Source organism: Xyrauchen texanus, chromosome 40, assembly GCF_025860055.1.
Source record: "Xyrauchen texanus isolate HMW12.3.18 chromosome 40, RBS_HiC_50CHRs, whole genome shotgun sequence".
Taxonomy (NCBI): domain Eukaryota; kingdom Metazoa; phylum Chordata; class Actinopteri; order Cypriniformes; family Catostomidae; genus Xyrauchen; species Xyrauchen texanus.
This window is the reverse complement of record NC_068315.1, coordinates 32,693,763-32,765,851: the sequence shown is the minus strand read 5'-3', so window position 1 is coordinate 32,765,851 and position 72,089 is coordinate 32,693,763. Positions and strand designations below refer to the sequence as shown.

Genomic DNA, 72,089 nt, shown 5'->3' with positions numbered 1-72,089 from the left:
AGATAGTAAAGACATCATTAAAATAGTGACTACAGTGTTTCAACCTTAATGTTATGAAGCGACGAGAATACTTTTTGTGCGCCAAAAAACAAACAAAAATAACGACTTTATTCAACTGTCCGCATAGTAAACAGTGCAGCACTTCCGGTTGTATGTCAGAACACCGGCTCAACATTGGCCAGCTCCTGCATCCCACGCATGCATCGTGGTGCTCATGTGAACAGCGTCGACCAATAAAGAATCTCCATTCTAACGTAGAACCCTGAAGCACTGCACTGTCTTTACAACGTAAACTGCGTACAAGACTGACGCAGACTAGAAGAAATTGTTGAATAAAGTTGTTATTTTTGAGCACAAAAAGTATTCGTCACTTCATAACATTAAGGTTGAAGCACTGTATTCACATGGGCTATTTTAACGATGTCTTTACTAGGGGTGTAACGATACACGTATTCGTATTGATCCGTTCGGTACAAGCCTTTCGGTAAGCATTTTTAAACTGAACAGTTCGTGTGACCATTTTTCCTGCCGACTAAAATTTCGTTATTTCAAATGTAGGCACGTGGCAAGCGCGCTTATAATGTAGCCTAAGAGACGCTGGCGTGACCACAACATTTCCCAACATCAAATGGCAAATGTAATGCAAGCGGGAACGAAACTGAGCTACTTGTTATTGTGTGGTTGACGGACCGTTCATGAGTTTGGACCAATGCAGTGCGAGCCGATCTTAATCAAGCAGCACTGTTACTACACAGCAAAATCTAGTAAAGAAAAATCTGAATTCGCCACTATTTAATAAGTAATAACATCACTGCGAGATCTAGTGAGAAACATTCACATTTCTCCGTTATTAACGGATCAAACAGCACTGATGTGGAAACCAGGAAGAAACATTGTGCCATGAATGAAATATCCAGTGTCCACAGATCAGCAACATTCACCATGGATTTACTGTAGTAACACTACTAACTGTAACCATGGAAGTTTGGCAGGAATAGTAGGCTATAATGCTTTCAAGTAACATTACGTCGGTTTTATTTTGACATTATGAATACAATTGCTGCCCTCAAATGTTAATCTGAACTAAAATAACCCTTTTTTTATAACTATTACAATATTACATTTCATTTTGTCCAAGGAGCTGTTTTTGTTTTATATGCTCCTAAGAAAAGTCAAGTATAGCTCCATCATTGCTCAAAGTTAAAAAAATCATACTTTATGTTGTTAGTTTTAATAAAAATGTAATTAAAAAAATTTAATCAAGGAAATTTCTCTGGCATTTCTTTCTTTTTGCTGTTTCGAAACGTACCAAACCGCATCGTGACAAGTGTATCGTATCGAACCGTGAATTTTGTGAGCCGTTACACCCCTAGTCTTTACTACCTTTCTGGGCCTTGAAATTGGTTGTTGTGTTGCCGCCTATGGAGGGACCGGAAAGCTCTCGGATTTCATCAAAAATATCTTGATTTGTGTTCGAAGATGAAGGAAGGTCTTACGGGTTTTGAACAACATGAGGTTGAGTAATTAATGACAGAAATTAAATTTTTGGGTGAACTAACCCTTCAAAAATAGTCTTACAATAAACAGTTTAAACAATACTTTTACATAATTATTGTAATTAAACGAACAATTTATGATAAAGCTTAAACTAAATATGAATAATAATAATAAATGTTGCTAATTTGACTTGCAAAGTATTCAGTAACAGGAGCTAAAATAATTTTTACAAATATGTGGAAAAGGCCATTTTACCTTTCTGAATGTATTCACGTAGAAAACGTATTTGGCGAGTGACGACTTCAGGGCACAATCTGTCGTCGGCGTCATCGTCATCATCTGATTCAGCAACAGGCCATACAATGTGCTGAAGAATTACCTAAAATTAAAATGGAGCAAATCACTAAATCAAACTGCACATGAGGTAGAATTTGCATCTATTCATGGAACGGATATACCTCTGGGCCATACTCCGCATCACTTGCCCTTGGGAAGAGCACTTTAACTGCATCTTCTCTTTCAGTGATCAATGGCCAGATCTTTGTCTCTTTGATTCCACACCTTAGCTGCTTTACTTGACATTTAGTCCTATACAAAACCTAAAGAAATCAAGTACAGTAATAAAACAATATTTTAAGAAAGTTTTCTTTACACATCTCTGGGAATTAATGGATCTGAGGAACTCTTATTAGTCACTAAACACCTGCAGTGCAACAATCAGTGTGTCCAACATCAGAGAAGTCAAAATGAACAAGGTAAGAAATAAGATTAGATATTAAAAGATTTTTTTTTAAAACTCACAGCATGTTGCAGCATCCTATTAAAGAGCCATTTCCGGTGGTCTTCGGAAAACCCAGGAAGGTCCCACATAACAGAAAGTCTAGTGATTTCCTCCCTTTCCTCTTCTGAAATTTTACGATTCCCTTCCAGCTGATAAATTGTTTTATTACAAGCTTGCAATTACAATACTTAATTTGTATTAAAATCATACAAACCTTAGTATCAGATAATGATATATTCAGTATATGAGTTTACCACAGACTGGTATAAAGCATGCAGGGAAATAATTTATCATATTTTCATTTCAGTATGATGATAGAAAATGATAGAAATGTTCAGCACCTACCAATTGGATAGTATGCCTCTGATCCACATCAGGACAGTCTTTCAGATGAATCTCTGCAGTCTCAACGGCACCACCCACCAACACATGAATTATGGCAGGGCTAATCCCAGGTAGCAGAGGGCCACCGTGGAGAAATGAGTGGCCAATCATGCGACCAGCAACAACAAATAAGTCGCTATCAAGCAGAGTTTGACTGCAGCATGGAACAAGGTGATCCTGTTCACCCTCAAACAGGAGTGTTATGTCTGCTACACCTGAAAATAATTTTTAAAAATAATTTTAATGGTACACTATTAATATTCATGGCATTTTTTGTATAAATTAGGATGATATTGACACAAAATTGCAATTATATAATGAATACCAAAATTGACAGAAAAACCAGTCCTCAACTTCTCAATAGTCATACTCAGGAGGTGTCTATTGACCCCATCACCAATTGCAGCATCTCCTATAGAACATAAGTTATGTAAGACAAATGCTATGAAGACTTTCTGCTAATACATATTTAAAAAAAAATACTGCAAAAAATCTAAAATGGAAAGCAAAGACCAGAGAAAGGCTTGGATTACAATATTCATAAATCTGCTAAGTTACCTTCTAATATGCACTTAAGTGGAGCAGCCCAGTTCACTCCCTTTGCCTTGTAAAAAGACAATATGGATCGTTCTTGGTCCTCAGGGCTGTCTTTTAAATCCAAGTGGAAACGCAGTGGCTTTGCCTGGCTCTGTTCCCTCAGCAGAGTCCTACAGAATAATATAGACGCCATGCCTGGATCTAAAATCTTCATCCATTCTGCACTCAAGAAAAAAAAAAAAAAAGTAATTCACATCAACCATTTTCTCATGACCATGAATAAATAAGCCCCCTACATTGTTCCATTATACTTGGTATACTATAATAAATTATACTTCACAAAGGTTACCATTTGAATTAGCTCCTGCTTGTTCAGATGAGTCCACAGCTGAAGAAGGTCCAGGAAGTTCCTCTGTCTGATGGGGACTGTCATCCGCGGGACTATTTCTTCTTTAAAAACAAAGTGAATTTCAGGTTTTGGAGTTGTCAAATTTAACATTTTGAGAAAGTTTTGCAAAAATACATGTGATACAACCTGTCAATGCAGAAATTTGCATGAGTTGGGAGTAAATCAGTTGGTATTAATGTCTGGCAAATGGGGCAAGTCTGTAAAACAAACATTTAAGTGATTAAAACACCTAACATTAAAACAATTGAAGTGACAATTTCACAATATTTAGCAATATAAAAATATAGATTACCCCAAATGAATCCTCAGTGTCTGCAACCTGAAATTCTTCAGTATCATCATCATCATCCAGATCTTCCTCAGGTTCAGCTTTCTATTTCACAAGTTGTTTTCATTATTTAATGCTCTCGACTAGATGAAATTAGTGAATAAAAATTTCAGCAAAATTAGAGAAAGAATATATAAAATAACTTACTGAACATTCCTCTACATGTAAAGCCAACATCTGAAGGGGCATTTTCTGGCCACATGACACACAGTTTGCTTTGGGCATTTTAAAAAATTCAGGAGCATCATAGGGTAGGGGTTCTGTTGAAAGTCTCTCTTGAATTGGAACCACGTTGAGAACATTTTTGCCATTGTTGGACGCAGATTTTAGTGCACGCAAAGAGTAGCCCTCCGCATCAGTTAAAATCATGGAGAGTTTTCGGCACCCACTTCCACCTTGTTGAATAGAATGTAAATATTTGAGTATTGTCAGTTCCAACGCTCTTCTTTTACATAGTACAGCACATCACAAGAACCCAGCAAGCAAGTTGTATTATTTACATAATTATTTTATCACCCTGACAAGTCATTTGAATTATGTAGGCTATAGCATTTTTTACACTAATAGTTAAATATATTTACATAAAGTCATACTGCTATGTCTATGTCTCAATGCTTTATTATATGGCAAGTTTTAGGGCTGGCTGATATGACAATATATAACAGTGATACAAGATAGTTATATTGTTTTTACAGTGTTGTCCAGTTCTAGTACATACTGTAGTATATCAGTGCCACAGTGATATGCTTATGCATTTAAACGCAATTAGAGATATAAATATTGGTCAGTATTGTTCAAAACAAGAGTAAGCAGTTCTCAAGATATAATCAGTTGTCGCAAGTGAAAAAACCCGGCTGTCAAAAAAGTCTGATGCTCGGGCACATACCTTAGCGTTTGAAAGCAAGAAATTGAAATATTGATACGTTTTGTTGATTGGTTTTGTTGATTGGTTTTATTGATACATTCCAAGTGAGAGTAAGCAAGTCTCAAAGTAAGATGCAATCAAAAGATATTAACATTTTTCAAATTTTATTAGCAGACATTTAAGCAAGATGTTGAGGGAAAATATGGAATGGCTATAATTTAAATTTGTAACATCTCCAATTTCTGAAAAATGGTCAGTATCTCTTCTCTATAAGAAATTTAAACAGGGAGCTGATGGAAAGTATGTAATGCTTTGGGAGCATACCCTTGTTCCCAGGGTCCCATGACCCATGTTCCCTATATTTATATGGCACATAACAAACACATGAAAAAGTGGGACCTATGTTACCCAGTAAAATGGTAGCCTATGTTAACACACAAAGTAAACTTTTTAAACCCTAAACAACGATAAAAAGTTTAATTTAACACAAGCTCAACTGATACAACACAAAGAGAGACCCCTCTAATTATTCATTTGCTTGACTTGAGATTGATTTGTTGAGAAGGTATATTTTGTGGAGGACTGTCTGTTATTAAATCCAAATGAAATTTGGAAACTTGTTAGAAGTACGGTAGATGTTCAGTGCAGCATATGATAATTGAATCTGGGTGATTAGAACATATTTTATATCCTGGGGAACTTATGTGCTCCTTGTGTGCCATATAAATCTGGGGACCCTGGGAAAAAGGAATGAGAGGCAAAACTGTGGCAAAAGAATGAAAAAATTCCATATTGATGGTAGCAGGGGATAATAAAACGTCATACTACATACTGAATTCAAACTACATAGGGAGACAATTCTCTACTGGCATCTTGTAATAACAATCACATCAAATGCAGGATAAAATAAAAAATAAAATAAATACCAGTGGCTTTGTAAAACATCCAGCTTCTTTTGAGGCATCTTAATTTTGGAAACTCATTCTCCAGTTGATCAAAAATCTAATGAAGATATGATCAATTGTTATACGGTTAGTCATATCAATATATGGGACACCTGCTGGCAAAATGAGTGGGAATGCGCACAGGCTAATTACAAGCTACAGGTAAAACAAGTGAAATTGTGTGTAACATTATATTAGATCAGTGCAGTACAGTAGTTCTTAATATATAGGCCGTCTGATTCATTAATGTTAATCAAACATGGAAAAAAAGTTGGAAAAGTATGTATATATTATATATGTATGTATATATTATGGAAAAGTATGTATATATTATATATGTATGTATATATTATGTATATATAAAAGTATGAATATATATTTTTCCAATAGATATTTGGTTTTGACTCCATGTGTGGCAAATTTGGTTTTATTACCAGGGACTTTAAGATATGGTTGCTCTGTGATTTTGTTTTGGAACCTTCACAAAACTGTAACTCAATTTTTTTTATTTTTTGTCTGATTCCAACAAATCATACATAATTTGTACATTTTTTTTTTAATAACTCATTTTTTTAAATTTGCTAATTGCGACTCATTTTGCCAGCACCGGTCACATATACAATAAGGTGTAAATAAGATTGGGCACAACACACAAGACCTAATTCTAATTATGAAATACTGTATTTAAGCTATTTTTGTATTCTTATTCAAAAGGGGGAAAAAAAGGAACAAAAAAGAAAATGTGTGAATCATCTTACCTCATCATGTTTGGCATTCTCATTAAATGTAATGAGCCTTTTCCCCAATCCTGCATGAGCTAAAACAAGCTCTTCTGTGCTGCTTGGAGTAAGCTTTGGGGTGTTCGGAGCAGCAGGTTCAGATAAAACATATAATTGTAGCTCAGTTGTTTTAATCGGAGTAATTGTGTGCCTTGGATGTGCCACAAAGCGTTTTTTCCCCCTTACTTGGTCGCTTTGGGAACTAAACATTGCAGGAAATTGCCTAAATGCATAAGCCAGAACAAGAATTATTAAGTTATGAGATGGTTTGTCAAATCATCAATGAACGCTAGGTTTAGGTGGAAAACTGTGCATTTCAAGATCAAACAGAACAAAACTGCTTTCATATGAGTCAAACCTTTTCAGAGCCTGGGATAGTCTAGCATCAGAAGGGACGGAGGATGAGGATGAGGGCAAAGATACAGAGGGAGAGGGATGGGTGTCTGTGGGGGTTTGATGTGGAGCGGCCAGGCACTGGTGTCAAATCCCTGGCAATAATCTGCACTAATGCCCGAGCAGCGCTTTCAACTTGTGCAGAAAGACCCTGCACAAACAGTCATTTTAACACAAACTACAGCTATAATATTTAACTGGACAGACTAGACTAATGTTGCAATCGAGTAACCATTCCAGTTGCATACAAGGAATAATAATAATTAGGGCTGCCAACTTTTCACTAGTAATGGGAAGTCAGATTCTTTTCCGAGAACTGGTTCTTTCTGACAGTTCATTTCAATGATCCATGCATAAAAAAATGCAATGTCCATACTAACCATCCAAAAATAGTATGCAAGATTAGAATAAGTGTGCCCCCAAAGCATAGTATGTTGAAAGCACTAACGTTATGTCAAAAGTCCCTGGATGGTCTACTATATCCAGTAGATTTACGAAGTGTGGATCCGTGCACACTTAAGGCTTATATTGCCCACAACCCATTGTGCTTTGGAGGAGGAATTGGTACAGAACCGTTAAAGACACAATTGTATGACGTGATAGAATGTCCTAAAGCTTGTCTACTCTTTTGCTACACATTCAAAAGTATATATTTTTTACTTCACAAAAACTGTAACATACTTTTAGGGCATACTAGAAGTAGGCAAATTGAGCTGCAGCACATGCCATGTAATACATTGCATTACAGATAACAACTTGCATATAGCCCCCTCTTTCAAGTCCTCAGTTCACGCATGCTCGTAGTATCAGAGATGGGGCGCTATTTTTTTATTGAATATAAAATCTGAATAACGTTACAACAAAATGGCATAAAACCAGTCAATTAACATAAAATACTGGCACGAAAGGCTCAGTTAAGAGGGACAAGGCGTTGTTTTCCTTATTCATTGCGGGGAAAACCGCGTCTCATAAAACATGCAGTGGATGAGCTGACCCCCTAACGTTAACGTACGGTACATAACTTACAGGATGACTGTAATATGGGGCAGTTGGCAACCCTACTAGTAATTGTCAGGCCCAGTTAAAATCTACACACAACTCCACACATTTCTTCAGAATTGGCTGGCAAAACCATCTTACAATCAATCTTGTTAACGTAAAAGTTTATTTATAAGCTAATTCAGTAATTCTAAATGTAAAATAAATCCGGATTAGTTATGACAAATATTGACATATCAGGAACCTTGCTTAACTTCAGTTAATTTATTGTGGTAATTTAGCGTCACTCACTTGTCTCGACTCCTGATCGGCCATGTTGAAGAGTGACTGACGTTGGTCTCAAGTTCGGTGTCTGTTCCCGCCCTGGTTGTAAGCCAAAACGTGATTGGTTGTAGCGAGAACGTGCTACGATTGGTCAGCTCAATGTGGCCGTTATCTGATTGGCTTGAGTAAACGGTGGGTGGAGTCCACTTATTTGTGGATTTATCTGCACGTCGACGCTAGAAGTGTTTCAAAATCCACAAATGCGTGAGGGGATTTACAAATGCACAGGAACCGATTCACAAATGCGCGAGGGGATTTACAAATGCACAGGAACCGATTCACAAATGCGCGAGGGGATTTACAAATGCACAGGAACCGATTCACAAATGCGTGGGGGGATTTACAAATGCACAAAAAGCGGTTCACAAATAAATGACAGGCAGAGTTGTGTTTGTGGTATAAACAACATTTGTAAATATATTTTTTATTTGCAAATCTCATTCTATTTATTTGTGAGTTTTATAATTCTTTGTGAAACTCTTTGCATTTATTTGTGGATCTTAATCTATTTATTTGTGAATTTGATATTTTTTTGTGAATCTCTTTACATTTATTTGTGGATCATAATCTATTTATTTGGAATAATGCAACAATTCTACCCCCATAGGTCCCCTCCGGGTAAAATGAGTTCTTATTCATGTTTTCAACTCAGTCATTCATTTAAGATGCAATCTTGTGTTATAAGTATTAGGCTATCATGATTATACAGTGACAAAGCTATATAAATAAGTTTTTAATATAATAAAAGTGTAGAGAAACAACCTAGGGTGTAAGGTAAAGGCTGAATATTGTAGATTTATTACAATATGTTGCATGTTTGAATTAAAATACCCGTGGATATGCAACTTCCCACTCATGAAATTTTATGTTATTCAAAGGAGCACACTCTCTACAAAGGCCTGACTGGAGATTTGGCTGATCTATCCGTCATTCAGGTGAGTAGGGATATAACAATAGCAAATTTCACTGTACAGTATGATATATCAACCAAAATCTGTATACCAATATTTCATTATTTTATTTTTCCTCCTCTTTTACAAACAAATATTCTGCTTCAAAGAAAAAAAATGAAATTGATGTTATCATAAGGGTTCTTCATTATGAACTTGTATGCCATGCATAACATACAGTGGATAGAAATTACAGGGAAAGTTACTGGTATGATAATTGTGGTTATATTATATTACTATTATATTTAGTGTATTGCTAATCAATATATTGTTACTTCCCAGGTGACGGCGGCTCACTTATAGAGCAGGTGAAGCAAGTTGGGACAATGTTGAAGACGTTTGCTCGCACTGGGCAATCAGGTACAACTTGCAAACAACACCTGTGGTTGTTGGTTTAATTCCCACTGGGGCCACCTGTACATGTAGTAGACCTAGATATAAATGTCATAGTTTAGTAGTTGAAGGACCAGGACTGACTACTTTATTATTTTATTCTGGGAACCCCTGTAGGTGCAGATCAGACCCTAATGCTGCGACGTCTTGGAGAGTTTGGCGATGTTGTGGCATGGACAACAAAATGGACGCTATACTGCAACATTTCAGTGCGAATGTGTCTGTTGGAGAGTTATCCCTGCCAGGGGATCTGTTACTCCCCCCTAGACACCCAGGAAGATTTGGCGTTGCTTGACAACAGTTTGAGGCAGGATAAAGAGCTCCAGCAACGATTTGTAAGTGTGCCGATTTCGTTTATAATGCCATAGGGTAATCTAAAAAGTAAAATTAAGATTGTACACTGCATATTCTACAGTCTGAATCCACAGCCTGTCACATTTTAAATTTATGAGAAGCTTCAGAGAAATGTAATTTGTAACACGTTTTTTTTTTGTATTTTCAGCTTCGGTTTTTGGCAATCAAATGTGGGAGGGACCTAAAGACAACCGTGTGGCGAATGCTTCAGAGTATCTTCTCTAATCACCTTTCCATCAATACAACCTGGACTGGTGTAGAGGATAAAGCATGTTTTGGAGACATATTCCTGAAGACCATTGTTCAAAGTAAGTTGGATATTTTTTTTTTATATTTAAGTAGATGTGTATGACCTTATGCCATTTAAATGGAATGACAGATCTTTATTTTCTACAGGAGCCATCTGGAAGAACCGGGCAACCCAGGATGCCACTGATGAGGCGATCCAGGTTAACGTTACGCGTTACCTGAAAGGAGCATCTGAACGTGAAGGTGGAAAAAGGCGCCGCACAGCTTAGAGGGACCCACAGCCGACCCCTTAAACCTAGGCTGACTACTGACACCCCAGCATCACTGACAACTGGAACCCTTTCTTTATCCTGCAGTCAGTAACATCAAGACCCCTAAAAAAGCCTGCTAAAAGTGTCAGACTACACTCATCCAATCCACACTGTTCACTGTGGAAATTGCTCTTTTTTTTTTTTCTTTTTTTTTTTCTCTCTCATGACCCTGCTTTGAGGGCAGCTCCTTGGATGAATATGGGATGGTTTGTCCTTTTATACCTGTTATCCTGCACATTCTTTGATACCAAAGATCCCAATTATTTAATATACAATTTGCTGCTTATTTCATTGTTACAGTGCTTAACTATTCTATTTTTAAATATAGCTTGTACATCCTAGATTATACATCTAATACTTGATATCTGCACATTATCTGGTATAAAATATTCTACTTACCGTGACTTTAGTATTGGCTTATTTCATTCCGTCAGTGCTTAACGATTCTATTATAGTTTGTAAATCCTATTTCATACCTCTGATACTTGATATTGCACATTAACTAGTACCAAAAATTCTACTTTAATTCTGTCACAATGCATAACTGTTATTCTATTGTTAAATATAGCTTGTAAATCCTTGTGCCACAGGTCAGCATTGCAGTTATAATGGTATATTCTACTCCAGAGCTTTACTCTAAATTATTACCACTTATCCTATTGTTAGAAATGACTTGTAAATATGATGTTATACCTCAAATTATTTGGTATCCTGCACTTTATTTGGTACCAGATATCCTCATTGCTTAGGCCTACTGGTAATTCTTTTCATCCCAGAGCTGACCTCTTTATATTAGCCTATTAACAATTATTGTAAGTGTTACAATAGTGTTTTTTTTATTTTTCTAACCAAAATTGAATTGGAAACCTGCATGTTCTTTAGTGTGTGTGTGTGTGTGTGTGTATATATATAATGTTTGTATTTTTCTGTTATTTATATTTCAGTGATCTGACATCTTGTTTCAATGACAGTTACTGTACTTTGAAGTGTGGAATTAAAATGGAAATAGAAATTTGTCTGGTTTGATCAATCATTATTCTTGATAAACTGCATGCTATAAATATAAATATATATATATATATATATATATATATATATATATATATATATATATATATATACAATAAGCGGCGGCAGATCGCTCGAAAATAGCGTTTGCCTCCGACGCCCCGCGGAAGGTCCGCCTTCGATATAACGGTGGCGGAATGGCGGATGGCCAGTGGGCCGGCCGCGGAACGAAGGCAGTAGGAAGGCGGCTGCCGCTTTTAAAAAGCGGATGCCGCCGGCGATGCACCGTCAAACTTGTTTGCGATATCGCCATTCTGCCGCTTCTACTGCCTCCGGAGCACCGCCAGCGGCCCACCGACTCATTGCTATCTGGGTAAGAGTACTTATTATAATATAACAAGATTTATTATAATAAAACAGCAATGAACACTGCCAACACTAGATGAATATAACACAAAAACATGAAATGGAAATCCTAACTAAATTGTTGGACATAATAGTGTATGTATGCGTGTGTGGGTGTCTGTCTAGATTCGGTAACAAAGACACAAAATGGCGCACTAAACTCCACGTGTGGAACCAGTTTCAAAATGGAAACTAGTTTCAAAATGGAGGATTAGATCGTAAAGGGCGGAGCCAACGATTATTTGAATGTGTAGGGAAAGGAAATGGCTGGATCAGATCCAGAACAACAGAGCTTATACCACCTGTGAGTGGTAATGAGCAGACACAAAGGAACTGAACGAAAAAGGCGGGAGAATTTGGAAACACCAGCCTGATTCGGACATAAACCGCGGTGCTGCTCACTCCGTAAATTTCAGAGAGTGTGAGAGAGAGCGAACAAACTGGGGTTCATGCAATTTAACAGAGGATACATGCTGGTAACAGCGTGATTGAATGGTTAGTTCAGATAAAGTTAAAAAATTACGATCTCACAAATCAAAACAGCAATCCTTGTTAAACATATAAATGTAACCAAAACATAAAACATTCAGCATCAAATATATTATTTAGTTTATGAGAAAAGTCACAGTTTCTAACCTCAATCTGCCCAGATATCGAGCCTTACTTGGGAAATCCTGTGTGATTTCAGCAGGGTTGTCCGTTTGAATTCCTGCTGCGGTCAGGAAAAAACTATCTGTATTTTCCTCAAAAATCACAAATAGATCTGTGGCTGATATCTAACTGTTTAATACCTTATTGGACTTCTGCAGAAAATTCACCCTCACCTTTAACAGACCATGCAGCCACTGACATTATTCTGTCTGATGTTAGAATAAGGCAAAGAAACGAGTTAAACCCCAGCTACTGGAAGTTAAATTGCTCTTTTCTTTTATCTGATTCATATTGTCAGGAAATTGAGAAAATTTAAGGGAACTTTAAATCTCTGGCTGGTGTCTCGGCCATCTCTAAATGGGAGCATTTTAAGTATGAATGCTGAAAAATTAGGAATTTAAAATTTTTATTAAAAAGATGAATGAGATCCTGAAAAACATAACTCTTAGTCATGATGACAAGGAGTCTCTTTATATTTAGCAAAATAGACTGGATGACATTTATCTAGAAAAAGCAAGGGGTACGTTTATCAGGTCAAGAGCGAGTTTGGAGAGAAAAATTCTGCTTATTTCTTTGACCTAGAAAATAAATATACAAACAATAAGAAAATGTCATCTATTTACATTAATAATTTAACTAATGATCTTTATTTGATATCCTCTCATGTCCTTTTTATTTGACCCTCATACTCCATCCGTTTTCTTTTGTTGTATTCAATCTGTGATTCCCAAAATTAATGATTACAACAGAGAGCTCTGCAAGAAAACTTTTACTAAAGATTATCTTTATAATATAGTGAAATGAATGCCAAACAATAAATCCCCAGGGCCCGATGGCTTAACTTTTGAGTTCTTTAAAGTTTTTTGGGACTCTATTATAGACCTTCTCTATGAAGCGCTTAAAGAATGTGCTGTGAATGGCAAATTTGCAGAATCAATGATGCACGGTCTCATATCTCTCATACACAAACCTAATAAAGAATTAAACCACCTAGATAATTGGAGCCCGATCACTCTCTTACATTCAGATTATAAATTAGTAGCATAAATATATTCAGAAAAACTGAAACCTTGTTTAAATTATATTATTTCTAACACCCTATTAGTTTTTTAAAAGTAAGGCACATCTCCAACAACATTAGATTAATTTGAGATATTCTAGATTATGCTGAATTAATTAATAAAAAGGCTATTTTCTTTTTATTGAATTTTAAAAAGCCTTCGACAATGTTGAGCATTATTTTATCTTTGAAGTACTGTCTAAATTTGGTTTTGGTAGTTTGTTTATAATTATGATATGCACTCTTTATAATGGTATTAATAGTTATGTTTCTTTAGCTTCTGGCACTTCTCCCTGTTTTGTTGTTGGTCAAGGTATCTGTCAGGGATGTCCTGTTTCTCCCTTTCTTTTTCTTCTTAGGTTATACATAAAAAAAATCCTCCATTGAAGGTATAAAGGTTGTAGAAAACACTTTAACAATCAGTCAATTAGCTGATGATACATGCCTCTTTCTCGGAGATGAATAACAGGTGTCAGTTGCCTTAAGTAGCTTTGATCTTTTTTCTAAGGATTCTGGGCTTGTAGTGAATCCCAGGAAGAGTGAAATCATGTATGTGCATGATTCAGAAAAAACATCTGTTTTTGGAATTAAGGTGAAACATTGTGTCAGGTATCTTGGGACTGACATGTAAATCAGGTTCTGAATGCCTTCTCCAAAATTTTCAGCCATATTTAAACAAAACAAAAAAGATATTTAACTGCTGGCTGCAGAGAGACTTAACAATTTACGGGAGAGTCTTATTTTCTAAAGCTGAGGGGCATATCACGTTTAATATACCCTGCTCCATCGTTATATGTTAAAATTATCAAATCTATGCGGTTTTGTTTTTTTGGGAAAAATAAAGCAGAACTTGTTCAAAGAAAAACTCTGGTAAAAACCTATAAGGAGGGCTGTCTTAATGCATTGGATTTTCAGACTATCAACCAGACATTTAAGATTAATTGGATAAAGAAATGTATCTCTAATAGTGACTTAACCTGGTTTTGGATCCCTAATCTGATTTTTGAAAAATGTGGTGTCCTTAACTTTGTATTATCTTGTAATTTTAAATGTTGCAATTTACCTATTAAACTTTAAAATTTTCATAAACAAGCAATAATATTGGAGTGGTGGTGGTGTAGTGGGCTAAAGCACTAAACTGTTAAGCAGAAGGTTGTCGGAACGCGATAGTAAACGTTTGCAGGGTAAACTTTGACAGCAGTGAATGTGAGATCACAGCTAATTTTATTTTCACTTACCCATTTTCTCCAAGACCAAAAGAAAAAAAATAACACTCCTACGTTTGAATGACCTTCCAGAAGAGGAATATAAAATAGAGAGCAGTGGATTAAGACACTAAAATGGGAGAAGAAGACAAATTTATGGTCACACTCAACAGCTGTAATAGAAATCCCCTCGCAGTTGTTGTTATTATTATTTTTTTAAACGGAATCTAGGGTAATATAACACAAAGTATAATGTTATAAATGTACACTCAATACTTAAAAAAATTATAATAAACAAAAATTGCGAGATTTACGCTGCTAAATAAGGCGGAAACGCGTCATCACAGACTGTGAAAAAAGGTACCGGTATATTATACTGATCTATATATGTGTGTGTGTGTGTGTGTGTGTGTGTGTGTGTGTGTGTGTGTGTGTGTGTGTGTGTGTGTGTGTGTGTGTGTGTGTGTGTGTGTGTATATACAGTGGTCTATTACCCTTCTGTTTGTATGGAAACATTGTAAAAGTTGGTGTGAACTGTGAAACGTGAAACTTACACTCCCTCTAGTGCGTCACAGCAGTCTTCCTCCAGAGGACGCCAATGCTCCATTAACCAAGTCAACAAAAGTAAAACATGAAACAAGTGATGTTTGAAGAAAACAAAGAAAAAATCAATGTAAATATTACTTCTCTAGAGACATTTGCACTTGAAAAATTATACATGTTTAAATTACAATTTCAAATGACTGGTTCAAATGCACCTCAGACATCTCAATTACATGATGCCTTAGGCCTTAAATGGACAGTTCACCCAAAAATTATCTCGTCATTTACTGACCTTTATGATAACCTAGGTGTGTTTGACTTTCTTTCTTTACCAGGACACATTTTAATTTTTTTTTAAATATCCCAGCTCAGCAGACCTTAAAATGCAAGTGGATAGTGATCCGCTTTTGAAGTTCCAAAAATCCCAGATAGTCAGCATAAACGTCATCGATACGACTCCAGTGGTTAAATTAATTATTCTAAAGAGATGCAAATGCTTTTAGTGTCGAAAAAATATAAATATTTAAGTACTTTTTAACTAATTGTAATCTGCATGTGACATTATGTTCTGAAGCAGTGATACATGTGCTAGAAAACTACAGTTGATAGTTTAGCATTTTTAAGGTTTATATTATTGAAGCAATTTATTAGTTTATTTGTACAAGCTTTGTTGATGATGGGTGTGTTTGATTAGGTGTAGGCTACTTGAAAGTGTATGGGGGGTGGGGGGGGCGGACATGGAATATGATGCAGGAGTGACATGGATTACTGTTTGACACTTTGGGGCCCTTTATTAAGCTTTAAAAGAAGCACTATCCACTCGGGTCATATGGGTTGAACTATATATGTGAGTAAATTATTAATTTTCACTTTGGGTGACCTATTCCTTTAAGAATACGCTCCCTCTAGTGGCCGACTTCGCTAGCTGCGGTCTGTGCGTCCTTGATACGCAGTCATGCAAGCATACGGGTCACTTTTAATAACATTTTTAGCTAATTATTCGTTTACTTTAGTCAGATTGGTGCCCTAAATTTAAAACTTAAACTAAACTAAAGCTTTTAGTCCGACAACTGAAAGAAATGTGAATTATCATAAAAATCGTTTTACTGATTTGTTGAATACTAAGATCATGACGAGGTCAGAATAGAAGAGGGGTGCAGACGATCTTGCTATCAGTATCTCCATACCACTCCATACTTGAGACATACATCTGTTCATCGGCACTTTAATAAGTGGACATTGGCGTTTTCAGATTGACTATCTTTCATGCCTCATCTCTGAATGCGGTTGTGTATATATTTATTGCGTAAAGGGAGGGGTCCAGTGGGATGGAGCAGAGATTCATGCAGTCCGCGATGGCTATGGGTGCACAGTACAAGAAAGGCTTTTCCAGGAGCATTGCCGTGGAAAGAAAAAATCTCATCACGGTTTGTAGGTAAGTTTTTAGAACACTTATCAATTCTTTATTTATTAAATTTAAGAGATGTTACATGATTCAAAATCTATATTTATAGAGAGAGGACAGCTGAAAACAAATCCGTGAACGTTTCACTTTAAGATGCGACATGACATGTTTTGGTGTTAAGGTGTATGTCAGATATATTGCCCATACAGCTTGCCCCCTAGTTCACAGTATGAAGGTCTACAAGGTCCGTAATTAAGTTGTTTAAGCCTTATATTTGTTGTATTTTTGAATGGAGACATTATTAAGATATATTATCAAATGAAAAGAGGAGCTTGAAGCCGGACATAACATGCGATATGTGGTTCCGTAACCCGGATGATGTCGTTGCTATGACGACACCCTTCCTTCAGCAAGGGCAGCAAGGGTGGTGACGTGAGGGAGGATACGGCTCATAGAAATATGCCACTTTAGAAGCGTTAATCATTAAAATTCTGAATAAAGAAACATTCCGGGTTCAGTACAAGTTAAACTCAATCGATAGTATTTGTGGTATAATGTGGAAATAATTTAGATTCGTCCCTCCTTTTCTTAAAATAAATAAAAAATAAGAGCAAAAATCGAGGTTACAGTGAGGCACTTACAATGGAAGTGAATGTGGCCAATGAAAGTAAATACCACCATTTTTTTAGGGTTTGAAGGCAGAAATCTCAAGCTTATAATTTTATTAAAGCACTTACATCTATTATTTGAGCTGTAAAGCTGTTTAAAATTTTTACAGTCATTTTAAGGTTTGTTGACATTACATTGTCATGGCAACACAGTTGTAAAATTGGCTATAACCACTGATCTATATGTTTATAACAGGATTACTCATAGAACTCTAAACTGCCAGCAGTAGGTGAAGCCACCAGACAGAGGGCAGCGACCGCCAACAGACGAAACTCTAAATATGACCTGATGTGCAGCGTTTAACCGCTAAACAACGCTCACTAAAGGATGTGGAAGTGCCCACAGTTTGTAATTTATACAGACTATGTAAAAAATAAGCACAAATGAGTCGTTATCCCCATGTAGAGTGGGCATAATGATCATAATCTTTAATAATCAACATTAAAAATACAACATCAAAGTGTATAAATGACCCCTTTTTTAAAGCAAAAGTATCCAATAGCGACATCTGCTGATTGTTACAGGATGCAACGTTTCCCTGTCTTCAGTTTAAACCTGCTGATGATCATTGACCCCACCCATTAGACTTTACTTTGTTTAAATGAGTTCATATTTACTATATATTGTGCTGTTCAAAATTGTTCATAAAGTTGACAAATTATACATCTGTATAACATTATTAACTCTTTTTTTTTTTACTAGACTGTAGCCTACAGTAAATGTGATGATCAGTGATTGTTAATAAAAATGACTAGCTTTGTGCTGATATTGTAACTAGACAGTACCTCTTCAGAATAAATCCAGAATAACTAAAAATAAGAATGAATATACACGCAAAAGTTCATAAAATAAGAATGAATATACACGCAAAAGTTCATATGCAGCACATCAACAAGTTTTAAAGTTATAATCACTGAGATCAGTGATTGTTAATTAAAACGACTAGCTTTGTGCTGATATTGTAACTAGATAGTACCTCTTCAGAATAAACAAATAACCAAAATTAAGAATGTAGTATAGTATATACATGCAAAAGTTCATATATAAGTTTTATATATATATACATTAATTTACCTTTACTTAATGGAATTACCCATGCATTTGCATTCATTTCTGGAATATGTACATACCATCTTGTGAGCATTTAATTATTTCAACAATCCCCATATCTATTAAATCATAATCTGACATATGCACACTTAAGGAAATCATTCATGTATATAATCATTCAGAGGAGTGGTGGTGGTGTAGTGGGCTAAAGCACATAAGTGTTAATCAGAAGGTCACTGGTTCGATCCCCCACAGCCACCACCATTGAGTCCTTGAGCAAGGCACTTAACTCCAGGTTGCTTCAGGGGGGATTGTCCCTGTAATAAGTGCACTGTAAGTCACTTTGGATAAAAGCGTCTGCCAAATGCATAAATGTAAATATATATTTTTTCATTAACAGAAGCTTCCAAGTTCACACAAAAATGGACTATTAAAGTGAACAATAAAAATGTGAAAAGATGTGGGGACAAATCTGCTAATGGATTTAACAACAATCCAACAGCAAGGCAATTTAAATCAGCTTTCAAAAGAATGGTAGCAAGACATGCCATCAGAGCTAGTGCCAACTGTTCTCCACTGGATAGCACAGTGGTACTAGAGGCAACACCTTCTGATATGCTGGCATTTCAGAAGTTGACATTCAGTCTGAAACAGAAGACACAGAGAAAAACATCACTGTAAGTCAGCTTGTCCATGGGCAAAGAGGCTGTGGTGGAGTACATAGCAGGTTTTGCAGTTAAAACAACTATGAAGAAGATTCAGTGCACTACCTGTTTATCAGCACTCAGTGTCGAGAGCTCTTCCCAAGATGAACACACTGATCGACATGAAGTCCCGAGGTGGACTTATAAGACCATCAGACAGCGTCCTGAAAGTCTGCAAGACAGCTGAGAGATTTCTTCAACAGCACGCACTCACAAGGCCATCTCTGTCCCCACAAAGGTTCTGGAACTCCATGGTGGTTCTGCATTGAAGGAACTTGAGGCACACATGTTCAACCTAGAACCATACAACAATCACATCTTCATACTCAAAGTGGATTGCAGAAAGCTGCACTAACATCAGGCTCCAGTTCATTGCCAAGGAAACATGTGCTGCATCACTCTCCAATGGCTTAGGAAAACTCTGGGCAAGCCTGTACACCAAAAAAAAAAAGTACGATATAAAGAGCAGGGGGCTGTTGCATCAGCTGTACGCAAGTTACAACTTAGTCTAGTTGTGGCGTAAATGGGCACTAAGTCACAATTTACACACTACTAAATATTTGAGTGGTACACCATGAAACTTAGGTAGAACACAACCCTACGTATTAACTAAATATTTACGGAAGACTCCGACCAGGCATAACTGATGGAATAAAAAAGCAGACTGATATTTTATGACATCAATGAGCTCATGTTTTGTGTGACAGGCATCAATCATTTCGACATTCAGTATGACATTGACATTTATGAGAGAGAGAGGAAAAAACCTTTCATTAAAGCCTCTCTTAAACGGCATGAAACGGTGCAGTTTTCAGGGTGCGTCGATTTCTTCAACAGCTCATGTTTTGTGTGACGGGCATCAATCATTTCGACATTCAGTATGACATTGACATTTATGAGAGAGAGAGGAAAAAAACCTTTCATTTAAGCCTGTCTTAAACGGCATGAAACGGTGCAGTTTTCAGGGTGCGTCGACCGGTGTCAAGTTTCAACACATTCAAAATGTATAAGATATTAAATGAATTAATGTCTGTTTTTCCAGTCTGTTGTATTAGTATTTATTTATCACCCCTTATTTATTTTAGATACAGTTCCTATATTTTGTTAATTACACAGGGCAAATATACTATTTATTAAATCTACTTTTATTATGTATCTTATATTAATGTGGATATAATTTATTACAGCTGACATTTACATGAACAAACAAGGTTTGTTTATCAACCTTAACAAGATCAAATTGAAGTTCAAGGCTTTTTAATACTTCTGTGTACAAATTTGAAGGCTGCTTATTGGATAATACAGGTAAACATCATATTATGCAATTACGCTTTACAGAGAGCTTATGACCTACTAGTTAAGACTTGCCTTAAGAACAGGTGGTGTAACCAAATTAAGCACTGTCTTAGTTACAAACTAACTAGTAGTTACTAAGTCCTTAGTGTGAACTTTACATCCCAACTTATGTAAGCTATTTACTCAACATCATGTCCTTCCAAATCTGTATGACTTTTTCTGTGGAACACAAAAGATGATATTTTAAAGAACGTTTTTGTCCATATAATGAAAGTCGATGGACCAAAACAAGCTATTTTGCTCACGATTTACTTTCCTTATATGGAATACAAAATACCTTTTTTGGGGGTTCTGCAAAAGAAGGTCATATGTATTTGGAAGGACATGAGGTTGAGAATATGATGACAGAATTTAAATTTTTGGTTAAAATTAAAAATTATAACTATCTGAAACAGTCATTTTATAAGACTATTGTTATACTGCATGTTGCAAAAGTATCTTAATTGCAAATGAAAACGGATAGTATAATATTTTTTACTCCGTTATTGTTGTCTATTCTCTTACCTGTTAAAACAGCTCATTACAATAAAAGATTCTCCTCATACAGCTTTTCCTCCTGTTGCAAACTAATTCCGGTATTATCTAACATTCAGTTTGATGATTATTGAAATCCAAGATGCAAACTTACCTTGTTTAACTTCTACAAAATCCATGTGCTCCTTGTCAATTCCAATTGACCACTTTAGAAATTATGCCTGTGAGCTGGCTGTATTCAGGCCTGCACTGCAAAAAGACAAATCACACACAGAATTAAAGCAAGCCCACATTATATTCATCAGTTGTATCACCGGTGTTGATCTGCAAGTAGATATTCCACTTGACCAAAAAAGCTAACGTGGTGAGTTATATTGTTGTTTCATTGTGGTTATTTTCCTAAGATAACTTTAGCTACAAATCAAATATTAATTTAGCCTAAGAAAATAACCATAATGAGTGTTCAAAGTAAACAAAAGTTACAAAGCATAATTATGTATTCAGAATAACAACTTTAAAGCCTGCAAAACATATGTTTGAAAATGTCTACTGATATTTTACCTCAGTTTCTTAAACTTGTTTCTAATGAAGTAACACGTGCGCCGCTGAACTTAATTCTGCTGCAGTAAAGAGTAACATAACACGCTCATACTTAGGATAAGCAGGGGGAAAAAATGATAGTCCAAATATAAAACAAATTATATGTATAGGAAGATTGCATTTTGATGCTGTATATGCAGACTTAAAAAACTGGATGGGTAAAAATGACTCATGAAAACAGATGATTTCCCATTGAAACCCATAGGAATACAGAATGTTAGGGAATACAAAGATGGCGGTGCAGTAGGTTCACTGTTGTGACATCATGAGCAATCCAGTTATATATGTAGATCAGTAGCTATAACTTTACACAGAAAAGGTTAGTAAGTGATTTTATTACACAAAGTCATGTTTACATGCATATTGTTTATGTCTTGTGGCTATACCTTTGAAAAAGTGAATATTTTAACGTTCAAAAATTGTCTCCCATTCACTTCCATTGTAAGTGCCTAACTGTAACACATATTTGTGCTTTTTTTTTTTTTTAAAGAAAAGGAGGGGCAAACAAAATAAGTCTCTATGGAATCAGTATTATGCCACAAATTATGTCAACTGAGCTTGACTTGTATTGAACCCGGAACATTCCTTTAACTTGTCTTGAACATGGAATTTTCCTTTAAGGTTTATAATTCTCAGTCACTGGCTGTCAGGCCATACTTGTCTGCCTATTGTAGCTACTGTTTTGGAGGAGGTTACTGAAAGAGTTATTGTTGTGGACAGAACAACTGGTGAAGTCACAGGTTTCTTTGGCATAGATAGGAATATCTATCTGTCTGTCTATCTGTCTGTCTGTCTGTCTGTCTGTCTGTCTGTATACATTCACTTAGGTTGAAGTCATTTAAACAAATTTTGTAACCACTCCACAGATTTTATATTGGCAAACTAGAGTTTTGGCAAGTCGTTTAGGACATCTACTTTGCGCAAGACACAAGCAATTTTTCCAACAATTGTTAACAGACAGATTGTTTCACTTTTACTTGACTATATCACAATTCCAAAGGGCTAGAAGTTTACATACAGTTAACTGGGCTTTAAGTAGCATGGAAAATTCCATAAAATGATGTCATGCCTTTAGGCAATTAGCCAATTAGCTTCTATGCTGATTGGCTAATTGGAGGTGTACCTGTGGATGTATTTTAAGGCCTACCTTCTTTGCTTGACAACAAAGGAAAATCAAAAGAATCAGCCAAGATCTCAGACAAAACATTGTGGACCTCCAAGAGTCTGGTTCATCCTTGGGAGCAATTTCCAAATGCCTGAAGGTACCACGTTCATCTGTACAAACAATAGTATGCAAGTATAAACACCATGGGACTATGCAGCCATCATATTACTCAGGAAGGAGACACATTCTGTCTCCTAGAGATAAACGTAATTTGGTGTGAAAAGTGGAAATCAATCCCAGAACAACAGCAAAGGATCTTGTGAAGATGCTGGAGGAAACAGGTAGACTAGTATCTATATCCACAGTAAAATTAGTCCCATATTGACATAACCTGAAAGGCTGCTTAGCAAGGAAGAATCCACTGCTCCAAAACCGCTAATAAAAAGCCAGACTACAGTTTGCAAGTGCACACTGGGATAAAGATATTTTTTGAGAAATGTCCTCTGGTCTGATGAAACAAAAATTTAACTGTTTAGCCATAATAACAATTGTTATGTTTGGAGGAAAAAGGGTGAGGCTTGCAAGCTGAAGAACACCATCCAACCGTGAAGCATGAGGGTAGCAGCATCATGTTATGGGGGTGCATTGCTGCAGGAGGGACTGGTGCACTTCACAAAATAGATGGCATCATGAGGTGATGTTGTTATATTGATGCAACATCTCAAGACATCAGCCAGGAAGTTAAAGCTTGGTTGCAAAATGGACAATGACCCCAAGCATACCTCCAAAGTTGTAGCAAAATGGCTTAAGCACAACAAAGTCAAAGTATTGGAGTGTCCATCACAAAGCCCTGACCTCAATCAGATAGAAAATTTGTGGGCAGAACTGAAAAAGCGTGTGTGATTAAGGAGGCCTGCAAACCTGACTCCGTTACACCAGTTCTGTCTGGAGGAATGGGCCAAAATTCCAGCAACTTATTGTGAGAAACTTGTGGAAGGCTACCCAAAACATTTGACCCAAGTTAAAAAATGTATCTATGAAATCAGGCATTGCTAACAACACGACAAATAATACAACACAGTAATACATTATGTACACTAATGAGTGATTCTCACGAGGCCTCATGAAACCTGTCAAGAAAATGTTCTGGTCATATGTAACCCCAAATCAATAATAATAAAAAGTCAAATAAATAACTTAGATTTTGCACAAAGAAAATTATTCTCATTACCCTAACATAATATTTTTGTTTTTTAAATAATAAAAAAAAAATGCTGTTGTACAGGGATTTTCTAGAGAAAATGAAAGGCATTAGAAATGGAGTACATAAGAAATTCACTATTTGTTTTTTCACATTGCATTTCTCAGAATATCATAATGACCATCTTCTTTCACATTGTGGTAATGAGAATTGGGGTGTAAAATGTGTATAACTCATGAAAATAATGTCACCAGTATAAAATAAAAAGAAATGAATAAGAAATAATTTTTTGCATACACAAAATTAAGCCTTATATATATATATATATATATATATATATATATATATATATAAAAAGGCTTAATTTTGTGTATGCATAAAATTATTTCTTATTCGTTTCTTTTTATTGTGGAGTAAAAAAGGACAAGGACATTTTCTTGACAGGTGTTGTAAGAATCATCCTAATGCATTGTCATTACATCTGAGCCTCTGTTCATTTATACATTGAATACATAGAAGTTGTTTTGATGGCCTACGTATCTTTGGATTACTGTAATGAAGTAGTCATGTAGCAAAATGTTTTAGTAATTTTGCAGAAAGAGTCATTAAGTGGATTGATACATACAGTTCAAGGGAACTATGCAAAGGAACACACACACACTTCCACACTTGCATCATTGACTTTTACTATATCATTGTCTCTCACAGTCAGTTTTCGTAGTAATTACTCAACCTGAATTTTATAACCTATCAGGTGTGGTGGTGGTGGTGTAGTGGTCTAAACCACATAACTGGTAAACTGGTAATCAGAAGGTCTCTGGTTCGATCCCCACAGCCACCACCATTGTGTCCTTGAGCAAGGCACTTAACTCCAGGTTGCTCCGGAGGGATTGTCCCTGTAATAAGGGCTCTGTAAGTCGCTTTGAATAAAAGCGTCTGCCAAATGCATAAATGTTATCAATGTTAAATGTTACCTATAATTTATAAGATGCTTGAGTGGTGACTGGAGTATCAAGATGTGTTTGTACCTCTAATAGATTAGATATAGATTTGCTTGTGAATGCAATAGATGATGTACCATGATTGTATACGCAGGTTTTCTGTGAAGACACTACTAGAAAAGTACACAGCAGAGCCTATCGATGACTCATCTGAGGAGTTCATTAACTTCGCTGCTATTCTGGAGCACATACTAAGCCACCGCTTTAAAGGTAATGAAAGTGGACACTAAAGACATTTAGTATTTTATAATCATAGATAGAACATCATGGACATACTGTTGTAACTTCTGTGAATTTAATGGATTCTTTCACCATGTCTTTTGCAGGCTCTGGCAGCTGGTTCGATGGTCAGCAGAGTTTTTGGGACTTCATCCGTCTGGCCTGCAGTAAAGTGCCCAATAACTGCATTAGCAGCATTGAGAACATGGAGAACATCAACTCCTCTCGAGCTAAGGTTGGTGAGCAAATCTCTGCACTTCAACTCAAGTTAAAATCAGAGTTACCATAGTTTGAAATTTTTTAATGTAGTTTTTAAATATATTTCTATTTTATTTTCAGTTTGCCATTCCAATTTAGCTGAGTTTTCACACTTTGACTGTTAGTTTAGTTATTTTTTTTTTCAGTGTTTTCTAGTTTCTGTATATTAAGTTTTTATTTTAGTTTTAGTGTTTTAAAAATCCCAGAGCTAATGGATTAACTGATGTAATTTAAATATGTTTAACGTTGTACATTTTTTTTAGGACTGACCAGTGTTATCGCTATCTAGTGGCATTTTAATGTCTACTAAAGGCTATAAAGGTGGAACAGTGACGTTTAAACCACTAAGTTCGATTATTATGACAGCCTTTACTATTCCCTGTGGAACATGGATACTTGTCCTTTTGGCCTTGTTTGTTTTGATCTGAATTTCTTAGAAATTAATTTGAGAGATTTGTATTTGGAGTTCTGAATGTTTTCTTAATCTAAACATTTGAACCTGTAATTTTATAATCTGAAAATTTACAGCGTACTCCACCTTTGAAAAAAGTAAAACAGAAAAATCAGGTGTTAAAAAAATACAAATGTATAAAACATGCCAAAAATTTATAATTTAAATGATCTCTTTTGTAAGTCGCTTTGGATAAAAGCGTCTGCCAAATGAATAAATGTAAATGTAAATGAACAAATTTCAGATTCCAATAATTTTGTCATTATTTTAGGAAGGTGGGTTGTAAGGGCTCCAAATTTAACCATAAAGGTCTACTATCAAAAACTCAAGTAAATTGGGGGCCTGAGTAGCTCAGTGAGTAAAGACGCTGACTAACACCCCTAGAGTTCATGAGTTTGAATCCAGGGCATGCTGAGTGACTCCAGCCAGGTTTCCTAAGCAATCAAATTGGCCCGGTTGCTAGGGAGGGTAGAGTCACATGGGGTAACCTCCTCGCGCTATGATGTGGTTCGCTCTTGGTGGGGTGCGTGGTGAGTTGTGCGTGGATGCTGCGATGGATGCCATGAAGTTTCCACATGCGCTATGTCTCCACGGTAACTCATTCAAAAAGCCACATTATAAGATGCGTCGGTTGACGATCTCAGACACGGAGGTAACTTCGAGTCATCACTCCACCATGAGGACTTAGAGTGCATTGGGAATTGGACATTCCAAAGGGAGAAAAAGGGGAGAAAAAAACTAAATTAAATAAAGTTTTATTTTATTTTAGTTTCATTCATGAATATGGTACTCATTTAGTACCATGATAAATATCAAAGTATTATGATTACCATCTGATACATCACTGTGCTATTGTACCATCACATTACTGTTTTGTAAGGGTGCTGTTTCATAAGTTACTTTTTTTTGTCCCATGTTTGGCATAAACTCACAATAAAAATCATCTAAAAAGACCATGAGTAAATCATAGAAATTAACAAGTCACAGAATTGCAGAAAGTCAGGAATGCTCAAAACATGTTTTATGATGTCACTTATGTTTGTTTTATTAAGATTGCATTAATATGTTATTCTACTATGGCTGTAGGGCAGAGCGTGGCTGCGAGTTGCACTCATGGAGAAACGGTTGTCTGAATACATCTCAACAGCTTTGCGAGATTGCCGCACCACCAGGTCAGTTTTAAAGAGAAAAAGTTACAAAACTTTAACCATACCACCAATGTGCTTGTACATAATATATGCAGTCCATATACAATAGAAAACTGTATATCTATAAATTGATTGTGTGTTTTGTATGTGTGTGCTTGTCGATAGGAGGTTCTATGATGAAGGTGCCATCATGTTGAGAGAGGAAGCAACTGTTTTGACTGGAATGCTTATTGGACTTGGAGCGATCGACTTCAGGTTAGAGGAGAGATAAGGCAAGGAGTAGTAAAATGAGGAATACACGAAGACAGAAGCTTTGTTCCAAAACCTAGTGTGCTGCCTTGATGTGTACTGCTTAAATAGACAACAGCTTAGTAAGGCAGCTTCCTAACTGAAATGGAACCAAAAATTGACTGCTTCTTAACACTTTACGTAGGCAACAACTCAAGAGTGCTAAACAAATAGCACTCCTCCTGTGAAGGGTATAGAAAACTTGAGTTTCAATTGATTCCAATAAAGTTTTATGTTAGCATGCTGCTAAGCTAATAACATAATACTGAATAAGCTGAAAATTCATAGCACACACAACTATTAGGAGTTCAAAACCCCCTTACAAGTGGTAAAATCACTGTAATGCACAGACTTTTGTTGCGAGCATAGGAGGCAATATGACATTGCTCTTGAATTTGCCCACACAAGTTATCTTATAAAGCAGCATAGTTGTGCTGCCTACTTTGTGGAAATAAATAGGTAGCTTAATAGTTTTTTTATTTTCTTCTTTTTTTTAACAGATCTAGAATGATATGCAATGAAATCAATGTGTTGACTGTTGAATAATGGAGTTGTGTACTTGTTGTCAGTTTCTGTCTGAAAGGGGAGGCTCTGGATGGGAAGTCTGAGGCGGTTATTGACTACACACCTTACCTGAAATTCACACAAAGGTGAAAATCATTTATTTCCTATATTCCAATTTCATTTAGGACAGGAGTTCTTAAACTTTCTTGGCCCAGGACCCAAATATGACATTTTGGATACCACACTTGCTGGGACCCACACTTGCTATTTTTGCTTTATCTGTTAATTTATTAGCTTTTTTTATGACTAACATTTCTGATATAGAAAGACCCGTACAGAAATCATTAATATTCACAAAAAACATGAAAAAACTGAAATTTGTGAACAAGCACACAAATATGAACATTCTCGAATTGCACAAATAATAAAAAAAAAGAAACAGATGGCAACTTATTAGTCAGCATAAGAAAGATCTTGTAAGCTTTTTATACTGGTGAAATAATATTAATTTTAAGTTTTATAGTAGACCTGGTAACAATAATTGCTGTAATTATGGTATTTTATCACAAACTATCATTGCGATAGTGAGAGGTTCATACTTTTGTGAATAATAGTTTCACCAAAACAAGGTAGTATCAAGCCCGAAGGGCTAGAAACCAATTGTTTTTGTTAGAATGTTTTATATTATTAGGGGTTCAAGCCCGAAGGTCTAGAAAACAATTGTTTTTGTTAGAATGTTTCTTATTATTATTAGGGGTTCAAGCCCGAAGGGCTAGAAACCTATTGTTTTTGTTAGGATTTTTAGAGGTTCAAGCCCGAAGGGCTAGTACCTATTGTTTTTATTAGGATTTTTATTAGCGGTTCAAGTGCTTAACCCTGAAACCCTATTGTAATTGTTACTATTTTTAGGGGTTCAAGCGCTTAGCGCTGAAACCCTATTGTAACTGTTAAGATTTGTAGGGGTTCAAGCGCTTAGCGGCGAAACCATATTGTAATTGTAACGATTTTTTGGGTTTCAAGTGCTTAGCACTGAAACCCTATTGTAATTGTTATGATTTTTAGGGGTTCAAGCGCTTAGTGCTGAAACCCTATCATAATTGTTAAACATTTTATTATTATTAGGGGTTCAAGTGCTTAGCGCTGAAACCCTATTGTAATTGTTACGATTTTACGTATTTTGAGGTTAAATCCCAAAGGGCTGGAAACGCATTGTTTTTGTTAGGATTTTTATTATTATTTGGGGTTCAAGCCCGAAGAGCTAGAAACCTGTTGTTTTTGTTAGGATTTTTAGGGGTTCAAGCCCAAAGGGCTAGAAACCTATTGTTTTTATTAGGATTTTTCTTAGCTGTTCAATGCTTAGTGCTGAAACCTTATTGTAACTGTTAAGATTTGTATTAGGGGTTCAAGCGCTTGGCGCTGAAACCCTATTGTAATTGTTAAGGTTTTTAGTAGTATTAGGTGTTCAAGCCCGAAGGGCTAGAAACCCATTGTTTTTGTTAGGATTTTTGTTATTATTTGGGGTTCAAGACCGAAAGGGCTAGAAACCCATTGTAATTGTTAAGGTTTTTAGTAGTATTAGGGGTTCAAGCCCTAAGGGCTAGAAACCCATTGTTTTTAGTCTGTTAGTCTGATTGAGTTGAAAAACGGCGTGCAGTGTCTTTATACAAGGTGCCATGACTGAATGTATGAGGACATTGGCGTTTCTCAAAAAACACGGCCAATGAAGTTTGAGCACCTATTAGACAAGGTTTCGTTTTTTATTTTTTATAAATTTTCAAAGATTTTAAACAAACTTCTTTAACATTGTTATTTTTGAGGAATTTTTAGGAAAATTATGAATTTAATCCATTTTTCCACATAACAAAATGTGGAAAAAGTGAAGCGCTGTGAATACATTCCGGATGCACCGAAGAGAGCTGAAACTTTGAAGGATTGTAGTCCCCCAGAGTGCTAAATGTATCAAAGTTTGGGCCCGTTCAGCCTCAAGGTGTTGCTATATTGATAATTTGTATGTTTTTGCACATAACTCCTAAACCGTTTTGTCGCACACTCAAGTATCTTACATCGTCATGCACATTTTCACGCTAATTTGCATAATTCGAAAAGCCTACTTTTTCGAACTCCTCCTAGGCCGTATGTCCAATTCGCATAAAAATCGGTGTTTGTCTACTATGGACCCTCCTGACAAAATACTATCACATGAATTTTGATTCGTCAAACGTTACAAAGATGTAAGCCAACGAATTGGTCAGGTGTCATCCATTTTGTGCGAATTTACTAATATCTACCAAACGAAAAGGCCAAATGTTACAAAACTTGACACATATTCAAAAGCACGTTTAAAAAATGTGCCTGTAGGGGGCACTACAACTAAAAATGCTCTTGTAGGGTCCAAATGCTAACTTATTCTACAATATGACAAATAAAAAACGGCTAAATCAGGTATTTAAATTCTATACTGTATGATATAAATATGATATGTAATATGATATAAAAATAATATGAACGTTTAGATTATATTTTAACTAGTTAATGCTGCCTCATTATCATCAACAAAGCTTGTGCTTGCAAATATGTGTTCAGGATAAATGAGTAAAATGCACTTTAAATATGCCCATATTAGAAAATCAGCATATTATAATGATTTCTGAAGTATCATGTGACACTGAAGACTGTAGTAATGATGCTGAAAATTCAGCTTTGATCACAAATTGCATTTTACAATATATTCAAATAGAAAACTGTTTACAATATCACTGTTTTTACTGTATTTTGGATCAAATAAATGCAGTCTTGGTAAGCAGAAGAGACTTCTTTTAAACAGTAGTGTAGGTCTAAAATTAAGTAAAGAAAATGTATAGTCAGATTATTTCTATTAACTTAAAACTTTTAATCATTAAGTCTCCTAACATTCATTCTCTTTCTGTCACATTCCTCATTGATAGGCCCAGGGTCTTTTGTCTCCTCAGGTGTGAATTACAATCAATATTCATGATAGTTAACTAAAAGACACTAAAAGTGTCTTACAAAAGTTAAATTACTATATTGTTTTGTATGAATGAGTGATCAGGATGGTTTTCACATCATTTTGTAGCAAAAACTCTAGGCTACAAGACCCATTCTCAAAAGGCTTGTGGACAAATGTTTAGTATGTGTTATATGGCTTTATTTCAATTACTTACAAATTTAGTTTTTTCAAAAACCATGCATAAACTTTATTTTTTCAAAATACAAACATGTACACACATGTTGCTCACATATTATTGTAGCCCAGTTTGTGCTGAATACAGTGTTATCAGACTTTAGCCATTAATGTGTTTTTAAACAACTGGAAAAGCACAAATAGCCTGGTTATGTGGCCTTTAAACCTTGGGATGTGAATATGTTTTCTATAATTCAAAGATTGAAGTCCATTCAATCAAATATTCCATTGTTACGCGATGTGGAAAACACAGACGGACTCACTGAATCCATTCATAAAAATTGCTTTATCTATTAAAAAAATTGAACGTTACAGAATTTTCACATTTTTTTAGGTTTTGTTAAGAGAAAGGATGAGGACTTAACTGCAGAGTTCAAAATATTTACTAAATAAAAGGAAAAACATAGTTCCCCAAAAGGCAAAAACTCAGTCCCAGAACATGAGGAGTAGTTGACTGGCTGGGCTGGAGAGGGAAGTCTCAAAGGCCACATGGCTGGTTTGGTGCCAAACCAAAATTTGAATCAGCAGTGAACAGAAATGAGGCTTCTAACAGGAATCAACAGGACACCTAGACATGGAAACATTCCACAACAAACAGGCAGAGAACAAGGTTAGTCAAGTCAAGTCAAGTGGTTTTTATTGTCGTTTCAACCATATACAGTTAGTACAGTACACAGCAAAACGAGACAACGTTCCTCCAGGACCATGGTGCTACATAAAAACAACAAAGGACCAACATAGGACCACATGAGACTACACAACGAAATAAAATACCTATATAAACTACCTATATATACCTATATATATAAAGTGCACGTGCAAACATGTGCAAAAAGTACAGGACAGTACAACAAATTACTGACAATGAACAGGACAATAGACAGTGCAGCGCCGACCAGTACTCAGTAGTGCAAAAAGATGACAGTTTCTAAAAATGTAAACATAACATACTATGAGATAATGTTCTATGCACATAGCAGTTATTGAGGTAGCAGACAGTTATAAAGTGTCAGTTATTAAAGTGCAACTCAGGACACGTGTGTGTCAAACCAGTCTCTGAGTATTGAGAAGTCTGATGGCTTGGGGAAGAAGCTGTTACACAGTCTGGCCGTGAGGGCCCGAATGCTTCGGTACCTCTTGCCAGACGGGAGGAGGGTAAAGAGTTTGTGTGAGGGGTGTGTGGGGTCGTCCACAATGCTGGTTGCTTTGCGGATACAGTGTTTTTGTAAATGTCTTTGATGGAGGGAAGAGTGACCCCAATGATCTTCTCAGCTGTCCTCACTATCCTCTGCAGGGCTTTGCGGTCCGAAACGGTGCAAGTCCCAAACCAGGCAGTGATGCAGCTGCTCAGGATGCTCTCAATAGTCCCTCTATAGAATGTAGTGAGGATGGGGGTTGGGAGATGTGCTTTCCTCAGCCTTCGAAGAAAGTAGAGACACTGCTGGGCTTTCTTGGTGATAGAGCTGGTGTTGAGGGACCAGGTGAGGTTCTCCGCCAGGTGAACACCAAGGAATTTGGTGCTCTTGACGATCTCCACAGAGGAGCCGTCGATGTTCAGCGGAGTGTGTTCACCTTGTGCTCTCCTAAGGTCAACAACCATCTCTTTTGTTTTGTCGACATTCAGGGACAGGTTGTTGGCTCTACACCAGTTCGTCAGCTGCTGCACCTCCTCTCTGTATGCTGACTCGTTGTTCTTGCTGATGAGACCCACCACGGTCGGTGTCATCGGCGAACTTGATGATGTGATTCGAGCTGTGCATTGCTGCACAGTCGTGAGTCAGCAGAGTGAACAGCAGTGGACTGAGCACACAGCCCTGGGGGCCCCAGTGCTCAGTGTGGTGGTGGTGGAGATGCTGTTCCCGATCCGGACTGACTGAGGTCTTCCAGTCAGGAAGTCCAGGATCCAGTTGCAGAGGGAGGTGTCCAGGCCCAGCAGGTTCAGCTTTCCAATCAGGTGCTGGGGAATGATTGTGTTGAATGCTGAGCTGAAATCTATGAACAGCATTCGAACGTATGAGTCCTTATTGTCTAGGTGGGTGAGGGCCAGATGGAGGGTTGTGGTGATGGCATCGTCCGTTGAACGGTTTGAACGATACGCAAACTGCAGTGGGTCTAGTGAGGGGGCAGCTGGGTCTTAATCTGCCTCATGACGAGCCTCTCGAAGCACTTCATGATGATGGGTGTAAGTGCGACGGGACGGTAGTCGTTGAGGCAGGATACTGAAGACTTATTTGGCATGGGGATGATGGTGGTGGCCTTGAAACACGTTGGAACAACGGCGCTGCTCAGAGAGATGTTGAAGATGTCGGTAAGAACATCTGCTAGCTGGTCTGCACATCCTCTGAGCACTCTGCCAGGAATGTTGTCTGGTCCAGCAGCCTTCCGTGGGTTGACTCTACGTAGAGTTTTCCTCACATCTGCCGTGGTAAGACAGAGCACCTGGTCGTTGGGAGGAGGGGTGGACTTCCTCGCCATCACGTCGTTCTGCACTTCAAACCGAGCGTAGAAGTCGTTCAGCGCATCTGGAAGGGAGGCATCTTTGTCACAGGCAACTGATGTTGTCCTGTAGTTGGTGATGGCCTGGATGCCCTGCCACATGCGCGCGTGTCACCGCTGTCCTGGAAGTGACTGTGGATTCTCTGGGCGTGTCGCGCTTTGCCTCTCTGATTGCCCGTGACAGTTTGGCCCTAGCTGTTCTTAGGGCTGCCTTATCGCCTGCTCTGAAGGCGGAGTCTCGGGACCTCAGCAGCGTGCGCACCTCCGCAGTCATCCACGGCTTCTGGTTGGAGCGTGTGGTGATGGTCTTGGAGAAAGTGACATCATCAATGCACTTGCTGATGTAGCTGGTCACTGATGCTGTGTATTCCTCCAAGTTGGTAGAATCGCCATATGTTGCAGCCTCCCTGAACATGTGCCAGTCAGTACACTCAAAACAGTCCTGAAGAGCAGAGATGGCTCCTGCTGGCCAGGTTTTCACCTGCTTCTGAAGCGGTTTTGTGCGTCTGACGAGCGGTCTGTATGCTGGAATTAACATAACAGAGATGTGGTCTGAGTAGCTGAGGTGGGGGCGGGGCTCCGCCCGGTACGCGCCTGGGATGTTTGCGTAAAAAAGATCAAGCGCGTTCGCCCCTCTCGTTGCAAAGTCCACATACTGATGGAATTTAGGGAGCACTGTCTTGAGATTTGCATGGTTGAAATCTCCGGCGACAATAAACAGTCCGTCAGGGTGAGCGTTCTGCAGTTCGCTCATAGCCCCATACAGTTCACAGAGCGCTTCCTTAGCGTTAGCGCTGGGGGGAATGTAAACTCCGGTTATGCAAACAGTGGTGAATTCCCGTGGTAGATAAAAAGGTCTGCATCTAACAGTCACAAGCTCCAACAGCGATGAACAGTAACTAGAGACTAGCATAGAGTTCTTGCACCATTCCGTGTTGATGTAAACACACAAGCCACCACCGCGAGTCTTACCGCAGAGAGCTGTATTTCTGTCGGCACGAAACGAGGCGAGCCCGTCTAGCTGAATGGCGGCATCCGAACTCTGTCGCTGAGCCACATCTCCGTGAAAACAAAGACGCAGCAGTCTCTAAACTCACGCTGCGTAGCCTGCTGGAGTCGGATATAGTCCAGTTTATTGTCCAGGGAGCAAACATTTGAGAGCAGGATAGACGGGAGAGCCGGCCGGCTAGGGTTTGTTTTTAGCCTAGCATGGACCCCGCCCTCTTTCCGCGCTTCCGCTTTCGCACACCGCTTACGACGTCCTCTCCCCCGGCCACCGGCATCAGGCGACGCCGAGGGCTGGAGGCCTGGTCTCCGCAGCAAGCCGAGTACGCGTAGCGCCTCCTGCAGGTCATCATGCAGCTTGGTTTTTGCATGAGTCTTATATTTGAGTAGTGTCTGGCGATGGTAGATCACGAACACTGGTTGCTCCGATGTCCATGTGTTGCAAAAGTCGGGCTTTTTTAACAAAAATAGCACCATTGTGGATCCGGAGTGGCCGCTGCGTGCTACCGCGCCGCCATCTTGGATTCCTTTAGCACTTAAGACAGAACTGACACGAGATCAGTTGCACCGCAAGGGACATCCGTATACATGTGGGCTTCCCTGCTGTCGAGGGAAGTCGGTTTCGGGCAGCAAAAGGTGCCCTCCGTGACCTTGTCAGTTCGTTGCGCACTTCCAGGAAGAAAGGGACAGGGAGGAGGGGCCTGGCCTGGCCGTGAGTGGTGCCCTGAACCCAGGAACCAATCATGTAGCCGTGAGGGCTCAGGAGAGTACGGAGTGTTCCAGTCCAACCCGACATTCGTGCCAGCCCAGGCAAGCATGATGGTCAGCTCTGTGTTGGCCTCAGACTGGGCGGGCAGACCCGAAGGTGGCAGCCTCCAACACCAGCTGGGCCGGCCTCATACACGTAGGTAGAAGGCGCAGCGCGAGGGGTGGCTGGATTGGCTTTCCCCTGGAAGAAGGAAAACCCCGACCGCAACGTTGCCAAGGTCATGTTCTCGCAATGAGAACACAAACCATCCATGAACGCAAAACATAAAGGCATCTTTAAAAAGACATTCACGTCAATGTGCTGCTCTAATAGAGGAAAATATTCTCTTTGCAGAAATATATACACTTTTAGTAGCGCTGTCGAAGCACCAGGGGCGTAATCAGCACTAATCGTGCAGGAGGAGAGAAAGCCGTTTGAATGCGGTGTATATCCAACAGCATATGCTTCTTTCAGAGGTGAATGGAACAGCAGTGGAATTCATCTCGCTGATTGATACACAACCGGTGATTGATACACAACCGATACACAACACGATTTTTAAAGAAAAAATCTGAATGAGAGTGGGCCTTCCAGCTCCTTTTATACCCGTATGTCCGGGGGAGTGGCATGCAAATTCCACTTGCCAATTCTCATTGGCCTTTTCTCAAAGATCTGAGGTGTTTTGGGGCTTTCAAGAGCGACCCCTAGTGTCACTACATCGACACAACATTGAGTGAGTGACAGAAGGGGAACTCAAATTATGAGATTCATCCGCCAGATGAGCAGTGTTGAAACAGGACTGACTTAAAGTGTTCTCCCGCAAATTGCTTACAGTTTTAAATTTCAACCACAGATGTTGCTAGAGAGCACAAATTTATGTAGTGCAGCTTTAAAAAAATTATTAGGTTTTTAATTCGAAATACTATCTGGAAAACAAACAGCTTTATTAGAACATGATTTCTTCATCAATTTCAACCCATTTTACAGTTACTGATGCTTCCAAGACTATCACACATCATTCTTTTAAACCTCATCTAGGCATACAGTCAGGTCCATAAATATTGGGACTGCAAAGGATTTGCAACCAAGTATTAAAAAGTGAAAGTTTGATTTATGATTGTTAAGCTGTCCCATTACTTTTGGTCCCTTAAAAAGTGGGAGGCACATATACAAACTGTTGTAATTCCTACACCATTCACCTGATTTGGATGTAAATACCCTCAAATTGAAGCTGAAGGTCTGCAGTTAAAGCACATCTTGTTCGTTTAATTTCAAATCCATTGTGGTGGTGTATAGAGCCAAAAAGATTAGAATTGTGTCGATGTCCCAATATTTATGGACCTGACTGTATATTTGCTAGATAGACAACTTTACTGTGATTTATAAATACATTGTGCTGTGTTGTGTGTATTTCAGTTATGATTATCTCAGTGATGATGAGGATGGTCAGAGTGTGGATAGCAGTAACAGTGACGACAGCGTTGAGCATCCATACATTCCTCTTGTCACAGATGAGGAAAGCTGGAGGAACAAATGCCGCAAGATGGAGCAGAGATTCAAGATCATCAATGCACAAAAGGTTGGTGTACAACAATACAATAAGACTTACCATCACAAGTAAGATCCATCCAGGGTAATCCGATCACAGTGTCAGGTGAGACACATTGGCATTTACATCTGTTCGCTCAAATTCAAGGGGAGTGTATCTGATTTTAAAACTATATATATCAATCACTACGTTATTGTGTTACCTCATGATGATTATTGCTGGGTAAAAATATAAATTTTCCGATTAATCACAGTCTTCATTTGATTAATCCTGGATATCAATGTTTGAAACTCAAACATCAATATTTTATTCCATGCAAAATTTTCTGCTATGTGAGTTATTCACTCCCATATGTAACCAAATTTAGTGCTATGTTAATAAAAATGTCTGCGAAGAAGTAGCACCGAGATACTTTCTCTGCATGTGGTTTGAATAGTTAAGCATAATTTGTGTTCAAAGATGAGATACACACAACCCATTTGTCATTGATATTGTCTCTTTTCAAACTATTTATGCTCTTTATATTCAGTTGATGATAAAAAAAAAAAAACAATAAAAAAGACATTAAAGTAAATCATGTAAATTTGCTCTCAATGTAATGTTACAGATCAGCATCTGTGAGATGCTAACTGAACTGCTGCTATTCTTAAAAGTTTTAGCACTTGTTTTACATATCGATGTAAATACTTGTAACTAGTGCAAATTATGCATGTTTTCATCATGTTCTAAGTTAAAAAGTCAGACTGTATAATTAGCAGCATTAGCTGAGAGAGAATTTCTTTATATGTAAACAAAATGGACATACAATAACTAAAATATACCCAAGTGAATCGAAATTGGAATCGAATTGAAATCGGAATACAATCAAATCGAATCCAAGCTTGTGAATCAGAATGTAATTGAATTTGGAAATCTGTATCAGTACTCGACCCTAAGAATGATAAAGCGAAGCGTTTTTTTTCCCAATCAGAATCAGCATTATTGCCAAGTCTGTATATACAGTATATATTGTATATACAAGAATGCACAACAATACAAAACAGCAACAAGACATAGGTAATAATACAAAATAATTCAAAATTGAATAGAAAATGGAATAAAAATGTAATAGGAAATAAAGTGTATATAGAATACAATAAGACTATATATATATATGCATGCACACACACACACATACACACATCTGTTATACAGTGCAAGGGAATGTAATGGCAGAAGAGGTTGGATGTGTTGGATAAATATAAAAATAATTGACTGTGAATTACACATAATTATTGCTCAGTGGGGCAGTTTTAGCTGTTCATGACATAGATAGCCTGAGGAAATAACTGTTCCTGTGCCTGATGGTTCTGGTGCTTAGTGCTCTGTAGTGCCGGCCAGAAGGCAACAGTTCAAAATTGTAGTGGGTAGGGTAAGTGGGGTCCAGAGTGATTTTTGCTGCCTTTTTCCTCAATATGAAAGTGTACAGTCCTTGAAGAGAGGGCAAGGGGCAACTAATAATCCTCTCAGCAGTCCGAACTGTCCTTTGTAGTCTTCTGATATCCGATTTCATAGCTGAACCAAACCTGACATTTTCTGAAGCGCAGAGGACAGACTCAAAAACTGCCGAGTAGAACTGTATCGGCAGCACCTGTGGCATGTTGAACTTCCTCAACAGGTGAAGAAGTACAACCTCTGCTTGGCCTTTTTCACAATGGAGTCAATGTGGGTCTCCCACTTCAGGTCCTGTGAGATGGTAGTGCCCAAGAACCTGAATGACTCTGGGACTGCGGCCACAGTGCTGTTTAGAATGGTGAGGGGGGTCAGTGATGGGGAGATCCTCCTAAAGTCTCATTCATCTCCACCGTTTTGGGAATGTTCAGCTCCAGGTTGTTTTGACTGCTCCAGACAGCCAGCTGCTTAACCTCCCTTCTGTATGCAGACTCATTATCATCTCAGATGAGGCTGATGACAGAGGTGTTATCTGCAAACTTCAGGAGCTTGACAGAGGGGTCCTTGGTGATGCAGTCATTGGTATAGAGGGAGAAGAGTAGTTGGGAGAGCACACATACTTGGGGAGCACCAGTACTGATTGTATAGGTGCTGGAAGTGAATTTTTCTCACAAGCTGTTGTTTGTCCATCAGAAAGCTGGTAATCCACTGACAGATAGATGTGGGAACAGAGAGCTGGTGTAGTTTAGTCTGGAGAATAGCTGGGATGATGGTGTTGAAAGCCGAGACTAAAGTCCACAAAAAGGATTCTTGCATATGTCCCTGGTCTGTCCAGATGTTGCAGGATATGATGCAATCCCATGTTGACTGCATCCTCCACAGACCTGTTTGCTCGATAAGCAAATTGAAAGGGATTTAGAATGGGCTCATTGATGTCCTTCAGGTGTGCCAACACTAGTCTCTCAAATGATTTCATGACCACAGATGTCAGGGCCACAGGTCTTGAGTCATTAAGGCCTGTGATTTTGGGGTTTTTTTTGGGACAGGAATGCTATTGCTGAATGAAAATCAGTGTGAAGATGGGGGCCAGCTGGTTAGCACAGGATCTAATACACGCGGGTGAAACACCATCTGGAACCTGTGCTTTCCTTGTCATTTGTTTTTCGGAAGACATGGCACACATCCTCTTCACAGATTTTAAGTGCATTTTGAGTAGCAGGAGGTGTTGGTGGTTCTGTGAAGTTGGTGTTTGTGTGAAGTGAAGGTCAGAGTGGAGTTTGAGATTGTGCTTTTCAAATCTACAGTAGAACACATTCAGGTCATCAGCCAGTTGTTGGTCCACCACAGGGTTGGGGGCAGGAGTCCTGTAATTCATAAGCTGTTTCATGCCACTCCAAACTGATGCAGGATTGTTAGCTGAAAACTTGTTTTTCAGCTTCTCGGAGTATCGTTTAGCCACTCTGATTTCCTTATTCAGTGTGTTCCTGGCCTGATTGTACAATACTTTATCCCTACCTCTGTAAGCATCCTGACGAAACTGCCTGAGCTCTGCTGTAAACCATAGTTTGTCATTGTTGAACATTAAATAAGTACTAGTAGGAATGCATATATCCTCACAGAAACTGATATATGATGTCACAGTATCTGTGAGTTCGTCCAGATCGGTGGCGGCAGCCTCAAAAACACTCCAGCTCTGATTCATTGGTACACCTCTTTATAGCTCTTACTACAGGCTTAGCTGATTTTAGTTTCTTTCTGTAGGTTGGAAAAATATGAACCAGACAGTGGTCAGAGTCCCAAAGCTGCTCTAGGGACAGAGCGATATAGATCTTTTATTGTTGTGTAGCAATGATCCAGTATATTTCTCTGGTGGGGCATGTAATGTGCTGTTTGTATTTGGGCAGTTCACGTGTGAGGTTTGCTTTTAAAATCCCCAAGAATAATAGTAACTGAGTCTGGGTATTCAGCCAGCTGTTGCAGTGTTGCATTCACATACGCGTTTGGCGCCATATAAACACTTACCAGAATAAACGAGGAAAACTCCTGCAGTGAGTAGAAAGGCTTACAGTTAATAAAGAGTGTTTCCAAATTAGGACAGCACATCTTCTTTAATGTTGTTACATCTGTACACCAACTTTCATTGATGTAAAAGCATGTTCCACCGTCTCAAGTTTTCACCGTTAAATTGGCAATGCGATTGCTGCTGAACAGCTGAAAGCCCGGCAGATGTAACGCACTGTACGGAATGGCTTCACTCAGCCAGGTTTCTGTGAAGCACAAGGCAGCAGAGGTTGAAAAGTCCTTGATTGTATGGTTGAGGAAATATAGTTTGTCCGTTTTGTTAGGAAGAGTGTGGAAATTTGCTAGATGAATGCTCAGCAGTGCTGTTCGAAAGCCTCACCGACAGAGCTTGACCAGCGCACCTGCTCATCTCCCTCGCCTGCATCTCTTGAACAGCAAAGCTGCGCCTCCGACTAAAATGTCAAGACGAGTGTAAGAGTATTCAAAAACTGGTAAAAGATTATTTGGTATATGCTGCCGAATGTTCAGCAGTTCGTCCTTGGTAAAACTGATTGGAAAAAGATTACTAAATGCAGGACGAACAAACAAAAACAACAAAAGATTAGGAGCACTCCACAGGCCATCTGCAGCGCCATCAAATTATACTTACATAATTTTATCAGTTGAGGGAGATTCTCAATTTCCTGATCAGGACGCATCAGATTGGATGCATCAGTTTAAAATTAAACTACCTCAATATGGTTTGAGTCATCTGATCACAAAATGTTTTAGAATCCATTTTTGGATGTGCATTTAGCATTGTCCACTTGTAATTTCAAATAATGTGTCAAGTGGATGTATTTGTTTTATGTGTGCGATTAGGGCTATCTTGAGGAACTGGTGAGGTTACGAGAATCTCAGTTGAAGAACGTGGAGACAGAGAATAAGAGACTAACAGAAGGTCTACAAGAACTACAGCTACAGAGCCAGAAAGAAAATAGAGAACTGGAGAACATTATACTGGAGCTGCAGGAACATCTGTGAGAGCAACACATACACACACATATCACATGATTGACTTTTACTTTATATAATTTCAAATTTGCATTCATCTTTTCATGTTTCTATAGTCATAATTTCTTTTTAAAAATTTAATTTTAATTTCATAATTTTAGAGTTTTGTATGTACCATCTGTGTAAATGCATTGATGCCGCCTTCTGTGTGCAGCGTTAACAGTCTGTGTAATTGCACCTTTTTGTGGTATAGGCAGATTCTATGCCATCTTTGCAGTGTAAGGAAACATAATAAAATCCATAATATGTGTGCTTAACTGTATTGCAGGACAAGTCTAATTCCAGGTGAATCAAATCCGCTGTCTAAGGATTTGTCAATCTCTCTTGTTAACCAATGGCCATCACTCCAAAACTACAACAACCAAGAGGAGGCTAAACTCTTCTGCAGGTTATGACGACATCTCTTTCATCTGAGCCAACAGTTTATGCAAAATAAATTGGCACAAAGCCAAGCACACATTACAGGAATGAAGCTCATCATCGTTTGATGTTTTAACTCTATGACTAGTCTGCTACAATATCCCCAGATCGTAGATTCACAGCCAGGGGCCGTTCAAGGGTCAGTGGATATTCAGGGCTTATCCCAGAACTCTGTGAATACATATGATGCCATACGTTGATGAAATATCACAATATAATACAGTTTGTAATAAAAAATAAAATGTTACATCTGTGAGATATCATTGATATAGTAATATTACTGAAACTAAAACTAAAATGTTCCTCTAACTTTTGTCTCTGCTTCAGATAAGCTTGAAGATCAGAAATTAAGTGCTTTTAACACCAAGTACATTAAAATGTGACATAAAAAGACACTGCATCGTCTCTTCCAGCTTTCTGTTGTTTGATGCACACTATGTGCAATTGACAGTCTTGTATCATTGATTTTATAATGTGAATAGCGTGGGCAGGGGGAAGGAAACAAACCAAACTGAACCTGGGTTTGGACCAAGTGTGAAACCACCCTAAGATTACAATACTGACAAAGAATAATGGCAGATGCTGCATGTTACCCCAATGCTGTTCCACTTATGCTGTGGTTCTGTTGTCTTTGTCTTTTAGGGGCAGTTTCCCAAGCCCTGAGTCAAATGTCAGCTTAACCTCAGATTCTCTGAGAACAGAAAGGAAACAGAATGGACAAGCCTGGTGCACAGCAGGTACACTTTCACAAAACTAAGTTTATTAAAATTAACTCTGTTAATAAAATTATAACAACATTAATAACTTTATTAATAACATTATTAACAAATAATGTTATCTTTAAAGGGATAGTTTCCCCAAAACTACTATTTCTCACATCATGCGGAACACAAACAAAGATATTTTAAAGAAAGTATGATGTGTCTTTTTTTCTCTCCACACACGTTTGTCAATGGGGTCCAGACCTTTCAAGCTCCAATAAGGACATAAAGACAGCATAAAAGTAATTAATTTAACTTGTGTGGTTGAATTCATGTCTTTAAAGAATGTTAAATTTTTGGAGGGTTTAAACACAGAAATGTGAAAATGATCATTTTATAAAAGCACGCATTAATTCTTCCCTTAAAACCTGAGCTGTAAAGTTGATTAAATTGACATTTTTCAGTCGTTTGTTGACATTACATTGTCATGGTAACTGAAAAATGCATCACATAAGTTGTTCATCAGGCAAATGTGTTTACGCTGTGTATTTCATGCAACAAATGTGTATATGTGTAAATGCAGATGTAATGTACTTGTAATATTAAAACATCCAAAATTTTAAAATAAGCTCATCTAAATCTTACAAAGGACTACTTTCCTCAATTCTTACCTCTATTTTTATTCAGATGGAATTTTTGTTTAGTATACAACCTACATTATAGCCCTTCGTTTCCAGCAAGACATGCAGTCATGTGCTGACTTACATTTATTTTGTTGTTCTTGGTAAAAAATCTTTAAAAGTACTTTAACAGATAGTTAAAATTATAGTTCACCCCAAAAATGACAATTCTGTCATGATTACTCAACTAAATGTTGAGCTATAGGAATTTCTCTTTTCTGTGGAACACAAAAGATGTTAGGCTGAATATTGGTCCCAGTCATAATTCACTTTCACTCGTCTTTTCATTTAATCTTTTTTACATAAAATGAAATTAAATAGTGACTGAGAATAACATTTTACATAACATCTCCTTTTCTCAATTCCACGTAGTTCCACGAATGAAAAAAATAAGTCATATGGGTTTGCAAAAACACTGAGGTGAGTAAGTGATGACAGAACTTTCATTTTGGGGTCAACTATCTCTATCTGAGTTCAATGGTATCCCTATACTAAGTCAGTGCTCTCTAATTTAAAGTTTACTAAATTTACTGAACATTTTCCTGCTGTAAAATTAGTTATGATGGTTATTAGAGGTATAACGGTTTCTCGTGATTCAGTTTGTATCAAGGTTTTAGGGTCATGGTTTCAGTACAGTTCGGTATTTGTTATGTTTAGAAAAATAAATTTGACTACCAAATCCAAAATAAATATATTCTATTTGGTAACAGAAACAAGAAACAGATTTTTTCCAAGAAAATAGTGGGAACAGCAGTCATTGTTACTTCAGTCATGGCTACTACAATATTACTACAGTAAAACCATGGTTACAATATGGTTACTACAGTATTACTGAATAAAACCATAGTTTATTATCTTTAGTATCCTTAACTAACAAAAAAAAATTATTCTCTAATTACTAACTCAAAATTTAAACGTAATACCTGCATTTATGCTAGATGCATCAACATAAAGTGCATTTCATACTCAGCTCAACATATAGTCAACATTCTGAAGTTGTACATCACTATAGAAGGAATAAACTTGCTGTTAAAATGTATGTTAGAAGAGATGTCGTAACGCATCATGAGTGTTTTAATCAGAATATCTTTATCAATGGAGTAAGGGCAACATAGCTTTGGCAATGAACACCCCGAGTGCTTTAGTTCTTGTTTCGTGTATGTCCGAACTAACAGCAAGTGCCTGTTTAAAGACGGAAGGTATTGTGTCTGTGTGCAGTTTCGGGCTCACCTGCAGCTGGTGATGTCATTGGAAATAAATAACCAAACATCGATGTATTACCAGTATACGGCACTCGCGTCAAGCAATATCTTCAAACAGTGCCTGTTTTGTAAATGTTTTTTGACCATCGCTGTATTGACCACAAAAAGAGAAAGTTCCCAGACAGGAGACTTGAATGATGCAGGGGCTTCTATCTTGCGGCTTGTTTTCTCAGCTTGCTGTTTTCAACTGCACACTAATGCATGAAGAACTGTGATATCATCAACTTATTTAATATACTTACAGTTAATAGGACAACTTCTCCCTGTAGAAAATTGGCCCACGTGAAACACAGGTGGAGTGTGTCCATGTACAGAGCCATACAGGTGCATTAACGGAGGTTACAACTGCACATGTCTATTTGGAGCTTTGCAGTAACTAGGCCTATGCCAACACTGAAACTGAGAAAAATGGCTTCAAAGTTTTTTGATTGTCCAAACAAATGTGGACTGTTACATTTTCACACTCCGTTTTCTTTTGATCTGAGCATAGTTGAGTCATGTCCGCCTGTCACAGGAAAGACATAGACTAATAGACAATTGACAATTTGACAATTTACTATGAAAGGCAGTATTGTTGTTTGATAAATATTCCATACTTACGAACTCTGTATATAATATACAGAACTGTGCACTGGGCAAATATTTGTCTTAAGATGGTTATTTACAGTATAACTTCAGCTTTAATGTGTCAATAGGAAATATACATTTTAGACTTCCAAACATTCCTTTTGCAAACATTTTAGAATAGAAGAGCAGGGAGCCCTGGAACAGATGGTATGGCCCCCAAAGACCTCCCCAGTCTGGAAATGCATGGAAGAAACAGTAATTGAGACAGTCTAAATAAATAGAAGAACTGTGGAACAGTGTTTCTTGGTTGTTGGCACATAGGATGTTCCAAGCTTCTTGGAAAACTTCCAAGAAGCTTGGAACATCCTATGTGCCAACAACCAAGAAACACGTCTCTGGTTACATGTGTAACCCTTGTTCCCTGAAAAAAGTGGAACGAGATGCTGCGCTGCTAAGCGCTACGGGGAACAACCCTAATTGTGATTGAGCCAAAATAGTGTGTGTAACACGTCAATGAACATTGACCGGAATTTATAGCCTCGGCTGATGTAATCATTAGATGCACCTGCGGCCAGGCTATAAATGGATACGTCACCAGGTGTCGTCAGATACTTCTTTTTGAAGAGCAGTCCTGGATGTCCCAGTGCGGCAAAGCAGCGCAGCATCTCGTTCTGCTTTTTTCAGGGAACAAGGGTTACACATGTAACCCGAGACGTTCCCTTTACAAAAAGCTTCACTATGATGCTGCGCTGCTAAGCGCTACGGGGAACGCAATACCCACGCCGCCGCACTTGGGGCTGTCCGGACCCCTACGGTTGTGCAGTGTACTCACAAAAACGCGAGAGGTCTCAGACATGAGCTTGAGATGTCGACTCAAGGGCATAAGAGCCCGGAGTAGCATAAACATCTAAACCATTAAAATTTGATGAATGTGTGCGGAGAGGACCAGCCTGCCGCATCACAAACTTGTTTAGGCATGGGCTGAGATGTCGACTCAAGGGCATAAGAGCCCGGAGTAGCAAAGCATCTAACCCATAAAGTTCGATGAATGTGTGCAAAGAGAACCGTATCGCAACACAAACTTGTCATAAAAACTGATGAATTTGAGCGGAGAGGACCAGCCTGCCGCATCACAAACTTGTTCAGGCATGAGCTGAGATGTCGACTCAAGGGCATAAGAGCCCAGAGTAGCAAAGCATCAAACCCATAAAGTTCGAAGAATGTGTGCGAAGAGAACCCAATCGCAACACAAACTTGTCATAAAAACTGATGAATGTGAGCAGAGAGGACCAGCCTGCCGCATCACAAACTTGTCCAGACATGAGCTTGAGAGGTCGACTCAAGGGCATAAGAGCCCGGAGTGGCAGAACATCCAAACTATAAAAATCTAATGAATGTGTGCGGAAAGGACAACCTGCCGCATCACAAACTTGCTGCAGAGGGAGACCTCTAGCCAAGGTTTTAGAGGAGGAGAGCCCTCTGGTAGAGTGCGCCCTGAAACCTACTGGCGAAGCTTGACCGCACGCCTCGTAGGCCCGGGCAATAATGAGGATGCCTCTTTGAGGGCACCCCGCCCACCAAGCCGTGGCAAACCGCAGTGGCCACATAGAACCTGGTAGTGGCGAGGCAAGTGCCCGCTAACAGTTCTTTCTACAGAAAATCCAGAACTGAAGCAAACTGGCAGTTAGCTGGTTCTGTAATAAGAACTTTAGTAGAAGGAAACGCATGCAGGCGCATTTGCGTTACTACGTTCAGCCCCTCCTGAGGGGGACTGGGTGACTCGGGGAGAAGTAGAGGAGACATTGCGCTATCAACAGAGGCGAAGAGGTCCTCTTCTGCCCTGTAAAATCTACCCAGATCAGTTCCAAGTGGAGGGAGCCCTAGCACTTGAAATGGTCTCGATAACCTCAAGGGAAAACCCTTTTTTGGTACCCTTAGGGGCCAGACATGAAAGGTTTCACAATTCGGGCCAAGGATGAGAAGGTCCTCCCTGTTCTGAAGGCGAGCCGTCGAGGAGAGGAATTAACTCCGAGAAACATATCCTGTTCGGCCAGCGCAGCGCCATTAATAGGAGGCAAGACCCTTGCTGGTGAACATTGCCAAGACTCCCGGGAGCAGAGAAACCGGGGAAAGAAACGCATACAGACGCATTCTGGGTCATGTATGTGTCTTAACGTCCAGCGCTATTCATAGAGGCGAAGAGGTCCTCCTCTGCCCTAAGATCTCACCCAAACTTGTTCCAAGTGGAAAAAGCCCGGCATTTAAAAAGGTCTCGATAACCTCAGGAGAGAGCCCTGTGTCCCTCAGTTAGAAGATCCTTCCTGTTCGGAATCACCCAAGGCAAGCCGTCGAGGGAAGCGATTAGCTCCGAGAACCAAGCCCTGTTCGGCCAGCGCGGTGCTATCAGTAAGAGGCAAAAACCCTTGCTGGCGAACTCTGGGCAACTACTACCTTAGGGTGGAGTTCTTAACTCCCCCGTTGGTATTTTCTGTCTGGACCGTAAATCTGCTCCCATATACGGGCATCCAGGGATATAACTGACCTGAGTGACAGGAGCTTGCCCTGGGCCTTAAGGAGAATCCGACGTGTCAGAAATACAGCTGACAAGAACGTGGGTCTCCTTGATGATTTATGAAAGAGGCTACCGCTGTATTGTCCACCAGCACCAAGACATGGCAGCCTCAGGAGGAGGTATTTCAGGGCCAGAAATACAGCCATCAACCCGAGACAGTGACTGTGACAACCGAGCTGACGACCCTCCTATCCCCTTAAGCTGGACGACCACTTAAGGCCGCTACCCCGCCCGTCAGGGAGGCGTCTGTCGTTAGCAGCCTGCGACAACAAGACGCACCTAGAGTGGGACCCAAGGCAGAAAACCGGGGTCTGAACCACATAGAAAGGGAACGAAGCCTGAGGCGCTTAACCCTTTTTAGCCTAGGGGTTTTGGCCCTTGGAAGAAATCCCCTGGCTTTTGGCCACAACAAAAACAGTCTCATGAGCAGAAGGTCCAGAGGGATCACCGTGGACGCAGTCGCCCTGAAACCTGGAAATCATTGATACTGATAACAGTGCAACCTTGACCTAGCCTGACTTTGCTCAGGGTGATCTGAATGGACTCAATCGTAGCGGGAGACAGTTGTGCCCACATTGTGATTGAACTCCATATGATGCCCTGATAGACAGTGTTCTGAGTGGGAGAGAGGACGCTTTTCTTGGCGTTGAGCCTCAAACCCAGAGAAACAGATGAGCTAAGACGATGTCCCTGTGCTGAACTGCCAGTTCCTGGAACTGCGCTAGGATCAGCCAGTCGTCTGCATAATTTAGAATGCAGATGCCCCGGAGTCACAACGAGCCAGCGCTACATCATGCATTGTGAATGTGCGGGTAAAAAGGGCTAGGCCGAGTGAAAGAACCTGACCCTGGAAGACATCGCCCCCGGAAGCGAACCTCAGGAACTTTCCATGTTGTGGCAGAACTTCTAAATGAAGTATAGAAGTGCGTCATAAGATCGATGGTGACCAGCCAAACGAGTTGTAGGGATTGAGACACGACCGTCCTGACAGGCATCATCTTGGACTTGAACACCCAAGGGCAGTTCAAGCTTTAAGATCTAAGCCAGACGCCACCCCTCACCCTCCATGGGAAACGGGAAGTATTTAGTGTAATAACCTAACTCTCTATCTGGAAGGGGAACACATACCATGGCCCCTTTAACCAGGAGATTGAGTTATTTTAATTTTTTTTACATAAAAAAGAAATCCGGTTTACGGTAGTGAGAACACGCCGTTGAAACACGGAAAAGCGGCGAGTGAATTAAATCCTGACGCCCTTATAAGACCCACAGAAAGAATATATCTGGCAGACGTTTCCACGTTGCCAGGATCTCTGAGATGGGTATTATATTTTAACACTTCCTGTTGAGGGGTTGTCGAGTGTCTCGCGTCCTGAATAAAATGCAGGAACAGCGAAAGCACCCAATTTTGACGGAAGCCTCTGCAACCCGAAACACCAGGAGGTGGGGGGAATGGAGGGGCTTCGAGGGGGTACCGGGAGGGGTGAAGTGAAGCACGCGCCCCGTCCCGAGGGGAGCTACCCCCTAATCTAGGCGCAAGACCGTCAGGGTTTTCTCTTACTAGAAATTATAGTCCTGAGGTTTTGCTTCGGGGGCTGGCGAGGGCGGCGAGAGTGTCTGAAGTGTGTATGTTACACACACCATTTCAGCTCGGTCACAATTAGGGTTGTTCCTCGTAGTGCTTAGCAGTGCAGCATCATAGTGAAGCTTTTTGTAAAGGGAACTGTGTGCAGGTGTCTTTAGGAGAATTGGTGCTGTTTTGAAGGCAAAGGTGGTCACACCAACTATCGATGTAGCTTTTAGTATGTTTACTGGACTTTGTATTACTTTAATTGATAAATGGAAACTATTTATGAAGACACACTATTTTTTCTAAGTGCATAAAACATTTGCACTGTACTGCATGTAAAAATGTTTAGTCTGCTTACTTTTGTTTGGTAAAAGAGAAAATGATCATTATGTGGTCAAATCTAAATTAGATGTATTTTTTTCCTAACAAAAAAAAGAAAAGAAAAAAACATTAATATGACCATATCAACCTGATTACATTAGATCACACAAATTAACCAACAAAGTTTGTAAGGTTAAAACAGGTAAAAAATACAATGAAAAGGTTACCTGACAAAACATTGTGTACAGTGTAGATCCTCAATACAAAACACAATACCCTTTTTTACATAGGCTAGCCTATTTGCAATCATTATGGCTATATATAAAACCTTGTAATTTGTAATGATCATATGCTTCATTTTGTTTTACTCCAATATTGGTTATTAAATCATGCATGAAGTTGATACTGGAGTTTTATTCATGTATACAAATCTGTATAAAAATAATTCTGCCTGAATGAGGTGACATTTTTTCCAAACTATTAACTCCAATAATGTTTTTTTGCTGGTCCTGCATTTTCTATTTGTCTATGTGAGTTACAAAAGTAAAACAAAGTCAAGATATGCATGCTTTTTTATGATTATAAAATAAATATTAAGTATTAAATATTTGTGCACATAATAAATTCAAAAAATGCAATAAACAAAATTGGCACAGTTTTAATAAAAATCATGTAGCCACAAGTGGTATTTATTGGGGTCCCAGCACATGTGAAGAGAAGATTAACAAAAAAAGCCAAATTCGACAGATCCTGTGGATGTCGTGGACACTGTTGTTTTGGTGTCAAATTTTGACTGCTTTGGTCATCACATGTGTGTCTGCCAGACCGAACTCCAGGCAGGTGTCGCTGATAGAGAATGCCTGCAGGTCCCCGACCCTCGTGATGGAGGCAAGCGCGATCAGCAGGGCCGTCTTTAGAGAGACTATCCTGAGTCCAACTGATTCTAGCGGCTCAAAGGGGGATCTCTGAAGGCCCGAGAGGACCACTGAGAGATCCCAGGAGGGGAACAGACATGGCCGGGAGGGATTTAACCTCCGGGCACCTCTTAGGAACCTGATAATCAAGTCGTGCTTACTCAAAGACTTGCCGTCTACTGCGTTGTGGTGGGCCGCGATAGCAGCTACATACACCTTCAAGGTGGACGGGGACAGCCTCCCCTCCAACCTCTCCTACAGGAAGGAGAGCATCAACGTGACTGCGCACATCTGTGGGTCTTCAGCCCGGGAAGAACACCAATTCGCAAACAAATGCCACTTCAGGGCGTAAAGTTGCCTGGTAGAAGGGGCTCTGGCTTGGTTGATCATGTCTACAACAACAGGTGGTAGATCAGCTAGATCTTCTGCATCCCGCCCAGGGGCCAGACATGGAGGTTCCAGAGGTCTGGATGCGGATGCCAGAGCGTGCCCCATCCCTGAGAGAGAAGGTCTTTTGTCAGGGGAATTTGCCAGGGAGGGGCTGTCACAAGGAGTAGGAGGTTCGAGAACCAAGCCCAAGTGGGCCAGTAGGAAGCCACTAGAGTGACTTGTTCCTCATCCTCCCAGACCTTGCATAACACCTGTGCAAGAAGGCTCACTGGGGGAAATGCGTACTTGCGCAGCCCCTTGGGCCAGCTGTGTGTCAGTGCGTCTGCCCCTAGGGGAGCCTCTGTTTGGACATACCGGAGCGGGCAGTGGGCGGTTTCTCGGGAGGCAAACAGGTCTACCTGAGCCTTGCCGAACCATTCCCAAATCAGCTGGATCAACTGGGGGTGAAGCCTCCATTCTCCACTGGGCAAGCGTTGTCGTAATAGCGCTTCTGCTACCACATTGAGGTTGCCGGGGATGTGAGTGGCACGCAGCGAGGGGCACGAAGGAGGAGATGATGGGCCAGTTGTGACATGTGGCGGGAGCACACGCCGCCTTGGCTATTTATGTACGCCACCGCGGTGGTGCGGTCTGATTTGATCAAGACGTGTTTGCCCTAAATTAGCTGGAGAAACCTCCGCAGAGCAAAGAAAACAGTCAGCAACTCCAGGCAGTTGATGTTCCAGAGCACACGGCGCTGCCTAATCTGGAGTCGTCACTTGTGACCAGGAAGCGTCGGGACACCTGCTGCAAGGGGACTCCTGCCCGCAGAAAGCAGAGGTCTGTCCAGGGTCTGAATGCTCGGCAGCAGGCGGGGGTGACCTTCAAACGGCCATGCTCGTCTCGGGACTCGAGTCTGTAGCCAGTGCTGAAGCAGTCTCATATGCATCAACCCCAGTGGCACGACCGCCGCAGAGGATGCCATATGCCCCAGGAGCTTCTGGAAAAGTTTTAAAGGGACTGTTGTGCCTGGCCTGAAGGTGGCGAGGCATTTCCGCACTGACTGCGCGCGCTCGTTGGTGAGGCGCACTGACATTGAGACTGAGTCTAACTCAATGCCGAGAAAAGAGATGCTCTGAACCGGGGTGAGCTTGCACTTTTCCCAGTTGACCTGAAGCCCTAAATGGCACCTTGTCCCTGTGGGCACATAGTAACTCTCGGGTGTGGGCCAGGATGAGCCAGTCGTCGAGGTAGTTGAGTATGCGAATGCCGGTTTCTCGGAGCGGGGCAAGGGCTGCCTCTGCGACCTTCGTAAAGACGCGAGGGGACAGGGACATGCCGAAGGGGAGGGCCTTGTACCGATATGCCTGGCCGTCGAACGCGAACCGTAGAAAGGGTCGATGTCGAGGCAGTATTGAGACGTGGAAGTACGCGTCCTTCAGGTCTACCGCTGCGAACCAATCTAGATGCCGGACTCAAGTTAAAATATGTTCCTGCGTGAGCATTTTGAACAGGAGTTTGTGTAAGGCCCGGTTGAAAACTCGCAAGTCCAAGATCGGTCGTAAGGGACGATTATTTTTGACATACTCGGTGGGGCATGGCAGCAGGGCGGAGCAGGTAGTACGGCGTCGGGAGGCGAAAGTGCGTCCCAAGGCTCTGGTGCAGAGTCTCCTTGCTCCGCACACCAGGCAGGGGGTGGGTTAATGACTGAGGAGGAGGTCCAGCAACGGGGTCCTCTAGACTCGTCAGAACCGGCCGGCCGGGGGACAGTCGTGGCTTGGCTGGAGGCGGGGGGTCCGTGTCCAGGGGACTGTTGAGGTCTGGTGGCAGAGTGCCGTGAGAACAGCATTTGCGGGCCAGGTGACCCAGAGACAAAGGAAATAGCTCTTTTATTGACAATGTGGGTTCTGAGGGGTGCGGCAAATGAAATAAACTCAAACAAGGATTCTCCTCCCGGCCCTCCACCGGGGGACGGAGTGGTCTTCTTACCAGCTCCAGAATGGACGTTTCGGCGGCTAAGAAACATGTTGCTCCACCTCAACCTGGGCCCAGCTCTCGGCCCCCGCGTCGAGCACCCCGCAGGAAGCACACACCCCCCCATCTCATGGACCCCCTCGAGGACCTGTAAGGCTCCCAGGCACACCTGAGACGATCGACCCAGGGAAGGACACCCTGGTTGAGCAGACGGGGCTTAGCCCGTGGCGGCAGGGTTGCAGCGGGGCAGGATATGTGAAATGGCCTCCGTCTGCTTGTTCACAGTGGAGAACTGCTTGGCAAAGTCCTCGACGGTGTCGCCGAAGAGGCCGAACTGGAAGACCGGCGCGTCGAGGAAGCGTGTCTTGTCCGTCTCACGCATCTCGAACAAGTTCAGCCACAGATGACGTTCCTGGACCACAAGTGTGGCCATCGCCTGCCCGAGTGACTGCACTGTGGCCTTCGCGGCCCTGAGGGCGAGATCGGTTGCTGAGCGCATTTCCTGCATTACGTCGTGATCAGGACTACCATCGTGCAGGTCTTTAAGTGCCTTGGCCTTGTGGACTTGCAGGTGGGCCATGGCATGCAGGGCGGAAGCGGCCTGTCTGGTGGTGCTATAGGCTTTGTTGGTCAATGACGACGTTGTCCTACAGGCTTTGGAAGGGAGCACAAGGCGACCCCGCCAGGTGGTGGCATTCTCTGGGCATAGGTGGAACAGAACCGCCCTATCCACCTGTGGAATCGGCATGCAGCCCAGACGAGTCATCCGTGTCAGATGCAGGATCGCTCTCCGATGCAGCGGCGAGCTCATCCAGCTAGGGGGGCTCTAGAGGATGGCTGTGAGGCGAGCCGATGTTGCCTCGAGCCCGGACGGAAGTCAACGAGCGTGCTGGGGGACGGGAGGTTTGCGGGGACGTACCCGGTGAAACCGAGCCCGCTGCCACCCCCAAATCGCCTCCATTGCCAGCCGCATCATCCTCAATCTCGTGGGAAGAAGGAGTGACTCGGGAGCGGCTGGAGTGGCGTTCCTTCGGTTGAAGGAAAGCCACGTCCGCAACGTTGCCATGGTCATGTTCTTATAGTGAGAACATGAACCATCCACAAATGCTGCCTCTGTGTGATCCCAGCCCATACACGTGAGACAGTGCCTGTGGCCGTCTGAAGCAGAGAGCACTCTACCACATCCAGGAACTACACAGGGGCGGAAGGGCATCTTTATAAAGACGCGTCCTGAAAAGGACGTTCAACGCCCTTTTCAGGAGAAAATAAATCTTTTAAACTCTTTTAAGTTTGCACTGGCGAAGTGCCCAGGGGCAAACCACACTGCAGTGCAGAGAAGGAGAAAGCTGCTGATGTGCACCGTAGATCCAACAGCAGATCGACCAGAGGTAAGAGGAACAGGTGTGTGTGACTCGCTGCTCCATCAGCTCTGAAGAAAATTTTCTGAATGAAACAGATGCATTTCCCCGCCTTTATACCTGTATAAATTGCCACATTGATACTACATGCCAACGGGTACCCCCACACCAAGAATGGCCCACATTCGCTCATAGGTGGCGCTACAGGCCACGCCCAAAATAAACATTTTCAAAGTGATGTCATTTCCACCCTATTTGTCCAAATCTTCTGAAACTTGGTGTACATGCCTCATTTCTCACGGGGAACAAAAAAGCCTCAAGGACCTATAACTTCCGGCATGATGGATTTTCCTGTACAGTGAAAATTTGGGAAAACATTCAAAACTCTTCTTCTCCTGAACCGTAGCTCCAATTGACTTGATATTTGGTACACGTGTGTAGAATTGATGTCTTTCAAATCGGTAGTTAGCAAAAATTAATTAAATACAAATTGGCTGAAAGGGGCGTGTTTATGTAATTGTCCACATTTTATCAATATATATGTGTCAATAAATCAAATGTCCCAAATTTCGAGGTCCTGCGACCTTTTGACCTCTTTTTACAAGAAATCCCACTTGCCCATTGAACCAATGCAATTCTACAGCGGTTTCGTGTACGGGGTTAAAATTGATGCTCAGACCTGGGGGCTTCGAATGCTTCATTGTTGGGCCCTCAGAAACAACATATTAAAAAGGTGTGTCCCTCAGAGTTAAGGAAGTACTTTAAAAAAAATCAAGAAAAATATTAGAGGAAAATTATTGTCACATTACACACATTAGTCATCCAATTAAGCACTTAACAAAGCCATTGGGACTTGAAACTTTGCCCACTGACTAGGGGGGTCCCTGTGAAGCTACTGATATCAATTTGGAGTCGTTTGGAGCTTTCGGAGTCGTGTACACGGTCCCGCTGTGAAAATGAATGGTACAAATGGTCAGTGGGACGTGTTCTAACGTTGCACCCTGAGCTCCAACGGACCCCAAATTTCACACGGTGACACGTCAAAAGCCCCTTATCGACATACTAAGAGGACTAAGGTCTAGGATGTAAAAAAGTATTTTTCATTATTTTCAACAGATCTCTCTGCCTGTCACAGGAATCAATGAGACAGGCTGCATTTTAGGCCTGTGTGCAACAGTACATTCATCAGAGGTTTTAATACTTAGCAAGCCCCCAGGGCCTCCAAAATGTAGGACCTGAATCGGGGGCCCCTGACGATCAAATATCTGAAATTTCCAGGTTCTGCGCTCTTCGGAACCTCCTTTTCTAGACGTCCCGCTTGCCCATTGAACCAATGCAATTCTACAACGGTTTCGTGTACGGGGTTAAAATTGATGCTCAGACCTGGGGACTTCGAATGCTTCATTGTTGGGCCCTCAGAAACAACATATTAAAAAGGTGTGTCCCTCAGAGTTAAGGAAGTACTTTAAAAAAAATCAAGAAAAATATTAGAGGAAAATGTTTGTCACATTGCACTCATTAGTCATCCAATTAAGCACTTAACGAATCCATTGGGACTTGAAACTTTGCCCACTGACTAGGGGGGTCCCTGTGAAGCTACTGATATCAATTTGGAGTCGTTTGGAGCTTTCGGAGTCATGTACACAGTCCCGCTGTGAAAATGAATGGTACAAATGGTCAGTGGGACGTGTTCTAACTTTGCACCCTGAGCTCCAACGGACCCCAAATTTCACACGGTGACATGTCAAAAGCCCCTTATCAACATACTAAGAGGACTAAGGTCTAGGATGTAAACAAGCATGTTTCATTATTTTCAACAGATCTCTCTGCCTGTCACAGGAATCAATGAGACAGGCTGCATTTTAGGCCTGTGTGCAACGCTACATTCATCAGAGGTTTTAATACTTAGCAAGCCCCAAGGGCCTCCAAAATTTAGGACCTGGCTCAGGGTCCCCTGAGAAGCTACTGTTGTCAATTTGGAGCCGTTCGGACCTTTCAGGGTCGTGTACACGGACCCGCTGTGTAAATACAAGGTACAAATCGTACGTGGGATGTGCTCTAACTTTGCTCCCCGAGCTCCGACGGAGCCGAAATTTCACTCGGTTGCACACCTGGTGCCCCTCTATCACATACTAAGAGGGCAGACACCTCCTGCCATTCTTTTTTTTTCACCTTCAAAATATGCCATTTCGAGGGTGTGGGCGGGCACCCCGGCCACCAAACGCGTGGCCCGTGAAATCCCAGAGCGTAAAAACCTATTTGGGAAAAACAGTTGGTCAGGGGGATGATAATGGGTCCGTGGACAGCCCCGCCCCCCCGGGTGGTCTGGGGGTCTCATTGGTCACTTTTGGAAAAATAGTGGGTCAGGGGGATGATAATGGGTCCGTGGACAGCCCCGCCCCCCGGGTGGTCAGGGGGTCTCATTGGTCACTTTTGGAAAAATAGTTGGTCAGGGGGATGATAATGGGTCCATGGACAGCCCCGCCCCCCAGGGTGGTCAGGGGGTCTCACTGGTCAGTTTGGGTAAAATAGTGGGTCAGGGGGATGATAATGGGTCCGTGGACAGCCCCGCCCCCCCAGGGTGGCACAGGGGGTCTCACTGGTCAGTTTGGGTAAAATAGTGGGTCAGGGGGATGATAATGGGTCCGTGGACAGCCCCACCCCCCCCTCCCAGGGTGGTCACTGGTCATCGTGAGTGGTCAGCGGGCAGACAGTGGGACCGTGGGACGTCGGGGGTCTCACCGCAGCTTACAGCACCCCCTATGTGTGTCCGTTCGGTCATGTATTCCGGACCGCAGACTCCATGGAAATTTGACCGTCCACAGACCCATAAGCTCCATCTGTCCATTGAGATCGTTTACAGGAGGGCGGTACACGAACCTGTCACCGTCCCTCGCATCCATCAAACGTACAATGGCCGTTGATCTCAATGGGACTTTTTCCACCAACCCTCTAAGTTCCCTTACCTACATTACCCAACGCAACCCAACTGGCCGACCTCGTAATCGACCACGTCTTCCGGAACTTCGGCATCCCCGAGGAGATTACGTCTGATAGAGGGACCAAATTCACGTCTCGTTTCTGGCGGGCCTTCAGTGACAGACTAAGCATCCAGCTAAACTTCTCCTCGGGGTACCACCCCCAAACCAATGGTCAGCCTGAGCACCTGAACCAGGAGATAGGTAGGGGAATCAAGCGGCACATCTTTGAAAACCAGTCAATCACCACTAGGATCTCCGTCCGACCGTCGGAGGGAGGTAAGTTGGTGATGAAGTCCATGGCGATGTGGGACCACGGTCGATCGGGTACGGGCAACGGTTGGAGGAGCCCAGTGGGAAGGTGACGAGGAGTTTTGGACTGGGCACAGACTGGACAGGAAAGGATATAGTCATGGACGTCATCCTTGAGTGAGGGCCACCAAAATCTCTTCGTGAGCAGCTCAGTGGAACGAGTGATACCCGGATGGCCGGAACAAAGGGAAGTATGGACCCACTGTATCAGCTGAGGGCGAATAATGGTGGGTACGTACATCTTGTTGGGGGGGGTTTGAGTAGGCGCGGGCTCGTTACCTTGAGCCTGTAGGATGGCCTCCGTCAATTCCCACCTAACGGGGGCTACGATGCACGATGTAGGGAGAATAGTCTCTGGTCCCGAAGGTTTGGAGCCGTAGCTGAAGAGTCGAGAGAGAGCGTCAGCCTTGGTGTTTTTGGAGCCTGGGCGAAAGGTTACCGAAAAATTAAAACGAGTGAAAAACATGGCCCACCTGGCTTGTCTGGGGTTCAACCTTATGGCTGAACGAATGTACTCCAGGTTCTTGTGGTCGGTGAAGACAACGAACGGGAACTTAGAACCCTCCAACCAATGATGCCATTCCTCAAGGGCTAGTTTAATGGCCAGCAACTCTCTATTCCCGACGTCATAGTTTTGTTAGGGGGGGACAGTTTATGGGAGTAGAAGGCACAAGGGTACAGCTTAGCGGGGGTCCCGTGTGGCTGTGAGAGCACCACTCCCACCCCCACCTCAGAGGCGTCCACCTCCACCACGAACAGGAGCATTGGATCGGGTTGCTGGAGAACAGGGGAAGTGGTAAACGTGTCTTTTAGAGCTTGAAAGGCCTGCTGCGCAGGAGTGCTCCATGTGAGGGACTTCGGGTTGCCTCGTGTCAGAGCAGTGAGGGGTGCGGTGATCTTATCGAAGTTTCGGATGAAGCGCCTGTAGTAGTTGGCGAAACCCAGAAACCGTTGGAGCTCCTTCAGCGTCGTAGGTTCTGGCCAGGACAGGACTGCGGCAACCTTGTCGGTTTCCATCCTCATCATTCCTGCAGACAAGACATAGCCCAGAAAGGAGACGGAGGAACGATGAAAGGCGCACTTCTCTGCCTTAACAAATAAATCATGCTCTCTAAGTCTCTGTAACACCCTCGAGACGTGGTTAGCGTGTTCCGAGAGTGTGGAGGAGTGAATTAAAAGATCGTCTATGTAGATGACGAGGAATTGGTCCAGCATGTCACGGAAGATCTCCTTCATGAACGACTGAAACACAGAAGGGGAGTTTGCGAGGCCGTACGGCATCACCGAGTAGTCGTAGTGCTCCCTGGTGGTGATGAACACAGTTTTCCACTCGTCCCCCTTTCGAATGCGCACAAGGTTGTATGCGCTCCTGAGGTCAAGCTTAGTGAAGATCTTGGCTTTGCTAACTTGCTCAAGGGCCGGCTGGATGAGAGGCAAGGGATAGGTGAACTTTACCGTTACCTTATTCAAGGCACGGTAATCGATGCAGGGGCGAAGCCCGCCATCCTTCTTGTCTACGAAGAAGAAGCCTGACGCTACTGGGGAGGTGGATGGTCGTATTATGCCGAGACTGAGCGCCTCATCGATGTAGTCCTCCATGGCCTTGGTTTCAGGCAGCGTTAAGGGGTATACTCTGCTCTTAGGGAGCGGGGACCCCGGAAGAAGATCGATGGCGCAGTCCACACTACGATGTGGAGGGAGATTAACCTGGGTCTTTTCGAACACATCAGCATAAGAAGAATACTCCGGGGGAATGGAGACCGGAGATCTCACCTCGGGGCTCTCTACGGAGGTTGAGAAAACAGGAAGGGAAATACAGTGGGACAGACAATGGTCAGTCCAGCGCAACAGCTCCCCCGTGCGCCAGGAAATATGGGGGTCGTGAAGAGATAACCAGGGGTGACCCAAAACTACTGGGTCCCTGGGTGACCGAACAATAAAAAACTGAATGGTCTCCTTGTGGAACAAGCCTACTTGGAGGGACAATGGCATGGTTCTGAATGAATCCCGATCCGAGGGGTGCCCCATCCAAAGAATTAACCTTGAGAGGTGGCACAACTGGACTAAGTGGGATACCAAGTCTTTGGACCAAGCCATCGTCCTAAAAATTCCCCGCTGCCCCGGAATCAACTAGGGCTGGGGTAGAAAATGAGACATCATTAAAGATCAAAACCACAGGGAAGAAGACTTGTTTCTGGGTAATGTTAAGAATGACGGATGTTCTAACCTGGCTTCTGGAGAGAGAAGGCTGGGGACAGACCGGGCATGAGGCAATACGATGACCCGGTTTGCCACAGTACAGACAGAGGCTCTGTGTCAAACCTCTAGTGCGCTCTGCAGGGGTTAATGGAGCGCGACCAAGCTGCATGGGTTCAGAATTGGAAGAGCTTTCAAGAGGTGGGGGGTTAGATGAGTTGGAACCCACCGTACATTCTTGGATGACTGAGGGACTTCGAAAAGCGTGATCGCGTAGGAGATTATCAACCGTAATGGAGAGTTGAATATAATTCTCCAGCGACAGTGATTCTCCTCTACAGGCTAGCTCCATCTGCAGTTGACTGCTCAAACCCAGGCGGTAGACAGTTAGAAGAGCGGGGTCGCTCCACCCGCTACCAGCGGCAAGGGTGCGGAAATCAAGGGCATAATTGGCTGCGGTGCATGACGCCTGTTTAAGAAACACAAGGCGGCTGCCCACATCTCTACCAGCTGCAGGGTGATCAAAAACCACGGTAATCTGGTGACAGAATTGATCGTAGGAAGCAAGAAGTGGGCTATCGGCCGTCCACAACGCGGTGGCCCATTGCCGCGCTTTGCCAGTGAGAAGTGAAATCAAAAAGTGAATTCTCTCACTGTCAGAGCATAAAAGGGGGTGATACTTCATGTAAACACTGCACTGCATTAAAAACCCTTGGCAAGCGTCCGAAGACCCATCAAACCTCTCGGGGGGTTGAAAACTCACGGCGCTCGGAAATACGTTGGGAGCATCAGCGGGTTCAGGGACAGACACAGGTGGAACAGGGTTAAACTGATCAGAAAGGGCACGTACCGTCTGTAGTATCTCTTGTATCTGCTGCCCCTGGGTTGTAAGCTCTTGATCATGTCTCCCAACAGTAGATCCTTGGGCAGAAATCGCCGCACAAATCCGCTCTAGTGAGCCTTGGAGGTTTTCCACGGTATCCATTGTGACAAAATTTTGTGAGGTTGGTTATTCTGTCACACACACAAGAAGAGATAGTCACAATGTCAGGTACAACTGCTTTATTGGCAGAATGGCAAAAGTACAAAGGGGCAAATCCAGAGAAGCGTAGTAAGGGGAAGCGTAAGGTCGAAGCCGGGAGATCAGAATATACAAAGACAAACAAGAGAGTAGATTAAACAGGGGAAAGCTAGCGAAACACTAGAGCTGGCAAAGCGAAGGGGTAAACTAAACAATAACCAACAACTGTGGGGAGAAAGGGCAGGGTATAAATAGAGGAATTGAACAGTGCAGGTGAAACTAATATTCCGGTGATTGGGAGCGAGTGTGAGAGCTAGAGGGGGCGGAGTGAACTTGGGGATTAGAGTTCGTTACATATGTGTAAAAGTATAGACATTCACTGCAAACCCAAAAAAGCTGCTTCTAGCTTATAATCTCTTGAATTTGAAAATAAATTATTAAAATGTCTAAATTATCTTGAATAAATGGGAATTTAAACAGTCATCAACAAACCCATTTACTTGGGTAGTGGTGGAACATAGTGCAGAACAAAGTGCAGACATTAAGTTGCCCTAACAGGGCATTGTGTATCAAAAAGTTAAATGAAAATAAATATAATTAATGCATTAACACCCATGGTTCTGGAGAAAACTCTGGGTAACCAAACTCTTTACATGACTGGTATGAATGAATGAAAGAATGAATTTTCAATGGGTGGGTTTTGAATGAATGAAATAATTAATAAATACATGTTTTGTTTTTGTGTCATGCCACCTAACATATAGACCCCATCCTTCCAACCTGCCACCCCGCAGCCTCACCTCCCACTTTCATTACACCTTCATGTACCTGTAATAACACCAGGCATTGACCATAGCACTGTTGTGTGCCCAGCTGTAGCATGGCCACCACCACTTCTTTGATCGGATGCCAATCTGGTAACGGTTTACACATTGGTTATGCAGGTCAACACAGCCACAAGACTGAAATGCACATATGGGAGATATGTGCATTTCAGTCTTTATACTGTAGGTGATTTCATAAAATAATGTAAATGTAAACTCTTTACTTGTCTGAATTTCAACATTATAATGGAATCATAAACTACTAGTCATAAAAAGTAGTAGGGTCCTTGACAGATTAGAATGAAACACATCCAAACTGGATGAAGGGGTCTCAATATTTTGCCCCTTACAGGACATAATATCATAAAAGTTTGAAAAACTACAGCAATTAATCAATTAAGTTATGTTTAGGTGGAATATTATAAAAGCAAAAAGCACTAAAAAAGACCAATAACCTTGATTTATTAACCTATTAACACAGTATACCCCATTTCCCAATGATATATGTACTTACAAGGCATTTGCCTGCCGGCAACTATTGTTGCCGCTTGAACTTTTACCTAAGTATACAAGACACTATAGATCTCTTGTAATATTTGTTTTGTTTGGGTGATTCTAGAGACCTTCATTATTATGTAGATTTATATATGTAAAAAAAAAAATACTTAGTAGTAACATGCAAATGACCTTTTATTGGGAGTGTTTGACTTTGCCATGCTTCCTGGAAGAAGGGGTAGGAAGTTGACAGCATTATGTGACAGGAAGGAAGTGAAAACCATTTTTTTTTTTCTTGAAATCCTTTATTTGGTTGTTTTCTTGCAAGTCATTGAGATATAAAACATGGATAGCATCTAGAAAAATACTTACAAAAGGAAAATGACAACTATACACTGCGGCAACTATAGTTGCCGGTGGGCATGTATTACCTCATTTCTCATTGGGAACAAAAAATCCTCAAGGATCCATAAGGTCCGGCATGATGTATTTTCCTGTACACTGAAAAATTTTCGTTCCCCGTCTGTCGCTCTCTTCGACGTTGTGTCGGAGAAGCAACACTAGGGGTCTCTTGAGCACCGAATATGCCTCTGATCTATGAAAAAAGGCCAATGAGAAGTTGGCAGCTAGTATATGCATACCCCGCCCCCGGACATATGGGTATAAAGGCAATTAAATACTAGAGTTCATTCAGAAAATTTCTTCGGAGCCGATGGTTGTGCATGCTGTTTGCGTGAAATCACATCTGTTCCTGTATTCCTCTGACGGTCTGCATGCTGTTGGATTGACGCCGCATTACAGCGGCGATTTTTCCTTCTTGCACGACAGTGCGAATTGCCCCTGGGTGCTTCGACAGTGCAGAAACCAAACTCTAAGAGAGTTATTTATAAGAGTAATTCCTCTAAAAGTGTGTATTTTCTCTAAAAGAGCAATACACAGCAGCGTTGAACATCCTTTTCAGGACGCGTCTTTATAAAGACGCCCTTCTGCCCTGGTGTAGTTCCTGGATGTGGTAGAGTGCTCTCCGCTTCAGACGGCCACAGGCGTTGTCTCGTGTGTCTGGGTAGCGATCACACCGAGGCTGCGTTTGTGGATGGTTCATGCTCTCACTGCGAGGGCATGACCATGGCAACGTTGCGGTCGTGGCTCACTTTCAATTGAAAGCAAGCCACTCCAGCCACCCCACCGCATCGTTCCTTCTTCCCACGGGATTGAGGACGGTGCGAGTGGCGCTGGAAGTGATCTGGGGATGGCAGCGGGTGCGGATCCGTGGGGTACCCCCCCTCGGACCACCCGTCCACCGGCACGCTCGTTGATTCCCGTCCGTGCTCGAGGCAATAGCAGCTCGCCTCACAGCCAGCCTGCCTATCTTCTGGAGCTCGAAGCAGATGAGCTCGCCGCTGCATCAGAGAGCTCGGCATCTGACGCGGATGACTCCCTTGGGCTGCCGTCTTCGGGCCAGCACGCCCAAGCTGAGGCTGAAGCTCAGATGTCCGACATACTTTCCCGGGCTGCCCACAGCCATCGCGGCTGGATGACTGGTTCCTGGGGTCCGGGCGTCGCTCACGGCCGCACCCCGGTCCCGTTTGTCCCGGAGGTGCATGATGAGCTGACGTCACTGTGGAGAGCACCCCTCACCACCCGTTACAAAGCCACTCGCTCATCCGCTCTCGCTACTCTCGACGGTGGAGCGGCCCACAGGTACACGCCGATTCCCCAAGTGGAGACCTGTAGGACAACATCCTTGCTGACAGCGAAGGCCTACAGCGCCACCGGACATGCCGCTTCCGCCCTGCTCGCCACGGCCCTCCTGCAAGTCCACAAGGCCAAGGCTCTTAAAGAATTGCACGTGGGTAGTCCTGATCCCGATGTGCTGCAGGAACTGCGCTCAGCGACCGACCTCATCCTTAGAGCCACGGAGGTCACAGCGCAGTCACTCGGGCAGGCGATGGCCACGCTTGTGGTCCAGGAATGACATCTGTGGCTGAACTTGGTCGCGATGCGTGAGACCGACAAGGTTCGCTTTCTCGAAGCCCCAGTCTCCCACTTTTGCCTCTTCGGCGACACCGTCGAGGACTTTACCCAGCAATTCTCCGTGGTGAAGAAGCAGACGGAGGCCATCTCTCACATCCTGCCCCGCCGCAAGTCTGCCACCATGGGCCATGCCCCGTCTGCTCGCCGAGGGCGTCCCCCTGCGATGAAACAACAAGCTGCTCCGCCTCAACCTGGGCCCAGCTCTCAGCCGGGGCAGACACCCCCCCCATCTCACGGACCCCCTCGAGGACCCGGAAGGCTCCCAGGAGCTCCTGAGACGGACGACCCAGAGCCCAAGACATTAGCTCCAGAGATGGTAAGACCACTCCGTTCCCCAGTGGAGGGCCGGGAGGATAATCTTCTTTTATTTAATTTGCCGCTCCCCTTAAATGGGGAGCGGCAAATTAAATTCTCAATAAAAGAGCTATTTCCTTTGTCTCTGGGTCGCAAATACCGTTCTCACGGAACTCTGCCACCAGAGCAGTCCCAGACCCGCCTTCAGCCCCACGACTGTCCTTGGCCGGCCGGTTCTGACGAGTCCAGAGGACGCCACTACAGGACCACCTCCTCAGTCACTAACCCACCCCCTGCCGGGTGTGCGGAGCAAGGTAAGTGCTTCAAGTCCTCTCTCAGAACCAAAGCCTCGGGACGTGTCCTCGCCTCCCGACGCCGTACTATCTGCTCCGCCCCGCTGCGAAGCCCCGCCGGGTACGTCAAAAATACTCGTCCCCTTGGTGCCCCTAGCACGGAGATTGGATGCGTGGCTCTAACTTCCCAACCCGTCACGCTGGCTGGCCCGGACCATCCGACTCGGTTACGCAATTCAGTTGGCCAGGCCCCCACCCCCCTTCGCGGGCATCTGCTTTACCGCAGTACACGGCGAACATGCCAAATCCCTGCGCGCGGAGATTGCTATTATTTTACTCAAAGATGTGACAGAGCCTGTCCCTCCAACCGAAATGGAGAAGGGTTTCTACAGCCCTTACTTCATTGTTCCCAAGAAAGGCGGCGGCTTACAACCGATCTTGGACTTGCGAGTTTTCAACCGGGCTTTGCTCAAACTCCCGTTCAAAATTTGCACGCAAAAGTACATCCTAACATGCGTCCGGCTTCTAGATTGGTTCGCAGCGGTAGACCTGAAGGACGCGTACTTCCACGTCTCAATTCTGCCGTGACACCGACCCTTCCTACGGTTCGCGTTCGACGGCCAGGCGTTCCAGTACAAAGGCCCAGGTAGATCTGTTTGCCTCCCGAGAGACCTCCCATTGCCCTCTCTGGTATGCCCGAACAGAGGCTCCCCTCGAGGTAGACGCACTGGCACACAGCTGGCCTGCGGGGCTGCGTAAATACGCATTTCCCCCAGTGAGCCTTTTTGCACCGGTGCTGTGCAAGGTCAGGGAGGACGAGGAACAAGTCACACTAGTGGCTCCCTATTGGCCCACCCGGGCCTGGTTCTCGGACCTCGTACTCCTCGCGACAGACCCTCCCTGGCAAATTACCCTGAGGAAGGACCTTCTTACTCACTTTTACTCCAAAAACATTTAGCAAAATGTGTATGCTACATAAAACTAAGTTGTTTAATTTTCCTACAGTTATGTCCTCTCTTGGCTGCTTAAAGAATCTGTGTTCTACAGTAGATATAGCAAGGCCTTTGTAGTCTTGGCTTGAGAGCCTTGGTGTCACATGCTCATTCAATAACATTATAGAGGCTTCGTTGGATGTTTAAAATGTAATATGTAGTAATTGATAATAATTTACAAATAATGTAATCATTGGCAGAGTTGCAAATAAACTGCAGAAAATTTAAAATTGACAGGAATTTTATTTACAGTGTAGCTTTATATTTCAATATGAATTTCTACTCTCTTTACTGTTTTAACTACCTTCATTCCTTCTCTTCTCCTTTCAGAAAAAGACTACACTCCCCCTATGTTAGGTCTGTGTGGTTCTCTGGCCTCTTTACCCAGTTGTAAGTCTCTACCCAGCCTGAGGTCTACGGAGTGCCTGGTGAACATCAGCGCAGAGCCCAGTCCTGCTCTAACCCCTAGTTAGGGGCAATCGAATAAGACCAATGCCAAAGGCAGAGAGAAACTGCTTTGTCAGCTAAGGCATCCAGAGATATTGGGCCCTATTTTAAGAGTGCTAGTGCTAGTGCTAAGTGCATCATTATGCTTGAAGTCATATACCAATGTCAGTGGAAATGGCCATGAAGTTTTGATATTTTTGTTGAATCGGCATGCACTTCATTTCTACCGGTTGATTTTGAAAAATTAAATACATTTATTGAAACATGAACAAATTAATCCAAAAATATTTCCAAATTCAAATTACACTTCAAACTAAATGAAAATATAATAAAAAAAAGACAGTGGTAAAAAATAAAGCATACAAAATCCATACAACTTCTTCCGCTTTTGCATTGACTTAAAATCACTCTTCGACAAAAGGTGGAAGATACAAAAATAAATGTATGATAACTGAAAAATAAACCATGACATTTAGTTTAACACAAATAGCAAATTGTGCTTTGTGCCACTAAATTACCATACAATACACCCACAGTTTGCACGTGTACACCCGGAGTTTGCAAAAAACACTCCCATCTACGCTCACTTGCACTTTGCGCTGGCACGTAAAAATATTGCACTTATAATTAGTGCTCTCACGAAAAATTTTAAAAATGTTGGGCACGGTCATAGCGTATAGTGCTGCGCTTTGCGCAATCACAAAAATAGAGCCCATCATGGCTTAACTATGACCTGTGTATCTTATGTTAAATTAATTTTCCTACTATTTTATTTTCTCTTGGCCCCTTAAAGAGGATGTGGTCCAACAGTAGATATAGCAAGGCCATTGTAATCTTGGCTAGGGAGCTAAAACCTATGAGCAGCCTTGCTGTCTACTGCCTACTCTACATAGGCAGCTGTCTTCTAAGATGTACAAAAAACTATTTGTTCTGTGAGAACAGCTCCTAAAGCAATGTCCTTATGGAAATTCAACTCTGTGCATCTAGTAAGTAGTGCTTCTCACACAATGGCCATGTTAGACTTAACTCAAAGTTGATTTCAATAGAGTTTGGCATTAACATGTTGCTATGATAACAATGCGATACTCATAAAATGAGAGTGCAATGATTTTAAATGCAGTCATAAAACTGAACATGGTGCAATCTGATTGGCTCAGATTCCATGGCCCAAGCTGATTTGATATGTAATCGGGTAAACCATTTGGCTTGCCTAATCCATGACCCCAAGCTAAAAGATCCTTTGACATCATCATCTGTTAGCTGATCAGCTTGCATACTCTCTCTTTGTCTAACATTTAAATTGCTCAGTTGTTTACAGACATGCCTGTTTCACTGCAGTGCACTTCAAGAGTTTTCTCTTCTGAAACCCTTCTTCTTCCTGCACCAATCATCTAGATCTGCTTTTTGGGGATTGTATTGTATGTTTTGATTACATGTCAAAAAGTAGTGTAGCAGATCTAGCCTACCAAAACCAAACCTACCAACCTTTTCATTATAACACCTTACATTTATTTAGAGAGTTGTCATGACTGAACTAGTTTTATATATATATATATATATACAGTGAGGAAAATAAGTATTTGAACACCCTGCTATTTTGCAAGTTCTCCCACTTAGAAATCATGGAGGGGTCTGAAATTGTCATCGTAGGTGCATGTCCACTGTGAGAGACATAATCTAAAAAACAAAATCCAGAAATCACAATGTATGATTTTTTAACTATTTATTTGTATGATACAGCTGCAAATAAGTATTTGAACACCTGTCTATCAGCTAGAATTCTGACCCTCAAAGACCTGTTAGTCTGCCTTTAAAATGTCCACCTCCACTCCATTTATTATCCTAAATTAGATGCACCTGTTTGAGGTCGATAGCTGCATAAAGACACCTGTCCACCCCATACAATCAGTAAGAATCCAACTACTAACATGGCCAAGACCAAAGAGCTGTCCAAAGACACTAGAGACAAAATTGTACACCTCCACAAGGCTGGAAAGGGCTACAGGGAAATCGCCAAGCAGCTTGGTGAAAAAAGGTCGACTGTTGGAGCAATCATTAGAAAATGGAAGAAGCTAAACATGACTGTCAATCTCCCTCAGACTGGGGCTCCGTGCAAGATCTCACCTCGTGGGGTCTCAATGATCCTAAGAAAGGTGAAAAATCAGCCCAGAACTACACGGGAGGAGCTGGTCAATGACCTGAAAAGAGCTGGGACCACCGTTTCCAAGGTTACTGTTGGTAATACACTAAGACGTCATGGTTTGAAATCATGCATGGCACGGAAGGTTCCCCTGCTTAAACCAGCACATGTCAAGGCCCGTCTTAATTTTGCCAATGACCATTTGGATGATCCAGAGGAGTCATGGGAGAAAGTCATGTGGTCAGATGAGACCTTTTGGTCATAATTCCACTAACCGTGTTTGGAGGAAGAAGAATGATGAGTACCATCCCAAGAACACCATCCCTACTGTGAAGCATGGGGGTGGTAGCATCATGCTTTGGGGGTGTTTTTCTGCACATGGGACAGGGCGACTGCACTGTATTAAGGAGAGGATGACCGGGGCCATGTATTGCGAGATTTTGGGGAACAACCTCCTTCCCTCAGTTAGAGCATTGAAGATGGGTCGAGGCTGGGGCTTCCAACATGACAATGACCTGAAGCACACAGCCAGGATAACCAAGGAGTGGCTCTGTAAGAAGCATATCAAGGTTCTGACGTGGCCTAGCCAGTCTCCAGACCTAAACCCAATAGAGAATCTTTGGAGGGAGCTCAAACTCCGTGTTTCTCAGCGACAGCCCAGAAACCTGACTGATCTAGAGAAGATCTGTGTGGAGGAGTGGGCCAAAATCCCTCCTGCAGTGTGTGCAAACCTGGTGAAAAACTACAGGAAACGTTTAATTGCAAACAAAGGCTACTGTACCAAATATTAACATTGATTTTCTCAGGTGTTCAAATACTTATTTGCAGCTGTATCATACAAATAAATAGTTAAAAAATCATACATTGTGATTTCTGGATTTTTTTTTAGATTATGTCTCTCACAGTGGACATGCACCTACGATGACAATTTCAGACCCCTCCATGATTTCTAAGTGGGAGAACTTGCAAAATAGCAGGGTGTTCAAATACTTATTTTCCTCACTGTATATATATATATATATATATATATATATATATATATACACTCACCTAAAGGATTATTAGGAACACCATACTAATACTGTGTTTGACCCCCTTTCGCCTTCAGAACTGCTTTTAATTCTATGTGGCATTGATTCAACAAGGTGCTGAAAGCATTCTTTAGAAATGTTGGCCCATATTGATAGGATAGCATCTTGCAGTTGATGGAGATTTGTGGGATGCACATCCAGGGCACGAAGCTCCCATTCCACCACATGCCAAAGATGCTCTATTGGGTTGAGATCTGGTGACTGTGGGGGCCATTTTAGTACAGTGAACTCATTGTCATGTTCAAGAAACCAATTTGAAATGATTCGAGCTTTGTGACATGGTGCATTATCCTGCTGGAAGTAGCCTTCAGAGGATGGGTACATGGTGGCCATAAAGGGATGGACATGGTCAGAAACAATGCTCAGGTAGGCCGTGACATTTAAACGATGCCCAATTGGCACTAAGGGGCCTAAAGTGTGCCAAGAAAACATCCCCCACACCATTACACCACCACCACCAGCCTGCACCGTGGTAACAAGGCATGATGGATCCATGTTCTCATTCTGTTTACGTCAAATTCTGACTCTACCATCTGAATGTCTCAACAGAAATCGAGACTCATCAGACCAGGCAACATTTTTCCAGTCTTCAACTGTCCAATTTTGGTGAGCTCTTGCAAATTGTACCCTCTTTTTCCTATTTGTAGTGGAGATGAGTGGTACCCGGTGGGGTCTTCTGCTGTTGTAGCCCATCCGCCTCAAGGTTGTGCGTGTTGTGGCTTCACAAATGCTTTGCTGCATAACACGGTTGTAACGAGTGGTTATTTCAGGCAAATTTGCACTTCTATCAGCTTGAATCAGTCGGCCCATTCTCCTCTGACCTCTAGCATCAACAAGGCATTTTCGCCCACAGGACTGCCGCATACTGGATGTTTTTCCCTTTTCACACCATTCTTTGTAAACCCTAGAAATGGTTGTGCGTGAAAATCCCAGTAACTGAGCAGATTGTGAAATACTCAGACCGGCCCGTCTGGCACCAACAACCATGCCACGCTCAAAATTGCTTAAATCATCTTTCTTTCCCATTCTGACATTCAGTTTGGAGTTCAGGAGATTGTCTTGACCAGGACCACACCCCTAAATGCATTGAAGCAATTGCCATGTGATTGGTTGATTAGATAATTGCATTAATGAGAAATTGAACAGGTGTTCCTAATAATCCTTTAGGTGAGTGTATATATATATATATATATATATATATATATATATATATATATATATATATTAGGGCTGTGGATTTAACGCATTAATAACGTGTGATTAATTTAACAAAAAATAATGTGTTAAAAAAATGAACGCATTTAATCGCAATGCTTTCCTGAGAGATTCAGGCTTGTAGTACCACCTGTTTACGCCAGAGGGCAGTAAGTGAAATTTCAGCTGTGTGAGCAACGCGCAGTTTATTACAGTGAACAAAACATTAACAACTCTTCAGTGGACACACAACATAAACATGCGAACCAAGGGATCTCAAGATGTGTTTAAAAATTGAGTATTAAACTATATTTAACAGTGACCTAAACATTTTACTTTTATGACACAACACACCCAAGCATGTCTGACGCAGGTCGTATGGTCTTTACCTCACAAATATTTAATTACCAACAAGGTTAAACAGTTACACTGTTTTTACCCTGTCAATATTTATTCACCTAGTACAATATTAGTAAGTTATCTCTCCCTCGTGTCCCGCATTGTCCCGCAAAATCAAGTCTGCTGACCTGCAACAGAGCAATAGCCAGGTGGTCACCCTATCGTATGGTCTTCACCTCACAAATATTTAATTACCGGTTAAGGAGGTGTCCTTTAAACCATTACACCATTTTTACCTCGTCGATCTTTATTTAAGAAACATGCTCCCTGAAATAGATCCACTTTGCTCCTTCAGTAATGCTGTAGATTAATCTGCCCCCTCACATTTTTTGGGAATGTGTCCATGCTGTAGTATTTTGGAGAACACTTTGTTTGTTTGTTTGTATGTACCTCTATTTTAACTAGTTTTTCTTTGCTTTATAAAGACGTTTTATTTTGTTTTCAGTTTTGATAACTTAAGTTAATATTTTCTGATTAATCTGTTTATTTTTCTTGCAAAGTTTTTTATACATAAGTGTAAATTTATGTCTATAAAGCCCCTATTTGCACATTTTGGTAAAGACTTAAAATATTATTTAAATACTTTTTGTACCTCCAACAACTCCAAAGCATTGAAAACCATTGCACTATGTAATGAATATAATGTCTTGGCATTATTGTAAAATATATCTGTAGTATTGTGTACTAATGTATACCCCTGGCTTGTTTCTAAAAAAATAAAACTAAATGTCTGACGCAGGTGTACATTGACGGGTCCTTAAACAAGCCCTCATAATTAATCTCCAACTGATTGACAAATTCACTTGTGAAATGGATTGCTGTGAACTGTATGCCAGTGATTGACTTATGATCAATAATATGGTAGTAAACAATACATTGTTTTCTAAAGCCGCTTTTTGAATGGTCTTATCAATGATTAACTCTTCTGCTACAAGAATGTAATGGATTTTAATAATCTGAAAATTTTTTTATTTCATATATATATATATATATATATATATATATATATATATGTTTTTTTGTTGTTTTTTTTATATATATATATTTAAAGATAACTATGTATAATTATTTCATCATTATATATAGAATTATTGTTATATGAGGGAGTTTCCCAGCAAATATTTGTATGTGCGATCAATCGCGATTAATTAATCGGACGCCATGTAATTAATTCGATAAAAAATGTTAATAGATTGACAGCCCTAATATATATATATATATATATATATATATATATATATATATATATATATATATATATATATATTATTTTTTTATTATTTTTTGGTACTGCATGAAATTATAAGCCTCTTGGATAGCTTTTTTTTTTTAACTGAACTTGTTGCAATTGCCTTTTCCACAA

General features: G+C 41.3%; 2 protein-coding genes across 2 annotated transcripts in view; one reads left to right on the top strand and one right to left on the bottom strand.

The window, feature by feature from the left end:
• The window catches only part of LOC127633346 (uncharacterized), a 7,080-nt gene extending 423 nt beyond the window's left edge, over positions 1–6,657 (bottom strand). The window contains exons 1-12 of the mRNA XM_052112383.1: positions 6,504–6,657; positions 5,728–5,803; positions 4,084–4,331; positions 3,901–3,981; positions 3,735–3,805; positions 3,549–3,649; positions 3,221–3,418; positions 2,988–3,074; positions 2,624–2,877; positions 2,299–2,427; positions 1,956–2,096; positions 1,753–1,876 (exon numbers count right to left, since the gene is read on the bottom strand). Coding sequence (XP_051968343.1) covers positions 1,753–1,876; positions 1,956–2,096; positions 2,299–2,427; positions 2,624–2,877; positions 2,988–3,074; positions 3,221–3,418; positions 3,549–3,649; positions 3,735–3,805; positions 3,901–3,981; positions 4,084–4,331; positions 5,728–5,746 — 1,453 coding nt within the window. The 5' untranslated portion in view covers positions 5,747–5,803; positions 6,504–6,657. The remainder of the gene's footprint in view (positions 1–1,752; positions 1,877–1,955; positions 2,097–2,298; positions 2,428–2,623; positions 2,878–2,987; positions 3,075–3,220; positions 3,419–3,548; positions 3,650–3,734; positions 3,806–3,900; positions 3,982–4,083; positions 4,332–5,727; positions 5,804–6,503) is intronic.
• A 9,720-nt stretch (positions 6,658–16,377) lies between these two features.
• On the top strand, positions 16,378–67,403 carry rundc3ab (RUN domain containing 3Ab). Its single transcript, XM_052112446.1, has 11 exons — positions 16,378–16,804; positions 25,029–25,144; positions 25,261–25,388; positions 26,949–27,034; positions 27,176–27,265; positions 27,868–27,948; positions 36,670–36,832; positions 41,117–41,274; positions 41,577–41,696; positions 42,371–42,465; positions 65,786–67,403. Exons 1-11 carry the CDS (start codon positions 16,698–16,700, stop codon positions 65,926–65,928), a joined length of 1,287 nt encoding a protein of 428 aa, XP_051968406.1. The 5' UTR covers positions 16,378–16,697; the 3' UTR covers positions 65,929–67,403.
• The last annotated feature ends 4,686 nt before the right edge of the window (positions 67,404–72,089 follow it).

Excerpts from the sequence above, each read along its gene's own strand:
- rundc3ab (XM_052112446.1), top strand. The coding sequence starts at position 16,698 with ATGGAGCAGAGATTCATGCAGTCCGCGATGGCTATGGGTGCACAGTAC. Across the intron at positions 16,805-25,028 it reads AATCTCATCACGGTTTGTAG|GTTTTCTGTGAAGACACTAC; the intron begins GTAAGTTTTTAG and ends TTGTATACGCAG. Across the intron at positions 41,275-41,576 it reads CTGGAGCTGCAGGAACATCT|GACAAGTCTAATTCCAGGTG; the intron begins GTGAGAGCAACA and ends ACTGTATTGCAG.